Below are 72,089 nucleotides of genomic sequence, written 5' to 3' on the forward strand. Positions count from 1 at the left end.
AACGGTTTATGAGGACTTGGACAGATGAGATGGTTGTGGAAGAGAAGAAGGAAAAGAAGTGGGTCGCGCCTGTCAAACGACCTGGTATACAGTTATGGAACCCTAACGACATGAAACAGAAGGTGTGGGAAAGAAGGACCTGCAAGACATGTGGAAAGGTACATGGTGGCGAGTGCAAGTGGGGGTACTGGTTCTGAAGTGTGCCACAAATGTGGAAAGGCTCATGGTGGAGAGTGCAGGATGGGGACAAATGCCTTCTATAAGTGTGGGAAGATGGGTCATTATGCTAATGAATGTAATGCAAAACCAGCATGCTTTAAGTGCGGTAAGACAGGCCATATGGCAAAGGAGTGCACTGATGGCGAGGCTGGAGGTAGTGGGAAGAGAGATGCCGATCAATCAAGGCCGAGGACTAGAGCCTACATGCTGGCCCAGGAACAGCTAGACAGATTCCTGATGTTGTGACTGGTACGTTCTTAGTAAACGGTATTTCTGCTTCAGTATTATTTGACTCAGGTGCGAATAGAAGTTTTGTAGCTGCGACATTTAGTAAAACTAGCTAAAATGAAATGTTGTCGAGTGTCCAAAACCTTCGTAGTAGAAACCGCTAGTGAAACCTCGGTGAAAGTGAAGAAAATGGTTAAGAATTGTAAGATAGAATTAGAGGGACATGAGTTCCCTGTTACTTTGTATGTTATGACCTTAGGAGGATTCGATGTAGTTTTGGGAATGGATTGGTTGTCCGAATATGAAGCTCAGATAGTATGTAAGAGTAGGATAATAAAGCTAAAGTCCTTGGATGGTAGTGCCGTGACGGTTTATGGCTATAAGGAAAGTTCAGGGTTTAACGTCATTTCAATGATAAAAGCCGAAGGTTTGTTAAGGCAAGGGTGCGGTGCCTACCTAGCGTATGTTGTCAACGCTACGGTCGAGACGAAAGAAATGAAAGATATTCCTATAGTGCGCGATTACCCAGAAGTATTTCCTGAGGATCTTCCGGGGTTGCCACCGGAGCGAGAGATAGAATTCCAGATAGACTTAGTACCAGGAGCCCAGCACGTAGCGAAAGCGCCTTACCGTCTAGCGCCGTCCGAGATGAAAGAATTGATGTCCCAACTGAAGGAACTCTTGATAAAGGTTTCATAAGGCCAAGCATTTCCCCGTGGGGCGCACCAGTGTTGTTCGTGAAGAAGAAGGATGGAAGTATGAGAATGTGCATAGACTATCGCGAGTTGAACAAGCTTACGGTAAAGAATAGATATCCTTTGCCAAGGATTGATGATCTATTTGACCAACTGCAAGGTTCAAGTTGGTTCTCACGCATAGATCTCAGATCAGGCTATCATCAGTTGAAAGTGAAGGAGGTAGACATCCCTAAAACAGCGTTTCGGACGCGGTATGGACACTACGAGTTCCTCGTAATGTCATTCGGTCTAACGAATGCTCCCGCAGTATTTATGGACATGATGAATAGGGTGTGTTGGCCAATGTTGGATAAGTAGGTTATTGTCTTCATCGATGATATATTGATTTATTCCAAAAGCGAGTCTGATCATGCTGAGCATCCTGCGAGAAGTATTGGAGACTCTGAAGAAAGAGAAGTTGTATGCTAAGTTTTCGAAATGCGCGGATGGGTTGCGAGAAGTGCAATTTCTAGGTCACGTGATTAATCCTGAAGGGATTACCGTGGACCCAGCTAAGATTGAAGCGATAACTAATTGGAAAACTCCTCAGGATCCGACTGACATATGAAGCTTCCTAGGGTTAGCTGGCTACTATAGGAGATTCATCGAAGGTTTCTCTAAGATAGCCACACCGTTGACCGGTATGAACCGAAAGTCGATAGTATTCAGCCGGGGTAAGTTTCAAGGAGAGGCTTTTCAGGAGTTAAAGAAGAGACTCACGCAAGCTCCAATCCTTGCTTTACCCGATGGTGACGAGGATTTGGTTGTTTGTATTGATGCTTCGCATCGTGGGTTAGGTTGCGTGTTGATGCAACGAGGAAATGTGATAGCTTACGCATCTAGACAGTTGAAAGTCCATGAGAGTACGTATCTGACGCATGATTTGGAGCTAGCAGCAGTAGTGCATGCTCTAAAGATATGGAGACACTATCTGTATGGTACTAAGTGTACCATTTACACAGATCATAAGAGTTTAAAGTATTTCTTCGAGCAGAAAGAGCTGAACATGAGGCAGAGGAGATGGTTAGAACTGATAAAGGATTACGACTGCGACATTAAGTACTATCCTGGTAAAGCTAACGTGGTCGCTGATGCGTTAAGCCGTAAGAATGAGGAAATCATTGCAACAGTGAAGTCATATCAATTGATTATGAATTCAAGTCTTTTTGAAGAAATCGTCAAAGTGCAAGCAGAAGTGCTGATAGATGAGGGGCTAGTAAAGAAAGAAAGGATTTTCGGTCAACAAGACGGGTTGATGGAAAACACGCATGGTGTTAAGACTAGGTTTGACCGTATGTGGATTCCACGCCATGGAGATCTCAGAGGTCGAATCTTAGATGAAGCTCATAAGTCAAGGTATTCGATTCATCCAGGAGCTACGAAGATGTACCAAGATTTGAAAAGAGACTATTGGTGGCCAGGATTGAAGAATGATGTAGTGGATTATGTCAGTAAGTGCTTAACTTTTTTACAAGTTAAAGCCGAACATCAGAAGCCTTATGGAAAGATGCAACCCTTGGAGATACCTGAATGGAAATGGGAACACATCACCATGGATTTCATAACTAAGCTACCTCGTACAGCTAAGCATCATGATACCATCTGGGTGATTGTGGACCGTTTGACCAAGAGTGCTCACTTTCTGCCTATACGAGAGGTTATCTCCTCAGAAACGTTGGCAAGCTTGTTCATTAAGGAGGTTGTATCCAAGCACGGAGTACCGTTATCGATCGTGTCTGATAGAGATACTCGTTTTACTTCGAGGTTTTGGAAGAAGTTCCATGAAGCCATGGGGACGAGATTGAACATCAGTACGGCGTATCATCCTCAAACAGATGGACAGTCTGAAAGGACGATCCAAACCCTTGAGGATATGCTGCGTGCTTGTGTTTTAGACTTTGGTGGAAGTTGGGATGATCATCTGCATCTAGCAGAATTCTCCTACAATAACAGCTACCATTCAAGTATTGGTATGCCACCATTCGAGATGTTATATGGAAGACGTTGTAGAACTCCGGTATGTTGGGGAGAGATTGGTCAAAAGCAGATGGGAAGTTTGGAAGTGGTTCAAGAAACTTCCTCAAAGTTTGATCAGATTAAGGCAAGGATGAAAGCTGCTCAAGACAGACAGAAGTCGTATGCTGATAAGCGGCAACGACCGATTGAGTTTAACGTTGGTGACAATGTGATGCTCAAGGTCTCGCCTTGGAAAGGAATTATCTGTTTCAGGAAGAGAGGAAAGTTGAGTCCGATGTACATTGGACTGTTTAAGATTATGGATCGTGTAGGTGAAGTGGCTTACAAGCTGGAATTGCCTGAAGAGCTAGAAGGAATTCACTCAACCTTCCATGTTTCTCATCTGAGAAAATGTCTAGCTGATGACACGTCGCACGTGCCATTAATGGACATTGAGATTGATGAACAGTTGAACTACATTGAGCAACCAATCGAGATAGTTGACTGCAAGGAAAAGCAGCTTCGTCGTAAAGTTATTTCATTAGTGAAAGTGATATGGAAGCATCGCAAGGGTTCAGATGCTACTTGGGAAGCTGAGGATGAGATGCGCAAGTTTTACCCGAATTTGTTTATGTAATAGTTAGGTTTCGGGGACGAAACCTCTTTAAGGAGGGAAGACTTGTAACATGGCTTTAGGTTATAATGATAAAATAAATTTCGTTTATTTGATAGTGGGTAGTTATCGGTTTAGATGATTAGAATATGAGTTGGGCTAGTGTTGGGTGAATGGATATGAGTTAAAATTCGTTTTTCCGACGTGTTCGCGGTTTTCCGGCGGCTTTCCGGCGGCGGCGCCGGAAAAGTTAATACGGGGATGTCAGGGAATGTTCTGACATTCCCTGACCTAACCCTAGTTCGCTACGGGGATTTAACGAATTAAAGGTGATTCGCTAGCTGGTTCGTCTATGGGAACATAACGAACTAGCTACAGTTCGTGTTTAATTCTTTAAGTTGATTCGCTGAGGAAAGAATAACGAATTGACCTTAGTTCGGGTCCAGATTCGTTAAGGAGAAGATAACGAATTAACCCCCAATTCGTTATAGTCATTCGTTAAGGAAACAACGAATTAGAAGGTCCAATTCGTTACCTGGACTGATTCGCTATGTGGACTGGTTCGCTATGGACTGATTCGTTATAGGATCCAGTTCGCTTAATAACTAGTTCATTAAAGGGTTCAATTCGCTGCATGGATCAATTCGTTAAGATAACACAATTCGTTAAGAACCAAGTAACGAACCAGAAGTTTGATAGAATGACAGAACAGTCCCTGGACTTAGAAAAGAATGATTTAATTACAAAGAAGCCCTTGGATTTTAAGTAGCAAATTATTTAATGATTCAAAATCCTAATGGAAAATGTGTTAAGACAGTTAATGAAAATAAAATTTTTCCAAGCTGACCTGGCAGCTTAACCCCAGCCAGGGGCTCTGCCCCTTGGACCCCACTAGGGGCGCTGCCCCCGGACCCCCGTTCGTTGAGGGTAATAATTAAACTAGAAAGGCGATATGTGTAGTGATAGTTTACTGAAACGTATAATTATTATACAGTTAGTCGTGCACAGCTCAAGAAGGGAATAACCGTAAACGGTGAACGCAACCACATAAAGGTGAGTTTCTAGCCCGACTTCCTTGTTAAGTTTTCGGGGCTGTGTGCATACTCGATGTGATAGTTAATACACTTACCTTAAGTGGTAAGTGTATGCCTTGTACGATTTATGTATGATGATTGATTGACGGTGCGTAAACGATCTTCGGATATTGCATGTACCGTCAGGTGGTAGCTAAAGACGTGATTGCTATGTATGATGTAAGATAAGATGCATGTATGAATATTTATGATGTATGCATAATGTACGTATGATATGTTAATGGTACGTGAACGCTCTTCGGAGATTGCACGTATTGTCAGGAAAAGTATTTAAGGACAGATATAGTATGAAGCTATGGAAGAAACGGTGCCGAACCCTAATAATATCCAAGGATGAAGGGTACCGGACCCTAATAATATCCGAGGATGAAGGGTGACCGGACTCTAATAATATCCGAGGATGGAGGGTACCGGACCCTAATAATATCCGAGGTATGTAGGGTGAAACGCCCTTTATAATGTATGGTTAGATATGAATGTGTATGGACGAATGCTGATCTTGATATGTATGTAATGCGTAACTTCGGGCACGTATATGTGTATGAAAAGTAAGTTATGTGATTAACTAGAACTCACTCAGCGTAGCTGACTTTTAGTATGCACGCAGGCAAATAGGTTGAGGCAGTTCGCGTGACTGAAGACACATGGAATGGAATCGAAGATACTGGCATCTCGGAGAAATGTTGTGATGTTTTAAAGACTATGTTTTGTTTTAATTGACTACGAATGTTTTATAAGACATGATTTGATGGTTATGTAAAATGTTATGGTTGAAGTTTTATTATTCCGCGAAAGTTTTTATTATCTCTGATATTTAGAACTGCGTTCATGAGTAAATCCAACGTACAAAGTAGGGCTACCGGTAATGGGGCCTTACAATAAGCGACATATCAGCCATGCATTTTTCAAAATGTTCAAATCATCTATATCTTCACAATTTATCTACAACTAATTTAACTTTTGTATGATATATTTGTTTTTGTTTCTCAACTTATTAATTTATTTTCAACTTATCAACGATGAAATTCGAAAGTTTGACCATTCTTATATATTGATATTTATAAGTAATAACAATAATATTAAAACCATGAATTCTATATGTTCAAACTTATGGTAATTTAAAAGAAAACAATATTTGATGGTGATGCATGTACATAAAATTATTTTTCACAAGACATTGATGATGAAGGTTCTGTTGCAAATTGTGGCTATTATATTATTGAATGTTAATATTACTTTTATTACTTAAATATTAAATATATAATTATGGTCAAACTTTGGAATTTCAAGTTTGATCAAATTAAAGGTCTTGATCGTGTTTATAAACTTATTTTTGTTAAATGTTTGAATAATTTATAATTACAATAATTTGTTTTCAAAATGTCCACATTTAAGTTATTCATTCACGTTTATATTTATATTTATATTGTGTATATATAATTTTGTTGTATTTTGTTTAAGAAATTTTACTATGTTTTAATTTGTGTTCAAATTTTGAATTTCAAATAAGAACAAATTAAATTCTTGATTGTTTTACAAGCTATTTTTGTTGAGCAGTCAATAAATTAGTTTAAAACGGATTTGACATTTGCATAATAAAAAATTATATTTCAAAACTTTTTAGAGTTAAATATATATATATATATATATATACACACTTATCTAGAACCGATTTTATGATAAAAACACGAAAAATACTATTATTATCCCCTATATTTACTAATATGTTTTGTAATTTTTCAGGTCTCGGACTTTATGCATGTTGAAGTATTCCTTATAGATTGCAATTTTTGGATGTTGATTTAATTAGATGCTTAATTTTTAATTAATATGTGTTTTTTTCTCATGTTATAAGTTATAAAAAGGTTTTAACTTTTTATTTATCTTTGTTAGTGTTTGTGTGTTTTTGTATTTGAATTTACATAACAATTTAATGTCTCATAATTTATGTAAAATTATTCTTTTTATATAAATATGACATTTGCATTTTACTAAATTTATAATATAGACATTAACCTAAAATAATTTCCAGTTTAAGGTTAAACATCCATTATAATACAAATTAATGGTTACATAATGTTATTTGAAGTTAAAAATCCGTCATTAAAAATATTCCAATGTCAAAATACTATCAAGATTTTTTTAAAAAATCCATTAAAATACCAATTAATGGTTACACGATTCTAATTGAATTTGAATTCAATATTATATTATAATAATATGTTAATTATGTCAAAAATATTGCTTAAAATAAAACCATTTGTTTCTTAATTTACGCATAATTTTGGGTATAATAGTTGTAAGATGAAGACCATTTAATTATGTCAAAATGGATGCTTAAAATAAAACTCGCATTAAAAGTTTATAAATCTCAAAATACTTTCTAGGTTAATGTTTTTTGAATTATTCTAGATTATATTAAAATATTTTAATTATGTCAAAAATCTTGCTTAAAATAAAACTCTCGGATCCTTGAATTATTCACGATACAAAAAGATAATATTGAATCCGACATGATGTTCAACAACCTCTTTAAACATCAAATTGATGAGATTGGTCTTAGGAAGAATTCTCCATGTCAACAAGAAACAAATCTCATAAATGTTTTACATGATTTCCTTCATGATCTTCAGAAAGAGGTTTTACCTTATGAACATGTAAGTGAGTTGTTTTTTTACCCTTATCAAAACAAGGTTGTTATCTGGTTTGAGAATGAAGAGTATAAGAATTTTAAGCCTAAACAACTATTGTCATGTGATGATTTGATCATGTTGAGAGAGCTTGACCTGTTGAAGTTATCTAATGCAAGAAAAGAAGTTGCACATCTTGAGTTGGAAGCGGAAGTGAGTTTGAAGGTGAAATGGTTAGAAGAATGTTGTGACTATGAAAGTGATTATGAAGATTTTCCAGACAATTTGGAGTCTGATGATGAACTTTAAGGTAAAATATAAATTCTTTAGATATTGTTGTTAGATTTAATACAAATAGTAGATAGTCAACACCTCTTTACACTTTCTAAATACTATAATTTTGAAGTTAAGATTTATTGCTTCCATATAACAACTTTAGTAATGTTTATATGTTTCTAATTATTATACATGTTGTTTTGTGTGGTTTATATTTTATATAATCTGCTATTGTGTTGTAACAATTTTCAGGTGTGTTAGGAAAAGTGATTTTCTTTTGGTTGAAGTTTTCAAGATGTTGATGATGGTTTAATAGCAAAGAACATTATTAGTTATTTTGTTGATGTGTTTTGGTTGTTATGCTCAAATTAACTTTTTGTAATTTGAAAGTTTTAATATTAAGACAATGTAAATCTATTAATTTTTGGCTGGTATGGTGATGTGTTTAGTGACAATGTAAATCTATCAAGTTTTAATAGTTAAAGAAATATATGTTTGTTTAAATTGATGTTTAAGTTAATTATGTTTAGTGACATGTTATTCCACTCGCGTGTCACGCGGGTCTGTACCCTAGTTTTGGTAGTATAATTTTATTTGACCCATGAATTTACTTACTAGAATGAATGAGAGAAGATGTAAACATTTTAGAGGAAAAAATTTGTTAAGAAAGAATATATGTTTGACACATCATCACTAGCATTTAATTTTATTAGAAGAGTATGATATGATAGGATTAAGTGATACAACCTACACTCAAAAATTTTATACCCATAAAAAGATTTTTTTTTTTTCATCATATATGTTTACCTCGAAATAAAATGGTTACAACTAACATCTGAATCTTGAGCTTGTTTATTGTTGGTCCAGGCCCAAGTGTAAATTTAAACTACTAAAAATTAAAATCAAGAGAGAGGTTGAGTTTCATACTTTCATTTGAGAATTGAGATGCTAAGTGCTAACTTCGTTTCACGCATGAAAAGCTGGGATAACCTACATCATATAAATTAAAAAATAGGTATATATATATATATATAAATAAAGAAGCTTTCAAAACTATTATTTGTTTGGGGAATACTAATTATCTAATATAAGTAAGAGAGAGTGTCGGCGCCAGTGCACCACAATGAAGAATTTTAAGTTTCTTATTTTCTATTTTTATTTTATTTTTTCCAAATTGATCTTTTTATTGTTTTTTTTTTTCACTTTCTGCATATATATTTATATTGATTAAACGAGACATCCGATGCCACAAATCAATTTTAAATTTTTTTATTGTCTTTTTGATTTCTGTCATTTGACTTTGTGATTGTATTTTTCTTTTTTTTTATCGACCGATGTTACGTAAACTAATAGCCTTAATGTCTCGGTTCGAAAATGCTCGGGTTTCACTAACACTCCATTTTTGTTCTTTTAGTTCTAGCACTACAACTAATGTAATGGCAACTGACCGATATCGCGTAGCCTCATCGCCTCAACGCCCGGGCCCAACGATGCTCGGGTTTTATCAACACCCGAGTTTCATTGACTGATGTCACCCCATTGGTCACCTCAAATTTTTTTCCTGTTTTAGTTCCGAAAAGTAACGAACGTTATCAAAATCGACTAACCATGTCAGCACTCAAGAACCACAAAGCTTTGTTTTACCAACACGACAACGTCACACCCATGTTTTATCGTTCAAATAATCGTCTATTTAAAAGTTTTATTTTTTATAACTTAATTTGACGAATTTTGGATTTTTACTTTCAGTTTAACCAACATTGTTTATACAATAACGAACGTAACCAAAACCGAATAAATTCACGTCGACTATCCGTCGTAACGCTTGGGTTTTACCAATGATGACGTTTTACCAATGCCCCGGTTTCAGTGCTCGAGTTTTATCAACTGCTATGCTTAGGTTTTAACGGTTGATTTTGTCGCGCAACGCGCGAGTAATTAACTAGTATAATTTAAGAACAAAACGATTATGACTCATGGGGTCAATGATGGTGTGTGAAAGACTCGTTGATGATTCAAAGAGTTTTAAGACGGAAGCACACGAGTTCCATGTATTGTTCACAACATGACTAGGGTCGGTACGGGCATGTTAAATGAAACTAAATCCCTCATAATTATAATACCATTTTGATCTATCTGCAAAACTCGACAAGAAAATTGAATTTTATGATGAGAAGGATGATTGCTACATAGGTTAAATATTCTTCTGATTATTTGATGTTGATTATTTGATGTTTGAATAATGACATTAGGAATTTAATATGCTCAATGATTACAAATTTACAATCATGAATTCAAGAAAGAAATTTAGAAAATTAAGAGTGTGGCAACATTCCCGGTTCTCATGATTTTCACAATTTTCATTTTTGAGTTCTACAATTGCATTAAAATTAAAAATAAGTCTATTCACACAAACCAAAGGAGTATGGATCACTGATGCCAACACTGTCTGTTATAGGGATGAGCAGAAAACCGAATTAACTGAACCGAAACCGAATAACCGAAAAAATCAAACCGAAAAAAAACCAACCGAAGCATTAACCGACAGTTAATTTTTTAGTTTTTTGAAAAACCGATTTTTAGGTTTAGGTTCGGTTATCCATTTTAAAAAACCCAAAAATACCAAATCGGAGTGACTAATGGAACCTTGTTTTCTACGTGTTTTTAAGACGTTATGACCAGAGACAAAACACCAAAAGAATCTATCATTAACGGTGATGAAGCTTATGGATATGATGAAGATTGGGTCTAAACTTTGAAGATGAATAATATAATGAATGAAAATTCGGGCAAATTTTTATTGTTTTTTTATAAAGAATTTTGCTGAATTTTAAACTCTATTATTAAAACAACTTTGTATTTGTTTGGTTCCATGTAACACATGCCTATTTTTGTTTTTTGAATTTAATATATATGATGTACTATATTTTTTTGAATTCTTTTTTAATCTGTAATGTCTACTCAAAATTTAAAAAAACGAAAATAATCGAAATCGAAAACCGAATTGCGTATAACCGAATAACCGAAAACCAATCGGTTGGTATTTTAAAATAATTAATAGCTTCGGTTTAGGTTTGGGTTTCACACAATAACCGAAGAGTGCTCACCCCTAGTCTGCGATAGCGGGTGTGAGTAGCCTTATACCAATTAGTGTACCCAAATGACCGGGCTTTTATGGTCGCTTAAAAAAAACTTTAATTTTATAACTAATCTATACTATATATAATATACCAAACATGGGCAAATTAAGATACCCATTTTTAAATAATTTACAACACTTAAAGCAAGAAGTACATGTGTAATTAAGGGCAAACTTGTATTTTAAACACAATTCACTCAACTTACAAGTTTGCCCCCTCATCTTTAACCATATCATGTTTTTTTTTTCAACTTTAAACCAACTTCTCACCCACGATTTTTAAACGACAATAAGTTTTTTATACGTTAATATTTTTGTAAAAATATTGCACCATAAAAACGAGTATGTTATTCTCTTTAATTTGTATATTATATTATTATAATTTTTTCAATTGAAAAAATTAATGTGTTATGTAGGGGTGTTTAATGCCGGTTTTGATTGTTTTTAAACGAAAACTAAACCATTAAAAATTGAAACCAAACTGCTATTAGCGGTCTGATTCTGGTTTGGTTTAAAAGTTTAAGCTTTGATAATAAAATTTACTTAAAATGATTATTAATATAACCGTATTATCAATTCCAACTAAGTCAAAATATGATATTTGAAAAGATAAAGGAAGTAAAAAAAACGACTGAAAGTAAACAACCCAGCCGGGAAACCAACCGATGACCAGTTTAAATGGTTTCAAGGTTTTAAACTGAACCATGAACACTTATAAATTGTTACGTGATTAATAGATTACGTTTTCAAAGACCCGCTGCATCGCTCAGACACTCGTCTAGTTAAGAATTATGAGTGTACAATCTCTGAATGCGTAACATTAATTTTGTTCAAAGAGTATCCTATTAATAACCTTTCATAAGTTCAATACAACGTAATTGTTTTTGACTATAATATTTTTCATATTTAGTCACGAAAATTCTTCTATTCGTCGCTAGTTGGAAGAAACTCAGAAATAATATAATTTATCAAGTGTGACGGAGGTGTTTGGCTAAGAATCTAATTCAAATTAATTGTCACTGTTGGATTAGGAGGTTAGGTTTGTGTGGAGAACCTCGATCATACGTCAACATTTTGATTTAACAAATGACCAAATCTAGATAACGATTGATAACCAAAACACCTAGAAAAACAAAATAATCATATAATATTTATAACGTTTTATTCAGTAAATAAACATTTTTTTTATATCTTTGCTACTTACAAAAGGAGAAAACTTGCTTAAATTTGAATTCAAACATGATATTGCTCTAACTGAACATCTTTCCCATTAAGAGGTTCGTATTCGCCGAGATAACTCTCGAGATGGTTTGACAATTCGCCTTTGTCGATGTTTTCATGATGATATGATTTGCAAACAAGATAGAGTATCGTTTGGATCACGAGCCCGAAAAGAAAGAAAGTCAAAAGCAGGACTAGACACAAAACACCAAACCCGACACGCTTCCACGCTTCTAATGAGTTCCCGTGCACAACGAACACCTCGAATAAGAATTGTATGAGTAAGAATGATAAATTCAGCAAAAAGAAAACTGCAATTGCAACCACTCGGTTTCCCTTGATTAAATCCATGCTTTTTGTCATAGCTTTAACTCCGTATGAACTTTCTAAAACTGAGACCACACTTGCTAGCTGCCAGATCACGGTCATGTAGACGAACCCCATCAAGTACATGATCAGGACCACGTATAAAATAATGGCCCCAATAGCGTTAAAAGGTAAAATCACCCAACAGATAACCATTATAATCGCTGCTAAGAAGTTGTATACAAAGAAAGCCGCAAACATGCATAAGAAAGTGACCATGAGTCTTTTCCATACCTTTGGGACGACGCTCATGACTTTCTTAAAAGTCAACTCGCGTCCTGTGTAGACAGATGCAATTGTGTAGACGACTGCAGCTGTCGATAGGAGAGACAAGATTAACAGGGTGGTGAAGTAGGCGACCTTGAAGAGCCCAAAGGTGATCCATTCAGATGAGAGCGTGTCAGAGAGATTGTTGTACCTTTTTGTACCGGGGCGTGTCACTTCTTTCTCAAATTCGGTGTGTTTGATGTCTTTGAAGAGCGAATGCGAGATTTCGAGATGTGCTAAGAAGATGAAGGCTAGAGGGAGGATGAGGGTTAGGGTTATTTTGGAAAAGATTTTCCTCCATGAGACTATGATTTTGTAGCTCTCTTTGAAGATACCAAAGAGGCCAAGAAATTGCATCTCCTCTTGTTCTCTATCCATCTTTAACAAAATGAATATTGGAATTGCAAATGAAATGATCCAATTGGTTTATAAAATGCAATGAGTTTTGACTTGACTTTGCACCTAACCATTATAACCATGGATTTCATCAAAATTACCAAATGTGCCACCCATATGTTTCCTCCCAAAACAATAAAATATCAAAGAGTAAGATTAACAATAATATTAAAATCACTTTAAGCCGATTAATAAAAAAAGGGATGCTGAGTATAAATAAAACATAATCAGACAGCAAAAGAATAATAAAACAAGTTGTTGATTTTGGTATTATTATCATCAACAATAGTTATTTTAGTTTTAAATCATTCAAAAATAAAAAGTAATAAATAAATGGCTTGTGGCCTTTATACAAGTCATCCTGGTTAAGTTTATATAAAGATAGCGATTTTAAGTGAAAAGATCCAATACACTAATGCTTATCGTATAAATACGTACGTGAATCCCGTTTTTCGCGAATTGATCCATGAAATCACATCCAAACATCTCGGAATCGTCAATACATATCCAATCAATCATTGCTTCACCGAAAAAAACAGTTTTGGATGGTTAATCGATCAATTTTTCACTTTTTTTCACAAAGACAGTTTTTGAGCGTTTAACGAGCGTTTAATGAACGTTTAAGGTTTTGTGAGAGTTTTCTGAGCGTTTTAGGTTTTTGCCTTTGTTTTTTGCCTTTGAGCGTCTCGCATACGTTAATGTACGTTAAGCATTTTCGTAGCGTAACTCCACCCGCGATTTTAATTAGGGTTGTTCAGAAAATCGAAAACTAAAACAAGAAAAAAAACCCTGAAAAACGAATCGTAACTGAAAAACCAAATCTGAATTCATAATTCGATTTTTGATTTGGTTATAACCGAACACTGAATTCCGAATCGACTTTTCTGATCGATTATCGCCTTTTCAAATTCAGTTTAGGTACGGTTTTTAATCCACACCAAAGAAAATCTTATAAACGAACAAATTAAATAGAATAAATTATTAAATCATTAATGGAACAGATGAACACTCCTAATTTTAATATATGGGATGGCCCACACAATTACATTTCAAGTTTGATATCATTAACATTATTAAATTCAGTTAAATGATGATGTTGATGTTGACTATTAAGTCGTATTTAAGGGTAGTTTTGTAATAACTTTGAAGCCTAAGGGTACTTGTATTGGAAAATTGTTCCACAAATGCCGTCTCACGCGGGGTTGATAAAGTCATTCACGGCGCATATGGAAGCTTCCGATCAAAGTCTTCAGCCCAATATAGGTTGACTAGTCAACGCATCATCAACTCTCGAAACATGTTCTAATCTAAACCCATCATATAATCTTGACCATTTCAACCACTTGTTTTATTTTTTCTCAAATAAGAACCCAATTATTTGTGACATAACTATTGTTTATATTAGTGCCACATCAACTTTTAAATAATACATTAAATTTGTTTTGTAGTAGATTAACGTTACGAGGATATTGCATCAACAGACAATCGAAAATGCCTCTCGAGTCTCCACTCTCGTGACATAAGGAGTGGGGATATGGGAGTTCCCTAACGTTGTAATGAGGCTACATGGGTCGCCCGCTTAACTCGATGTTCACTCCCTCTCTTTAAAAACAAATTAACCTTAAAAAAGGGAAATGAATAGATCATCGTTAAAAGAACATGAGATCAAACCTTACCAACACAAGTGATAGTTTTTGGTAGGAGTATTCAGAAAAACCATTAGAAACCAACCAAACTGAAGCAAGTCGGCTAGGTTTGAAGATTAGAGCAAGTCGTTTAACCTTGTTATAATTACTAACCACATTTATTATTTCATTTTTAATTACAAACTAATGATGTTGAAAAAGAAACAAATCGGCAAAAACCACTAAACCAATCTGACCACTGACCATTTGATTTGTCGCTCTTCGAAAACATAGGCGGTGGTTTAGACAATGTTTTTTTGTCAAACCAGACAAAACCGAACCGTTGACATCACCAGCCGCTATTGAAAAATATTAAAAAAATAAAATATATAAATATATAGGTACATAAAGCACTATCACCTGCCTGTTCCTGTGAGGTTTGGTAGGTGTCACCTGCTAACTGTTAAGGCTTAGCCACATCAATCCTCATCAAAACCATGACACTCTCCTAGATATAGCACAAACACTCGAATGCCCAGCAGACGTGCATAAATCGGGTTCACCTTGAAAACCCGAACCGGTTCGGAACCGATGTTTGAGTTCATTACGATTTGTGTCTGATGACCGACTCACATGAGATGACACGTAGCAAATATTGCTCGAAGTTTCTTAAAACAGGGTCCAACTCGACATTACGAAAACATACTAATAAGTATTGTCGAGAGAAAAGAAGTTTGGATGCTAAAAAAGCAGAAGTCGGAGAATCGTCCGGCTCTACAACCCAAAAATAAGTATTCTCGAATTAAAACGACGGACTTTGTTTTTTAAGTTTTAGTTGTTATGTATCGTTTATGTTTTAATAATGTTTGTATTAGTTATTGTTTAAATAAATAAAATGTTCGTCGTTATTAAAAAAGTAACAAAAAATTAATCATGAGTAACAAAAGTAATTATAATTAAACAAATCAAAACTAAATATTAGTTGAACAAGTTACAAATAATTTTACTAAAACAAATAAAAAACACAAATTACAACTCTTCTTCGTCTTCATTCTCGTCTTCACCCTCGTCTTCGTTATCGGAAGAAACCCCGTCCTCCGCCTCCTAATCATGAATATGACACTCTATTGGTATTTCGTCTTCAAAGTTGGCCTTGTGTTGTACACGATCCACCGTATCCAAATGATCATTTAGGCAAATGCAAACCTCTAGAGACTCGGGAGTTAATTTTGTTCTTCGCATAGATAACACCCTCCCACTAAAAGAAAAAACCGATTCGGAAGCAACCATTGAGGCTTGTACGGCAAGCAAATCACGAGCCATGGCGGATAGAATGGGAAATTCGTTTTGTTTACCTTTCCACCAAGCCAACAAATCAATATTGCGAATTTCGTCGACCGTTGCGCCCTCAACATAGTTTGCTCCACTATATCGACCAAGTTCGCTAGTTGGTGTGTTTCCTCTTTGCCTCTTAGATGCCGATTCACGAATCCCATTCATCAAGTTTATAAGTGGGTCATTGCACGGCCTACTGGTTGTTTTTTTCACAAAAGACGATCTCGTGCTTGGACCATACATTTGAAAATAATGGTCATAAAGGTCTTGAAGGTTTTTGTTGAACTTTTCCTTCGCTTCCGGCTATATTACCGTTGGAACCGGTTCCAACGGCTAGTTTGACCTGTGTTTGACTTTTCAAAAAAAACCCGCCGGAACCGGTTTTTTAGGGTAGGAACCGAACCGGTTACAATTAGGAACCGGGTTGGAACCGATGGGGACATACAAATAGGAGAACTGGGTACGATTTTCGAGTACAAAAATACCCAAACCGGGTATTGGGCCAACCGGGTAGGAACTGGAACCGGTTCCGGTTCAGTTCCACCAGTTAGGTTCCGGAACCGGTTTTTTTGTGCACGACTAATGCCCAGGACCTGTCCACACCAGGCTTGAAAGTTGAAACCTGTGATGGGCCTGTTTCATAACCACTCACAAAAGGCCCAATTTGTTAAGCAGTTTTTTAATATTTAATCACTTAAAGCCTTTTTTGTCGGGGCCTAATCAAGGCCCAATTTGTTAAACTGTCCGAGGGGTGTGAATTTCTGATACCACACAAAACCTAACACAAAACTCAGGTTCGGTTGAACACATTTAACCGAAACAGTTCAATATCAAGTCAACCCGATAGGTTTGATGGTTAATCCATTTATTTGGATAAATATTTAAGGGGTCCTTTGGCTTTTACTTAGAAATTAAAAGAGATGAAGCCGGGCTCTCTAGCTTAAGTGTGATTATACATGGACGTTTTTGTTTTGAGTGTACATTTATAACTTTGGAATGAAGTCTATATAAAATACGATATATAACCGTTTTAAAATAAAGCTACATTCGTAAAAAAATGTAGAAAAAGTTTACTATAAAGAATAAGGAAAGGAAACAAAATCGACTAGTAACTGTAGCATCTTTTAGTATAATACAATAAGTTATATGTTATTTACATGTATACTAGGGCATATTTTTATTATTCTTATAAAAATAACTATATATGAAATTCATATAAAAAGTGAAGAAATAATATAGTCAAAACAAGTAACTCCACACTTTAGTTACTTTTCTCGTTTTTTTGAAAGATCTTTAATAAAGTCGACTTGTTTAGCAAGACATAATCCAAGATATAAACATCTAAATATTCTTAACAAACCTAACTTGTTCATCAAGATCCTTAATAAAACCAACTTGTTTGTCAAGACATAATCAAAAGTTAAAACTAGTATATTATACGTATAGTAAGGTCTATTGTTACCATTCTTACAAGAGAACCATATTTGTAATAGATATGAAATTATATCAAAATATTAATAAAAAAAACCCATACGGTAATTATGTATTTATTTAATCTAATTATATATTTAAATGTTATACATTAACCAAAAATAAAAGATATTTAATTAAATACAAAAATACAAAAAGGGAAGGTCAATAGCCTTGGCCTCAAGATTGAAAATCGTGCTGACAACTGTCCATCCCAGTCAAGGCGGTGGTTTTCCCTTGTATAAATACCATCTTCACTCCTCGTACCAAAACATATCTATCATCAAAGACAAGACACACCGAGGATTAATTACGTACGACAATAATGTCTGGTCAAGTAATTCGATGCAAAGGTAATTCGATCACTTATTATTATCATTATTCCGATCTTATAATTTGATCTGGTCGTCATTTCATTTCCCTTGTTAATTCTCATTTCAAATGCACGAATATTTTTTTTAATCGAAATGATAATAAAGTTATGATCACAAGATCTATGAATATGGTTTTTAAAAGGGTATTTGTTTCGCTGTATTGACATTTGTATCAATTTGTATATTGTGAATGTAGCGGCTGTGGCTCGTGAAGCCGGGAAGCCGTTGGTGATCGAGGAAGTGGAGGTGGCTCCACCGCAGAAAATGGAAGTCCGGTTGAAGATTCACTTCACCTCCTTGTGTCACACTGATGTTTACTTCTGGGAAGCCAAGGTCACATTAATTAATTACCTCCATATACTTCATGTTAATTGTTAATATATTATTATGCCTAGTCTTTTTACTGTATTTTGAACAAGATCCCTTATTGTTGTTCTTGTTTGTGGGATTTAATTAGAGGTGTCACACTCTCACTATTTTGTGTCTTGTTTTAATAAAAAAAAATATTAACTTAATTTATTTTATTTTCAACCAAACTTAGCTAAACCTGAATTTTGAAAATAAACTTAATAGGTGTTTTAAGTCATTATCTCCTGCTTAAATATTTTGCTAAAAAAACTAGATTGTTATATTATATTTTAACAGCATTAATTTTTGTAGAATGTTTATATTCAATAAAACTATGGCAATAGTTTTAAATCAAAAAAGTGATTTTTAACCAAAATTTTACTTTACTTGCATGAGGAGGAGCTCTATTGTAAAGCTCAAGTTGATTTTTTCAAGTTCAAATTTGGTCCAAGTTCGGGTCCGTTTATTAAACAAGTTTATTTTTTGCCTTCGAGTTTGTAGCAAGCCAATATCGAGGAACTGCGAGTGGCTTGCTTCTTCATAACATGAAGACTTTTACCCATCTAAAACATTAGTTATTTCTTAATTAATTACCTTGCATGTGCAAAATAAGCCATGTACTTTGCTAGATTGTCATCTTTTAACACATAATGTCAATCATTAACTTAAAACTATGTTTGAATATTTTGCAGGGACAAAACCCCTTGTTTCCTCGCATCTTAGGCCACGAAGCCGGAGGGTATGCTAAAACTTTTATAAACTTCTTGTTTTGCATAATGCAATTAAACTTCTCTTATTAATTTTATTATTGTTCTACAGTATTGTGGAGAGTGTCGGTGAAGGTGTGACCGAACTGAAACCTGGGGACAAAGTCCTCCCGATATTCACAGGAGAATGTGGCGAGTGCCGTCATTGCAAGTCGGAAGACAGCAACATGTGTGATCTTTTAAGGATTAATACTGATAGGGGTGTTATGATTAATGATGGAAAGTCAAGGTTTTCGAAAGATGGTCAACCAATCTACCATTTTCTCGGGACGTCAACGTTTAGCGAGTACACCGTTGTTCATGCAGGCTGTGTTGCTAAAATCAACCCTGATGCTCCACTTGATAAAGTCTGTGTTCTCAGCTGTGGCATTTCCACAGGTTTGTTTTTCTTTTGGCTCGTTTGAAATAAACGAAACTGAAATTGACTTAAATGTTTTTGTTCTTTTGGTTATGAAGGAATGGGTGCCACTTTGAATGTGGCGAAACCGAAAAAGGGTATGACTGTAGCTATATTTGGGCTAGGAGCTGTAGGGCTTGCTGTAAGTTGACTTTGACTTTTTTCAGTCTGTATGCTTGACTTTGTAAATTGCGGAAGATGTTAACTTTGACTTCTTTTGATTCTCAGGCGGCTGAAGGAGCTCGCATTGCGGGTGCTTCAAGAATCATTGGTATTGATCTGAATGCTAGTAGGGCCAATGAAGGTGAGTTTGTCAATGTTTGACTTTTGTGAGTCAACTGACTTGGTTTTTAATGTTGTACTTTTGTTTGATAACAGCCAAGAAGTTTGGTGTTACTGAATTTGTGAATCCAAAAGATCATGATAAGCCCATTCAAGAGGTTTGTTTTTAGCACAACATGTAAATATACATATGCACATGTATATATGATCTGTTTGACTTTTGACTTTGATCTTTTTATAGGTCATTATTGCTATGACTGATGGTGGTGTTGACAGAAGTGTTGAGTGCACTGGAAATGTGAAGGCTATGATCTCAGCTTTTGAATGTGTTCATGATGTAAAACATTTTTAAACCCTTCTTAACTATTTGAATAGGGGACCATTTTGACCCGTTTGACTTATATCCCAAACGGGCTGAATTAGTATAAACGGGTCAAATTAGACAAATAAACAGGCCGGATAGTCAAATGGGTCGAATTAGTTAAAACCGTCCTTGTATATTATTCATAGAGTTGCCGATAGATCTGGCTATTTCAGCTCGCTTGACTTATATTACAAAACAGGATGAGTCAGCCAAACGAGCCGAGTTTGTCAAAACACACTTTTTGGTTATTATTTCTAGAGCTTTCTGTTTCGACCTGCTTAACTTATGTTTTGTCAAACGGGCTGAACCAGTCAAACGGGTCCAAAACGTTTTCAATGCTTTCAACCTCATAACATCTGTTCAAAATGACATATTTAACCCTGACCAATTCCTACGTACCTGTCCGTCTTGCCACCTCTAATAAATCGGATGTTATACGAGTAACCTGGAGTTGTTTTGTTTGTATGTAGGGTTGGGGTGTGGCTGTTCTTGTTGGTGTCCCGAATAAAGACGATGAATTCAAAACACTTCCTATCAATTTTTTGAATGAGAGGACTCTGAAGGGTACCTTTTTCGGTAACTATAAGCCCCGTACCGATATTCCTGGTGTTGTAGAGAAATACATGAAAAAGGTGAATTTTTAGTTTTTCTATTCCCCCTTTTTTCATGACATTATAATATGTTGTATAATAACTAATACATGTTTGTGTTGCAGGAGTTGGAAGTTGAGAAGTTTATAACTCACACTGTTGGCTTCTCGGAAATCAACAAAGCGTTCGACTACATGCTTAAAGGGGAAAGTCTCCGTTGCATCATCAAAATTGATGCTTAGGCGCGCGCTTCATGTTTGTGTATTAATAATATGGCTATTTACTAGTATATGATAAGTATGCAGAGAGGAATAAAGCTTGTAACAATGGGACTTATAATTCCCATGGGAGCTAGGTTAATAACACTTTTGTATGGTCTAATTTATATTCGATCATGCAAGTTTTTGGTACATCCCTTCTCAGTGAATGTTGTGTGTTGGTTTGAATGTCTAAATTCTAGCTAAAGTTAAATTTGTGATACCGCTTAGCAAAATAAGCGGATCAAGAACACCAAACACGATATTGCATAAAACGTTTATGCGACTCTTATTATTATTATTATTATTATAAATAAGGACGAAATTCATACTAGTACCTAAAAGAAAGAATTTAATTCTTTCTACAACTCTTTTACATATTTGACACTTCTTAAAAGGAAATCGGAAAATGACCTTTTAAAATCTTTGGAGGTGCTTACAATACAATCAAGCTACAACTCTTGAAGAAACACTAGATGACTCCGGCAGATTAAGGATAATCTTAGGGTTAAGTAGATGTTTCTCACGAGGGTTAGGTCCAGCAAAGATGTTTATTCTTCTCGACCTGCAAAACAGACACCGTGAGCTCGTCACTGAGAAGGGGGGGTTCCCTCTTGTGACCATCCTCCAGCGTGAGAATCAGACTAGATTGCTCTGAATATAAGTGTATATCGAGAGAAATAGCTAGAGCGAAGATAAGATGATACCGTTCCAAGTTGTTGGAGTATTTATAGCCGAAGGTAGGTTTCCAAGCAGGTACGGCCAGCTGTATAATATTCCTTTTCCACCAACTACGGGCTATGTTCGTGCCACGATGGGAGTTGGTGGGTAGGCAGCGGCTGATAGTGACATTTTGTACTGGAGCGTGCTGCTCCTCGTACTATTGTCGGTGAGCTGTCACCCTGTGATTGGTTCATGGGTTGCTTTTGCCAGATTTTGTCTATTTGTCCATACCTTGGTAGGTATAGTACAAAAGATCTTCTAGAAGCGTACGGACTGGCTCTTTTGGGCGGGAATATTCCCGCCCTGCTCATTCCTTCTTCAGGTGACATTACTGAAGTATAAGAGTTAGTGCCTTATGCGTGTAGCCTTACTGTTAGTGCGGGTAGCCTTCCTTCTTGGCTTGTATCTGCAGCTGCGGGAACAGGCAGGGTACTTTACCAAGGGAGGCTTTCCTGCGGGAACAGCTGGCTTACTGCGTGTAAGGTCTTCATCTCTCTGAGCATGGTGGGTCCTGCGGATCCAGTTAGTCTTTGCGCAGACGTCCCTCTTCAAGGTGAGTCTTGTGGGTCCAACATGGCTTTGCTGGGACCTACCTCTTCAAGTCCCCCCAGTCCATTGTTCTTCTCATGAATTGTTAATAAGTGAGGGGAACTTTTGGACTTTAAGCAAGGAGTTTTGAAAAAGGTTTTTCGTTTTTTAAGGTATTCCGTGGGGATTCTTCCCGCAGTTTTCCTAATGTCACTTGCAGAAATTCCCGACTTTTCTGCCTGATCTTTGGGTATGATGCGGGTAGGTGTGTAACCTCCTCGCAAGTCGGGAGCGTTGAGTTTCACTTGTGTAGATTCTCCACGAGGTTTTGGTAGTTTGACATAGTGATCAGTTATGTTAAACAACCAATTCCACCCTGAAGCTTCAAACAATCTAGTTCTCAACGTTCCCGCCATGCGGGGGTGCTATTTCTCTTTCCGCAAGCATGGCCCATAAGATCCTTCTTGGTTTCAATTCCCTGCAGGTGCTAAGTATGTGAAGGGTTTCGCCTTGACACTATACCCGCACTTGTCTTATGGTTTCTTATTTTCCAAGGTAAGGGGGTATATTCCCTCTTATTTTTGAATCTTTTTGAATCTTTTTGGAATTCGGAGAGTTGGTGAAAGGATAAGGACAGTCCAAACGGTTGAAGGGACGTTGGCGTCTTCTGACGGTTTCAGGACGTGCAGGAAGTTATGACGACGTGACAGCATGTGGTCAATCAGGACGCTTTTTCAGGCGCGTGGGCGCGAGTTTCATGGCATGCGCCATTCCGATACCTGTTGCCAGCTTGCTGTATTCACACGTGTCGTCGTGTCATTGCGCCTGCGCTTTCTCTCTCATCCGTATTAAATTCATCGCATTCATTGCGATGAGTATATAAGGGGGGAGAGGGTGTATCTCGTCCCATACCTTCACTTCACCTTTCTTTTCCTTTTAAGCGATTTCCGGCGAATACTCATCTTTTCCGGCGAGCATTCTCCTGAAACCGTTTTCTTTAACTTTTAAAAAATGTCTTCTTCTACTCATGATCCTGAGGTTAACGTCGAGGAGTCTGACGTTTACCTCGAGAACCCGACGTCTACGTCCGATAAGGACGATAAGAGTACTGCTGGCGAGTGCCAGTGTACTCTTTCTGTCGATGTATACCATTACATCGTCAAGAAGTTCATGCTGGAGCCGTATGAGCCAGAGTTTCCGGAGCCCAACCAGACGGTGTACGATGCCCCTAAGGGCAAGATAGGGGTTTACGCCTCGTTCTTCATATATGGGAATCTAAGATTCCCATTAACGAAGTTCGTATACCGTGTTTTAGAGAAACACGGTGTGCATTTGACGGAGGTGCACCCAATGGCGATTGCTAAAGTTCGCCATTTCGAATGGGTGTGCCGTATTTTGGACATCGAGCCCCTCGTCGACCGTCTGATGACCTTCTACACCTGGAGGTGCATCCAGGGCTGGTATACCCTTGTTACTCGGATCAAGGGGTTGAAGATCTGCGCTACTGAGGGTAATCTTCGTTCTTGGAAGCGGGAGTTTTTCTACCTCTCCGCTCGCGTCGTCCCCATCGCGATGACGTTCAAGAATGGGAGGGCACTCCCTAACCTTCACGCCTCCAATTACCAGGAGACGGAATGGTTCGCCAAGATCTCCCAGATCCAGACTCTGGTTTATCGCTTCTCGGAGTCTGGGATGGTGATGCTTGGGATGAGCCGCGTGTGGAAGGATGCCGGGTCTGGGACGCCGCAAATACCCATCGTCCTTGAATACGGTTTGAACTATATTCCTTACGGTATGCTCCGTCTTTTGTGTTGGTTTAGGATTTACTTCTAACATTATCTTTTTTATTTCAGAGGGGAACGACTTACAGTCGCTCTTGCATCCGCGGGAGACTGGTGGTCCCGCACGGTTGGGTACTCGTGATCTCGATGAGAACGAGTTGCCCATTTTGGAGCAGACGGCGGATAGATTCGTAGAGGTCTACCCGCCGGACCACGAAATTTTAAGCGCCACTCGGCCAGGTAAGGAGTTCTTTAATCCTCGTCCTCTCCATGCTCAAACTTCTGCTGGAATTCCTCTGATTTTGTCATCTTCTGATGAGGGATTCGCAGATGGGCCTTTCTTTGTGAGGAAGAAGAAGGCTGCTGGCGTGAAGGGCAAGGCGAAGGTTGCTTCCGTCGTCAACCTGGGGAATCAGTCTGATTCTGAGACTGAAAGTGAGGAGGCGGCGGGGAACCTTGGTGGTGGTGACGAGACCGTAAGCTCGTCACTGATAATCTGGGGGTTAAGTAATGTTTCCCACGAGGATGAGGTCCAGCAGAGAAGGTTGTTCTTCAGGTGACCTGCAAAACAGACACCGTAAGCTCGTCACTGAGAAGGGGGGGGGGGTTCCTCCTTGTGACCACCCTCCGGCGTGAGAATCAGACTAGATTGCTCTGAATATAAGTGTATATTAAGAGATTGCTAGATAAGATAAGATAATGAGATATCAGATGATGTCCTTACCATTCCAAGGTGTTGGAGTATTTATAGCCGAAGGTAGGTTTCCTAGAAGGTACAGCCGGCTGAATAGTATTCCTGTTCTACCAACAGTGGACTACGCTCAAGCCATGCTGGTTGGTGGATAGGCTACGGCCTACAGTGACAAGGTCGGCTGTATACTGTTCCTTTACTGCCGGCTATGCACTGTTCCACCAACTGTAGGCTGCGCAAGTCCCACAGTAAGGGTTGGTGAGTAGGCAGCGGCTAATAGTGACAAACAGTACTAGAGGGTGCTCCTCCTCGTACTGTTGTCGGTGAGCTGTCACCCTGTGATTGGTTCATGGGCGTCTCTGGTCAGATCGTCTGTTTTGCCCATACCTTGGTAGGTATAGTACAAAAGATCTTCCAGAAGCATACGGACTGGCTCATTTGGGCGGGAGTATTCCCGCCTTGCTCATTCCTTCAGGTGACTACTGAAGTAGCAATGGTGCCTTGTGCGTGTAGCCTTGCTATCAGTGCGGGTAGCCTTCCCTGATGGCTTGTATCCGCAACTGCGGGAACAAGCGGGGTACTTCACCATTGGGAGGCTTTCCCTGCGGGTACAGCTGGCGTACTGCGCGTAAGGTGTTCTCTGAGCATGGTGGGTCCTGCGGAAGCAGTTGGTCGTTGCGCAGACGTCCCTGTTCAAGGTGAGTCTTGCGGGTCCAACTGGGCTCTGCTGGGACCTACCTCTTCAACTGGGCTCTGCCGGGGCAGATTACGGATAATCTGGGGGTTAAGTAATGTTTCCCACGAGGATGAGGTCCAGCAGAGAAGGTTGTTCTTCAGGTGACCTGCAAAACAGACACCGTAAGCTCGTCACTGAGAAGGGGGGGGGGGTTCCTCCTTGTGACCACCCTCCGGCGTGAGAATCAGACTAGATTGCTCTGAATATAAGTGTATATTAAGAGATTGCTAGATAAGATAAGATAATGAGATATCAGATGATGTCCTTACCATTCCAAGGTGTTGGAGTATTTATAGCCGAAGGTAGGTTTCCTAGAAGGTACAGCCGGCTGAATAGTATTCCTGTTCTACCAACAGTGGACTACGCTCAAGCCATGCTGGTTGGTGGATAGGCTGCGGCCTACAGTGACAAGGTCGGCTGTATACTGTTCCTTTACTGCCGGCTATGCACTGTTCCACCAACTGTAGGCTGCGCACGTCCCACAGTAAGGGTTGGTGAGTAGGCAGCGGCTAATAGTGACAAACAGTACTAGAGGGTGCTCCTCCTCGTACTGTTGTCGGTGAGCTGTCACCCTGTGATTGGTTCATGGGCGTCTCTGGTCAGATCGTCTGTTTTGCCCATACCTTGGTAGGTATAGTACAAAAGATCTTCCAGAAGCATACGGACTGGCTCATTTGGGCGGGAGTATTCCCGCCTTGCTCATTCCTTCAGGTGACTACTGAAGTAGCAATGGTGCCTTGTGCGTGTAGCCTTGCTATCAGTGCGGGTAGCCTTCCCTGATGGCTTGTATCCGCAACTGCGGGAACAAGCGGGGTACTTCACCATTGGGAGGCTTTCCCTGCGGGTACAGCTGGCGTACTGCGCGTAAGGTGTTCGCTGAGCATGGTGGGTCCTGCGGAAGCAGTTGGTCGTTGCGCAGACGTCCCTGTTCAAGGTGAGTCTTGCGGGTCCAACTGGGCTCTGCTGGGACCTACCTCTTCAACTGGGCTCTGCCGGGGCAGATTACGGATAATCTGGGGGTTAAGTAATGTTTCCCACGAGGATGAGGTCCAGCAGAGAAGGTTGTTCTTCAGGTGACCTGCAAAACAGACACCGTAAGCTCGTCACTGAGAAGGGGGGGGGGTTCCTCCTTGTGACCACCCTCCGGCGTGAGAATCAGACTAGATTGCTCTGAATATAAGTGTATATTAAGAGATTGCTAGATAAGATAAGATAATGAGATATCAGATGATGTCCTTACCATTCCAAGGTGTTGGAGTATTTATAGCCGAAGGTAGGTTTCCTAGAAGGTACAGCCGGCTGAATAGTATTCCTGTTCTACCAACAGTGGACTACGCTCAAGCCATGCTGGTTGGTGGATAGGCTGCGGCCTACAGTGACAAGGTCGGCTGTATACTGTTCCTTTACTGCCGGCTATGCACTGTTCCACCAACTGTAGGCTGCGCACGTCCCACAGTAAGGGTTGGTGAGTAGGCAGCGGCTAATAGTGACAAACAGTACTAGAGGGTGCTCCTCCTCGTACTGTTGTCGGTGAGCTGTCACCCTGTGATTGGTTCATGGGCGTCTCTGGTCAGATCGTCTGTTTTGCCCATACCTTGGTAGGTATAGTACAAAAGATCTTCCAGAAGCATACGGACTGGCTCATTTGGGCGGGAGTATTCCCGCCTTGCTCATTCCTTCAGGTGACTACTGAAGTAGCAATGGTGCCTTGTGCGTGTAGCCTTGCTATCAGTGCGGGTAGCCTTCCCTGATGGCTTGTATCCGCAACTGCGGGAACAAGCGGGGTACTTCACCATTGGGAGGCTTTCCCTGCGGGTACAGCTGGCGTACTGCGCGTAAGGTGTTCGCTGAGCATGGTGGGTCCTGCGGAAGCAGTTGGTCGTTGCGCAGACGTCCCTGTTCAAGGTGAGTCTTGCGGGTCCAACTGGGCTCTGCTGGGACCTACCTCTTCAACTGGGCTCTGCCGGGGCAGATTACGGATAATCTGGGGGTTAAGTAATGTTTCCCACGAGGATGAGGTCCAGCAGAGAAGGTTGTTCTTCAGGTGACCTGCAAAACAGACACCGTAAGCTCGTCACTGAGAAGGGGGGGGGTTCCTCCTTGTGACCACCCTCCGGCGTGAGAATCAGACTAGATTGCTCTGAATATAAGTGTATATTAAGAGATTGCTAGATAAGATAAGATAATGAGATATCAGATGATGTCCTTACCATTCCAAGGTGTTGGAGTATTTATAGCCGAAGGTAGGTTTCCTAGAAGGTACAGCCGGCTGAATAGTATTCCTGTTCTACCAACAGTGGACTACGCTCAAGCCATGCTGGTTGGTGGATAGGCTGCGGCCTACAGTGACAAGGTCGGCTGTATACTGTTCCTTTACTGCCGGCTATGCACTGTTCCACCAACTGTAGGCTGCGCACGTCCCACAGTAAGGGTTGGTGAGTAGGCAGCGGCTAATAGTGACAAACAGTACTAGAGGGTGCTCCTCCTCGTACTGTTGTCGGTGAGCTGTCACCCTGTGATTGGTTCATGGGCGTCTCTGGTCAGATCGTCTGTTTTGCCCATACCTTGGTAGGTATAGTACAAAAGATCTTCCAGAAGCATACGGACTGGCTCATTTGGGCGGGAGTATTCCCGCCTTGCTCATTCCTTCAGGTGACTACTGAAGTAGCAATAGTGCCTTGTGCGTGTAGCCTTGCTATCAGTGCGGGTAGCCTTCCCTGATGGCTTGTATCCGCAACTGCGGGAACAAGCGGGGTACTTCACCATTGGGAGGCTTTCCCTGCGGGTACAGCTGGCGTACTGCGCGTAAGGTGTTCTCTGAGCATGGTGGGTCCTGCGGAAGCAGTTGGTCGTTGCGCAGACGTCCCTGTTCAAGGTGAGTCTTGCGGGTCCAACTGGGCTCTGCTGGGACCTACCTCTTCAGTGAAAAAAGTGATTTTGTCATAGTTGAAGATAATGAGGAGGTTGAAGATGACGTTTTGGACCAAGACGGGAATAACGCTTTGCAACTCGTAATTCCACGGGTGATGGAGGCTCGACAAAGCTAATCGGGTCGGGCTTTAGAAAGTCGGTCTTACTCGGGTAAAGACCGAGGACTGACCCGAGACCGAAATCCATAAAGATCTGGAACCGATGGGGACCTGACTAACATACATACGGTCTGGGTTTCGGGTTTTGCAGGGTCGGGTTTCGGGTTTTTTTCGGGTTACCCGATATTTGCACACCCCTAACGTCGACTTTTAAGACTAATCTATAACTTGACAACCTTAGATTTTAAGGTCATTTAAAAAATTATGAAACTAATACTTTCTTGTAACGTATCATTTTATGACTGATAGAACATGGATAGCGAACACTTGCTAGTTTCTTGAGCGACCTCATTTTTCGGTGCAAGTATAAATCGCTCACAAAAGAAACTGTATTTTTAAAATCTTCAGTAATAGAAGAATATACAAAGTCAAATTATCATATGATTAATAGTGTGCTAATGTCTAACATGTGTAATCCAAATATAAGTTGTTTTATCCACCTGAAAAACCAAAATATGTAGTCTAGTGTTTATATTTTTGTGGATTTTAAGATTATGAACTTAACATAAATATTGGGTTGATTAAATAGTTAACTAAACAGAAGTTGTTAATGACTACTTTTTTAAACCAACCCGTGGAACGAAACTCGTTTTAATCATAAATTGTTTTGACTTGAACCATGTTCGATATTTTATCCTGTTAAAGAAACTCGCTCGTTTAAGTTAACATAAACACTAAGAATACATCAATAGTGAATTTGTCTTTTCAGAGTTTGAAAGATAAAAACTTGTAATTTATTAAATAATTATATATATTTAATAAGTTAAAGTTTATTGAAATTTAATTTTAAAATTAATGTTGTCTCTTCATCCAATAATATCATTTCTTATAAAACCTTAATTAATATAATATATTTAAAACCTTAATTTTTAGAATCAATATTCAATATCAACGTGAAAATTGGTTACTTATAAAAGCCTAATATTAATAACTAATATACTATATTTATATAAAATACATATTTATGTTGGTATTTAATTGATCAAATAAGGAAATAATTATTAAAAGGAGAAAATGAAAGATTAAAAAGTAAAAAAATTGAAATACAAAACTATTAATAAAAAAAGAATTATCAAAGGTATTTAATATGAGAGAGAGGAGGGGAAATTTTTGTAAGGTTCAATTTGGTGATAACATGTGGCACTTAATAAGTTTTATTTATTATACAGTATAGATGTTGGGTATATTCACTACTATAAAACCGGGCATTTGTGATTGTAACTAGCGGTAGAGAAAACCTCCTTCGCTAATCCATTTGTTGCGCCTGAAGTCAAATTTCCCCGATTTTAGCAACTAAATGACATTTTTGCAACCGATATGTGACCATCATATTTGCGACCGCCTAGGACTGGAAAGCCATAATCTTATAGTTTTGATTTATTAGATGTTTAATTATTTGCAATCGACTTAACACAACCCTTCTCCAAATGTGAAATTCGGTTGCTGATACTCTCATACCCCGTTTTGTAGCACCGGCCACATATCAATACCAATCATAAACGTTGACATAACATAGCATAGCATAGCACAACATATCATAACAAAATTTGGTCATTTTCATACTACTATGAGGCCTTACAATGTAAGATGATCTTCTATATTAACAGCTAATATTATATTCCTTGTAGTGCTTTTGGAGAAGAAACACCCCTAAAGTTATACATACCAATCTATCATCAAATCAAGTCAAGCCGTAATCGTAATAACCTTTTCTAGCATGTTCTTAGATCGATCCCACCTGTTATTTAATCTACAGATGATTTGGGTTGCTGCTGCTGTTGCTGTATTTGGTGGTTATAACCCACCTGTTGTGGAGGGTAGTTTGCATATCCGGGTGGTGCTGCAATGGGTGGATTCTACCAGCCAACGTCTGTACCGTATTGAGGGCAGTTTGCATATCCCGGTGACTGATGGTACGCCGGAACCATCGCTTGTTGGTATGTAGTCGCCGGAGGATGAGAACTGCCGGTGGTGGCGTCTCGAGCCGGACAAACTCTGTCTCTAAACTGGTGCGAAAATGTAAATGTACCTGTCGAAACATGAAATGAATCTGACCTGATCCATGACGATGTTTCCACGGATTTTTGAGATGAACGAACCACGACTTGATCTTCTTCTTCGATTGCTTGAGACCTGCAATGGTTTTTCGGGGGTGTGGAGGTGACTGCTAAGAAATCTCAAAGATCTCTTGTTTACAGACACAAAAAAGTGGTGGTGGCTCTTATTGAGCATGACCCCCTAATAAGGAGGTGGAGACCTCCTTATATAGAGAGCCTCTTGGCCACCATCATGGTACCCTAATGGGCCTAGCCCAGTTAGGGTTACCTCCACAAAACCCCCTCAGGCCAATAACATTGTATTAGTCCATGTAATAAAATAAGCCAAACATAATAAATTTAGGGTCGTAAAACCGGGTTTAGTACCATACCCCTACAAGCCCCCCAAGTCCAGCGTTGCTCCTGGGCGCGCAAGCGTCTAGGTGGAGCGCTGGACTTTATGAGGGGTGTTAGGTCATGAAGCGGTTTTTTCCCTTTTCTTTGGCCTTGTCTCTATTGTCTTTGAGTTTTGGGAGGTTTTCTTCATGATGGTGACATGTTGTGGTCTTTATGATAATGATGGTGCCCTGGCATGAATAAGATATAGCACGCATCATAACAATAGTGGCGCGAGGCCTGATAAAGGGTAAAGCGCGCATCTCGATAATAATGTAACATAACTTGCGCGCGAGGCAGCTTACGAAGAATAATAAAGCTTGCGCGCGAGGCGACTTACGAGCTATAAGAATAATAAAGCCTGCGCGCGTGGCGACTTACGAGCTATAAGAATAATAAAGCCTGCGCGCGAGGCGACTTATGAGCTATAAGAATAATAAAGCCTGCGCGTTAGTCGACTTACGAGCTATAAGAATAATAAAGCCTGCGCGCGTGGCGGCTTACGAGCTATAATAATAATAAGGCCTGCGCGCGTGGCGACTTACGAGCTGTAAGAATAATAAAGCTTGCGCGAGTTGCGGCTTACGAGCTATAATAATAATAAAGCCTGCGCGCGTGGCGGCTTACTAGCTATAATAATAATAAAGCCAGCGCGCGTGGCGACTTACGAGCTGTAAGAATAATAAAGCCTGCGCGAGTTGCGGCTTACGAGCTGTAATAATAATAAAGCCTGCGCGCGTGGCGACTTACGAGCTATAAGAATAATAAAGCCTGCGCGCGTGGCGACTTACGAGCTATAAGAATAATAAAGCCTGCGCGCGTGGCGACTTACGAGCTATAAGAATAATAAAGCCTGCGCGCGTGGCGGCTTACGAGCTATAATAATAATAAAGCCTGCGCGCGAGGCGACTTACGAGCTATAAGAATAATGAAGCCTGCGCGCGAGGCGACTTATGAGTTGTAATGATAATGATAATGACTGGCCCACAAGGGCCTTTTCTACGCAGGATGACTATCCCAGCTTGTCTTCAAACTAATAATGGAGGCACAAACGGCCATAGTAATAATGTTATGGGTGCTTGTGCGACTCGTAGCCGAACATTGGCGCGTGGCCGTTTGGGATATTGTTAGGTTCCCGCCCTAAGATTCGGATGTCCTCCATCGTGATAATGCAGTGGTGGTATACCACGATAGTCCCCTAGTTCATTGCTGCTAAATGAGGTTGTCCTTATCCTGATTTGGGATTAGACTATTCTCATTTGCCTTGTCGCTTGCGCATAGGCTTTGGCTTTGTGTTATGCGCCACGCGCAGATGTTGCATGCGCGTGCGCGTAAACTTTATGTCATGCACCATGCGCAGATGTTGCGTGCGCGTGCGCGTAGACTGTGTGTCATGCGCAGATGTTTCATGCGCTTGCGCATAGGCTTTGGTTTTTTCATGCGCCACACGCAGATGTCGCATGCGCATGCGCGTAGACTTTATGTCCCGCGCCACGCGCAGATGTTGCATGCGCGTGCGCGTAGACTTTGTGTTATGCGCCATGCGCAGATGTTGCGTGCACTGATGTGATGTGTGAGCATATGATGCGTAAGCACATTTAATATGCGTGAGCATATGTGATGCGTGAGCATATGTGGTGCATGAGCATGTGATATGCGACTGCACTCAAGCATCATGGTGGTGCGCATGTTGAACGGAACGGAGCCGCGTTAGGTCTTGTATTCGGCGCGAAGCCGTATGGGTTTATGAGGACTCCCAACCTTTAAGTTTGGCGCTTGGCCCGATGGGTTTATGAGGATTCCCAACCTTTAAGTTTGGCGCGTGGCCTGATGGGTTTATGAGGATTCCCAACCTTTAAGTATGGCGAGTAGCCATATGGGATATTATGAGGATTCCCAACCTTTAAGTATGGCGCGTAGCAATATGGGATATTATGAGGATTCCCGACCTTTAAGTATGGCGCGTAGCCATATGGGATATTATGAGGATTCCCGACCTTTAAGTATGGCGCGTAGCCATATGGGATATTATGAGGATTCCCGACCTTTAAGTATGGCGCGTAGCCATATGGGATATTATGAGGATTCCCAACCTTTAAGTTTGGCGCGTGGCCTGATGCGCGCATGCACGGCGATGGAGTGGTGACTCACGAGCGTGCGTGCGTGGCGGAGGTCTCTTGCGCAAAACCCACATGGTGGTTTCCGCGGTGGTTTCCACGGGCGTTCACGCATGTCGGCGGAATGGTGACCCGCTGGCGAGCATGCGTGGTGGCAGTCTTCTGCGCAAAACCCACATGGCGGAGGTCTTTTGCGCGAAACCCACATGGTGGTTCCCGCGGCGGCACATGCATGGCTGCGGAGTGAGAATCCGCGGGCGCGCGTACATGGCGGCGGAAGTATGGTAATTTTTGGATCTGCAATTTAAGAGTTAGATCTGCAATTTTAAACCTAAAATCCAGGTCTGTAATCTAGATCTAGATCTGTAAATCAGATCTAGATAGATCTGAGGCTCGGAGCGGATTTAAAACCATCACAGATCCGGAGACTTGATCATTCGAATCAGGCAGTTTCTTTTTGCACAGATCTGGAAGTCTCCTTTAGATCTATGGATCTTTTGAGCTTTAATAGAACAAGCCTTGAAGCCTTTTTCTGTAAACTTCCAGATCTGGGTTTTTCCTGGGAGAGATCTGACAGCCGAGAGGAAGATCGCAGGGTAGTTCGTTGCCGTCCCACGGATGGCGCCAATGTCGAAACATGAAATGAATCTGACCTGATCCATGACGATGTTTCCACGGATTTTTGAGATGAACGAACCACGACTTGATCTTCTTCTTCGATTGCTTGAGACCTGCAATGGTTTTTCGGGGGTGTGGAGATGACTGCTAAGAAATCTCAAAGATCTCTTGTTTACAGACACAAAAAAGTGGTGGTGGCTCTTATTGAGCATGACCCCCTAATAAGGAGGTGGAGACCTCCTTATATAGAGAGCCTCATGGCCACCATCATGGTACCCTAATGGGCCTAGCCCAGTTAGGGTTACCTCCACAAAACCCCCTCAGGCCAATAACATTGTATTAGTCCATGTAATAAAATAAGCCAAACATAATAAATTTAGGGTCGTAAAACCGGGTTTAGTACCATACCCCTACTAACATTGTATTAGTCCATGTAATAAAATAAGCCAAACATAATAAATTTAGGGTCGTAAAACCGGGTTTAGTACCATACCCCTACAGTACCACCAACGGATTTTCCTCTCAAGGATTGCACCGGTATTATGCATGCCATTCAAAAGTTTAAAATAGGCTATTTAAGAATATTGAACTAATATATATTTAATAGTGATATTATGAAGTGAATACGGTGTTCTCATACGTGTAAGCTTATACACGAAACTCATCAAAACTACGTAGTTTTGATTAAAGACAGTCCAAATTTAAATATCTTTTTCCTAATCCCTACCATTGATAATCAATTTCTCAACAACCTAATATCCGACGCACAGTCTCCAAAGGTTTCAATGATTCGATCTAAGACTTTTTCAAGTCTTTTGTTCTCGTATTGCAATTGATTGTTAGCAGTCAATCAATTTTAAAATTGATTTGTATTCTCTCTAGTGTTTTCATCAGATACTAATTCCCAATTGAATATGTGATTGCGTATGATATTTTTTCTTTTAGCAATTCAATTCATTCATATTTACTCCCATTATTAAGCATCAATTCCAATTTGTATTTTACTAATATTAACAATGAGCTGTACGTCAATTGAATATAAATATTTTAACTTTTGTGTTGATACAACACACACAATTAAACAGATTAACAAGTTTAGTAAGAGAAGAAACTTTCTGAAACAAACCTAACTGATGATATTGTTGCAAATAGGTATTCAGTCTACGGTAGAGATTCCGATGTTAATGCAAAGAAAAGGAAAAGACATAGATGACACTGGTAAAAATATAGTTTTAATAAAAAATTGCATTAATTTCAGATCGAAGCCTTCGGAGACGGTGGTTCGGAGATTAGGTTGTTTGAGAAATAGATGGTCGATGGTAGGGATTAGGGGAAATATTGAACTTTGACTTTTTAATCAAAACTACGTAGTTTTGATGAGTTTTACGTTTAAGCTTACACGCATGACGTCATCGTATTCACTTTCCCCATTATATATATATATATATATATATATATATATATATATATATATATATATATATATATATAACTAATTTACATTATTTAATTTAAATTTTTTCTATATTTCAATAAAACCTTTTTTAAAGTTGAGACGTTCAAAATATAAAGTATATATATATATATATATATCATGCTACTAGTATGATCATCCTGTGTTACGAGAGTTTATTTATTTAAGTTTTTGTTTTTTAATTGTTTTGCTATTTTGTGATGATTTATTTTATTTTTTAATGTAGTTTGTTTTAATTTAATACATATATATTAGTTTGCTATTATATTTTTGCGTTTGAGTATTTTCAATTGATATGTGTAGGTTTTTTTAGATTTTTAACGAACAAAAATACACGAACACGAACATGTTGATTTTTTTAAATGAACAAACATGAACACAAATATCTGTCTAATGAAAAATGGGACATTGATGTAGTTGACGATGACGGGTAGTATAAGAAGTTAACCGGCGATGGAGATTATAAACCAGCAATGGAGAACATGTAAAGAATATAGATTAATTTAGGGTTTGAGGATTAAAGTATTTACCAATAAATAAGATCTTATAACTCATTTGAGAGTTATTAGGGTTTGGTAAGACCCATAACCCGTGGAAATTAGTCTTTGATAATTAAGGAGTTATTTCACAAATAAATTAGATTTTATAACCCGTTTAAGGGTTATCCGGGTTTGGTGGAATCCATGACCCGCAAAAATTAATGTTTGATTATGAAAGAGTTTCACAAATAAATGAGATATTATAACTCATTTAAAGACTATCTGGGTTTAGAAATCAAGCAATCTGGTGGCTCTAGAGAATGAGGGGACAACCTGAGAGCGACACGTAGGATTTCATAGTAGACAATTATATATATAGTTAGATTAGAGAGACTAAATTATATATTAAATAAAAACTAAAAAGTAAATATAATTAATAATTAAAAGAGAAATTTAACATACAAATTAAATTAAAGTGCTATAATTATATATAAAAGTAGTGTAATTAAGTAATTACACTTATTTGATCCGAACCCAATTATAAATGTCACATTAGCTAATTCAACTTTTCTTTAAAACTCTAAAACATAAATTTGAAACGAAAAAAAAAACATGTTTCCCGTCTGTTATATATTGAAAACGACGAAAATCATGTAAATAACGCTTGTACGTTGTTCATTAATAATTTAATAAAACAATAAGTAGACATATATGCAAGTGTTTAATGGATAACACTTAAAACAAAAGATTTAAATGTATTATGCGGCTCTAGTAGTATTCAAAATATTTGTTATGGGGTGGGTGATTTCGGAATTAATATAACACTATGTGATTTTTACAGTTCTAAATGTTTTTTTGTTTGATTTGAACGCCTCCTTGTAACCCAAAACCGAACTTTCAAATTTAAAACCATTTTTCAAATTCCTACAATATTTACAAATTAGAACTGTTAATATTAATATAACTAATAGTAACCTGGTAGTCGACGACATGTTCGGAAGCAGTGGAGTTTGTCTCAAGAAGTTCACTGACCGGAATAGACACCTCGCCAATGTCTTTATCACCACACATACGGTTTTGCCGGAGAACAAAGAGGAGGGTGGTGGTATGAATAGCCGACTCCTCCACCGGAAACTTGATCCGGTGGTTCCATTTCGGGTTTCGCCCTTGCGATGAATGTGTCCTTTTCTCAACCACCGAGTTACCATTCAACAACGAAACCACGACGTACACCCTCATCCGGAACGAAAACAAGAAATTGTCTAGACCATTGGCGGAGATCACCATGATATCCAACGGCCGGTAATTATCCATGCTTTTGTCTTGTTGTTTTGTTGATCTTTTTCATACAACCCGAACCATTGTAGGTTCTGAGGCATGAAAAAAATCAAGAAATTAGGGTGTGTGTGTGTGGGGTACGTAAGTATGAAGAAATTTAATTTTTAGATACGTACGCCAAAAGTGGTGGTAGGGTGGATAACCGCGGCGGAGTTGGTGGCCCTACGGTGGCTAGGATTAAGGAGGACTTGTAACATGTTACCGGAAAAAGGATATGGACATATAGGAGAGATGATGTGAAGGATGGAGGAGAGAGATTAGTGGGTTGCCATTGTTTTCTAATTTGCATGCATGCAAATTCAAGAAAATATAAGAATTTAATCATTTATACACTAATTAATTGAAGCTTCAAGTTTAGTATATGATCAAAAGGTTATATATAACTTATAAGTTCCTTAAAAAGGGCACAAATAGACTTTATAATATTTGGTATCACAATTTTGTTTTGAGGTGTAAATGAGTCGAGCTAGTGTGAACCGATCGCAAGTCAGTTGGTGATATTAAACAAGCCATGATCTCTGTTGTGTTCTACGGTGAAGCGACTGCATCCCTTCTGAAAGGAATCAATCAATCAATCAAGCCCTGTATATCCCACCGCATAGCACGCTGTCGGTAGGGTCAAGGGAGGGTGGGATGTAGGCAAGTCTTTCCTCTATCCGTGAGAATAGAGAGGCTGCTTCCAGAGAGACCCCCAGCTCATAAAGCTACATACATGTTATCAGAGTAAACATACATCCTACAAGCAAAGACACTTAGCAATACATAGATAGCAAACTACCAAAAAAACAAGGAATCTGTAACCTACTAAGAATAGGGCATACGAAACAAAAAGCAACATCAAACAAAATATATTCATAAACAACAAGGAGCAAGGCTAGCCAACTAGACCCTAAATAGAAAGCTAAGCTAACTAGGTACCTTCACCTAGAAGTCGCTAACCTTAATCCTACGTCGCCAAGAATCTCTATCCTGGACCATGTCCTTAGAGATCTGAGGTGCAACTCTGTCAAGTCATGTCTAATTCTCTCATCCCAAGTCAATTTAGGCCTGCCTCTACTTTTCTTTCCTTCCACAATGAAGGCTTCCACTACTCTAACCGGCGCTGTTGTCGGTCTCCTCTTCACATGCCCAAACCATCTCAATCTCCCTTCCTTTATTTTCTCTTATATGCTAACTATTCCTAACCTTTCCCTGAAGACCTCATTTCTAATCCTATCTAATCTAGTGTGTCCGCACATCCACCTCAGCATCCTTATCCCTGCCACCTCCATCTTGCGCTCATGTGTCTTCTTGATGGCCCAACAGTCTGTTCCATACAACATTGCAGGTCTAACTGCGACTCTATAAAATTTCCCCTTTAATTTAGATGGGAATCGCTTGTCGCACAAAACTCCAGTGGCTGCTTTCCACCTACACCACCCAGCTCGTATGCGGTGGGTTATGTCACTGTCTATCTCTCCATTACTTTGGACAAACGATCCTAGATGTTTAAACTTCGTTATATGCGGAACCACCTGGTCCTCAATAGTGATCTAGGTATCCTCGCTATCACCAACACCACTGAAGTCACAACAAAGGTACTCTGTCTTAGAGCGGCTAATTCTTAAACCTTTATCCTCTAAAGCTACACGCCACTCCTCTAGCCTTTCGTTCAAGCTTTGTTTAGTCTCAACCACTAACACAATATCATCTGCAAAGAGCATGCACCATGGGACAGGCTCTTGAATCGACTTGGATAGCTCATCCATGACTACCGTGAAAAGAAACGGGCTTAACGTCGATCCTTGGTGGAGTCCCATCTCCACCGGGAAAAAATTAGTATCTCCTACCGGCGCCCGAACTCTAGCTTTAGTCCTGTCATATATATCTTTAATTAAGTCTATATACTTTCCAGGTATCCCTCTACCTTCTAAACTATCCCAAATTAGTCTACGTGGCACACTGTCATATGCTTTTTCAAGGTCGATGAATACCATATGTAGGTCCCTCTTTTTCTCCCTATACTTCTCCGTTAATCTTCTCAGTATGTGTATCGCTTCCGTGGTTGACCGTCCTGGCATGAAACCAAATTGGTTAACCATAACCTGCGTTTCTCTCCTAATTCGGGTCTCAGTTACTCTCTCCCATAATTTTATAGTATGACCTAACAACTTAATTCATCTGTAATTTCCACAACACTGTGCGTCTCCCTTGTTCTTGTATATGAGCACTACTACCCTACTCCTCCACTGGTATGGCATTTTTCCATTCTTGAAAATAAGGTTGAATAGAGTAGTGAGCCATTGAACTCCTTCATCCCCTAAACACTTCCAAGCCTCAATCGGTATGTTGTCTAGACCAACCGCCTTAGCCCTTCCCATCTTCCTAAGTGCTATCCTCACCTCTCCCTGTGTGATACCTCTACAGTAGGAGTTATTCCTTTGTTGTCTCTGCGCAACATGGTTGTCTGTTTCTCGTTGGTCGGTCTGTCTGCCATTAAAAAGGCTGTTAAAATAATTTTGCCATCTTTGTTTAATGTCTTGTTCCTTGATTAGGACACGCCCATCCTCTCCCTTTATATATTAAGGCTGTTAAAATAATTTGCCGTCTTTGTTTAATGTCTTGTTCCTTCTGAAAGGAATTTAGTGATTTTAAACAAGCCATATAAGTTTTAACTTTATTTGCCCAGAAAATTAGTTAGCGACAAACCCTGAGGCAAAAAACATCGGTGCGTGTTAGGTTCTCTATTAAGTGAGTTACAACCCTTATGTAAATAATTTATTATCAAGATGAATATTGAGAAATCATTTATCGAGTAACAATATGAATTGAAGATTTAATTAGGACAGAATATATATGTCATATGAATAGCTTATAAAGATATATAAGCACCCCATGCACCTTACTTCCCATACGCTTACATCCTAGGCGTACGGGGTTAACCAAAAATAAAATAACATCTCTAGCCCAATGCAATGAACTATTGATCACCTATTACAATAAGATGGACCTTGAAGCAATCATTGTCATTGTGGATTTGGGGGTTCTAAACCAGAGGAGAGGCAGAGGCAGCGAAAGAATAAGAGACAAATAATGCACTAACAAATATTCTCAAGATGATTATCCAAAATTATATTGATTGGTATTACTTCTAAATAATATGATATTAATAACCATTGATGGGAGGAGTTCCTTTTGTTGTTTATGTGTGAAGATAAATAACCTGCTTAACTTAGTCTTTAGAGTACGAATTGCTTTCACACGACGGTACTCAATGTTCAAATCCAATAGATTGTACAACTTATTAGATACCACATTTAATAGTATGTAATAAGTTTATTATCATTGATCAACCCTAAGGCTACCACAACTTGGACCTTTAACGTCCACTCTTAGGTGACCAAATTATATTTTTTTTAGAAATTGTTACGCTTGATATACTTTAAAAATTGGTAATTGTTATGCTTGATATACAAAGGAAATGTGTTAAATGGTACTCAGATCATATTTATTTGAATATTTGATAATATTTATAAAGAGAAAAAAATTAACAATATTAATATGATCACATGATTCAACTCCATTTCAAGCTTGAGAAGCTGAAGCTTTCCCAATCTTTTCATTCTTGACGCACTCTTCTTCATCATGAACATGCAAATCATCATCAATGGTGATGGCCACGGCTTTCATGCCATTTGGACCCTGCATGATGTTCTTGTGCACCTTCAAATGCTCATCAACATGAACCATTTCATTTTTTTCAGTCGATTTTCTGCATTTCCATTTCTTCATGAAGCAACACAAAGCAGTTGTTGCAAGTCCAAGAACAAATGCACATCCAAACGAGACGAAAACAATGAATATGGTGGTCATAATTAGCGAATTTTCTTGATGTGAATGATCAAATATTGTGGGGCTTTGAGATATTGGTTTGAAGTGAAATAAGAAATTTAGTAGAGAAGAATTTATAGTAAAGAATAGAGTAGCACCATGTCTTTTAAGTTTCAAGAAACTTGTCTTGAAGTCAATATTAAACTTGTAGAGTTGTAGATCATGTGTTGTTGTAAAGCATCTCTAAAGATATCTAAAGGTCATTTTCAGTTGTTTTCCTTAAAAAGGCTTGTAAAACTAACAAAATCCTTCATATAACATATAAAAAATTTGTAAAGAAACTCATATCAAGACTGATATTTGTGTGTGCACCTCTAATATATATTCTCAAGTGGAGGGTGCATGAGTAGATAAACCTATTATAACCAAGTGAACCAGTTTGAAAATAACATAAGTAGATGCAAAATGATGGTTCGGTTTAAATATTTCTGAAATTTTGATAACCAACTATATATTGGTTTAGTTTCAATAACATACATTTACAAAACTAATTGAATGAACTGAACCAAAAACGCATGCAGCGTAAACCATATCCAAGGTACTGCTTATGCCTTATAGCTTACACATAGCTAAGGCCTTTACAACATATGTTGCATATAGAGGTGCACAAATCGGGTTTTTTCTAATACCCGGGTTAGGGTATGAATCGGTTTCGGGTATGATCGGGTATTGGAAAATCGGGTATTGAGATAAATCGGGTAGGGTTCGGGTAGGGTATTGAGGAGAAAAACTCAACCCTATGTAGCCGGGTAAGGTATGATCGGGTTCGTATTGGAACCGGGTACGACCGGGCATTAATACCCGGTTTGAATTTGTAATTTTTTTATACATTTTTTAATTTGTTTAAAATTTAAATTTGCTTTGTAATGTATAAGAATAATTAAACGATATTACAAAAACCATAAATCCACTTAATTACAAATTATTTACTTAGTAATATGCATTTTACAAAAGCTTAAACATAAAAGTTATGAAGTAAACATAAAAATATACCATAAAAACTCATGTATTATTTCGGGTATTAGAAAATTGGTATCGGGTATCGGGTATAACCGGGTATCGGGTATGACCGGGTCCGGGTATTTACGGGTATAAATCGGGTACGGGTATTGACCTCAAAATGCATACCCTATCCATACCCTACGGGTAGGGTCGGTTCCGGTTTCGGGTACCCGGGTATAAAAAAAACCGGTTCCGGGTATAAAAAAAACCGGTTCCGGGTATTTTTTCGGATCCGGTTCCGGATACGGGTTTTTTGTGCACCTCTAGTTGCATACTACAAACATGCCCTTATAGTCATGTTAGTGGTGTTTACAAATTATAAATTATACTCCTAATTTTGGCCTGTATACTACTATTTATTCCATCACTTTTATCAATTTTAGTGTAATACTATTCATTACCTCAAATTTTCACAAGTAACATATGTTTACTAAATATCCAAGATAGAAAGTAAAAAGTATTTTATATAATACATACAACAATCTCATGGATGCCTATTACCTTTCATATAATTACTATCTTGAATATGTTTTATTAAAGCTCTGTTATTATTTATTTAATTAAGTAATTAAATTATTGTAAAAAAAAATGTTTGTCCAGTATACTAATTAAGACATTCTCCATTTTTTTACTAAAGTATAACACCATATGTTGAGAATTAAAAACAAAAATAAAATATATTTGCCTTTCAAACAAAAAAATAAATAAAAATTAGGGGGTTTGAAATATTGAGAAGTGTTTTACAATGCAATCAAACTTGCTAGCTTAATATGAGTGTCAAGACAAGTTTCTTGAAGCTTGCAAGTCATGTACTATAAATAATCATACTTCAAACTACATTTTGCACATCAACCTCATCTTAAAAGCCACAAAGTTTAATCAAATTCATCAGATATATCAAGAAAATTCAACAATGATCACTATATATGTTGTTTTTGTCTCGTTTGGCGGCGTTTTGTTTCTCGCGCTTGGTCTATTTGCTTTGTGGTTCTTTGTAATTAAGAAGTTGAAATGCAGCAAGACAGCTCAGAAACAAGAGATGGTTCATGTTGATGGGCATAGAAAAGTGACAGAGAATATTGTGCAAGGCCCGAATGGCATGAAAGCTGTTTCGATTACCGTTGATGATGATTTACATGTTGATGAAGAAGCAGAGTGCAGGAAGAATGAGAAAATTGGGAAGAACTTGCATCATGATGACATTCATGCAACTTCACAAGCTTGAACTATGTATTTGGTGCTGCAAATAAAGTTGTGCATGTTAACTTATATATGCTGTAACATGACTGCATATTATTTTATTGAATAAATTATAGTTTCAATATCATTGCGCTTATTCTAAATTTTTAAATACACAATATAGCACTTTTAACCTTTATGTTCATCGCGTATGGGGCCGTACCGTTAACTACAGTATTGAGAAATGGCAAACCAAACAGTCCAGATTGGTTGGATTAACCAGACCACCCGAAATGGTTGCCAGAGAGCTTCTAGCCAAGTTGTATCAAGATGATAGATAGGGTTGTTCCTCCCCATAAATGTGAGGGTTCGAGTCTCATAGAGGACATGGGTATAAATTTAGGAGTTAAATTAGTGGGTTCCTTAGTCACCCATTCTATAAAGAACCCCAAACGGACAACGGTTTCGTTTAGTTTGACAGTTTGAAAAGTTTTTCTTAATTTGGAATCATTGATTTGTGTAGTATTGCTAAAAATAATAGATGGTTCTTGATATTATAATACATATTCCAAATATGGAAAAGAATTTATTTAAATACTAAAGGTAAACACCGGTTTCGGATTACGTGGCTAGTCCGAAGTTCCAAACCGTGAACCAAAGCGTTAAGCCTCGTTTTTCAAACTATAAACCGTTAATCATATCGTATAAACCTAAAATCGAACAATTTGCTTCTACTTGAGCAATGAGAACATCCTCACATGCCCGGACAAAAAAAATGGAGAAAAGGGATAAACATTCTCTCATTTGCACAAAAATAAAACTTGTATTACATCATATTCATGAATGTTGACCCAAAAAAAACAACTCATCTATGTTACAACAATTATTGTATAGTGTATACAACACTTGTACAACAACAAATTAATTGAATTTGTTTCGGATAATAACCCGGACCTGGACCCGTTTTCTCCATCTCTCTTGCACTCACAACCAAAATAATCCAAAGTCTGCAAAAAACACCGAAATTTAGAGTAAACAACCAAATTTCAAATTCGAAATTGATGTAAATGTAAAATTACAAAGATATAAAACAATTTAAAACTAACATAAAACTTGTGAACAAACACTTCTATTCCAAAAAAAAAGTTAATAAATTTATAAAACACCATATCTAATTTGGATTTAAAATAAACTAGGTTTGACCTTAAAAAGAGTCAACTTACCATTTCACAAATAAGAAAACAGGATTTCATTCCATGCATCAGGGACTCCGGGTAAGCACCAATGACTGCAATCAGGGACCGTTGGATTATCACTCCAAATACCAACATGTGCATCACTACGATATGAACCCATAGGGGTCACATGCATTGTCGTTACAGGAACCGACATACTATTCACCACGTTTTTTATAGCATCTGAAAATTGACTTCTATATTCCCTCTTACTTCTAACCAAGGGCTTTTTTGTAACTTTGCAAGTGTGACCATTTGAACCGCTGATACACATAAATAAGTGTTACTGGTAACATTTACATTCAATATAAAAAGTAATGGTTTGACTTTTGAGGTCAAAGTCAAACCAATCAATTCTACTTCAATATTAGTAAGAGTAAACATGACTTTTAAAAACTGATTTCGATAAGCAGATTAACATTCATAGGAAGTAATAGGAAAAAATGTTATTGTTAAGACTTACTACTTATATTCAACAAAAAAAAAACAATGTTTTGACTTCTGAGTTCAAAGTCAAACCAATCAATTCTACTTCAATATCAATAAGAGTTAACAGGACATCTAAAACTGATTTCGTAAGTAGCTTAAAGTTTATAGTTGGTAGGAAAATAAGATTTTGGTTGATCATTTACAATAAAATTTATATAAAATTCAAAATCTGAAAAGTAATCGGTTTGACCTTAAAAGTCAAAATGTACCATCCGTTTGATAACCACATGAAAACCAATAACGACCTTAAAAGTTAACATGTAAGTTTTTATTAGTAGTCAACATGTACCTCCAATGACTGCCCTCAAAAGTCCTAAAAAACACGCGTGTCCGGTTTGTATTAACCGTATTTTCGACCCATGAAGCCCAAGTGTTTAAAGCGGTTGTATAAGCAGCCATGGTTGACATTCCAAGTTTGAGCCTTCCACTAACCTTAAAATAACAACCACTGTCCAAAATTTGATTTAGACATAATGCATAATAAAATTTACAAAAAAAGCATCATGCTAATTAGAGGTGGCAGATGAGCGGGTCAAGTAACAGCAAAAAACGGGTCGGTCGGGTCAACATGTGTAGATTTTGGCCCGGGCTGAATTGGGTTGATCCCAAAGTCCCAAACAATCTTTTCCCAGAATTTAATAAATATAATTAGTGTCTCTATTAGTTAATAATAACCTACTTTTTTACTAGAATGATTTAGAAGTTTTTGTGTTTTCTTTTTTGACTAAATTTTGTTAAAAAATATATTTGACCCTTTCGAAATAAAGTTATAAAACATAATCCACGCGGAACAGTTCGGAACTAAAATAGGTTACAAATGCCACCTCGGGTGTTAATCGAAAAATAAATCTTAATCACATTTCACACATGAAAGTACACATCAACTATTTTAAACTACACGAATAAATAAAAGCCATTTTAAATGCATAAAAACTCCTAAATCATTTTATAAAATAATTAGATTATTAAGGACATAATTTCAATTTAGTATATACATCCTTAAGCTTGCTAATAGATGCAAATAAGAATATCCTAAAAAAACATGGTTTAAATAACAAAAACTGACAAATTCATACATTTTATTAACATTCTAAACCAACCAAAATACATTATAAATCAAAGATAAGAGAGTAAAATTCATCCTTAAATCAACAAAAAAAAACCACTAAAACAAAAAAAAACTTACATCTCAAAAAGCTTTGCACGATTCCACCAATGACCCGTATTAAACACAAGAATATCCGAATCAACCCACTTCGAGCTAATATTATCCAACTCATCAAGCTTAATCGTGGACTTAACCCTCTTCGGTGCACGTTTAGGGACCGAGCCAATTTGCACCAAAAAACCCGACCGATAAAACTCAACCGTAAAATTATACGAACTAAACCGAACACCCAAATACCTAATCTTCTTACTTATCTTATTCCCATTAACCTCATAAACACTCGTCTTATCCTCCACACCGTTCATAAGCAAACATATCATACTCTCCCACTGCGTCCGACTCAACGAATCACCAACAAACACAACCCGTTTCCCACGAAGCCTTTCCAAAATCCCACCAACATTAAACCTCAAAACATCGCAATTCTTAGGCTTCCATCGCCATTTAAGATACCCTTTATCTTTCCTACCATTAGCTAAACAATTAAATCCTTTTTCGGCAAACGGGCATTGAGACGCATTGTATAAAGGGTAAGTTTCGGTTTCATCAAGAACCCAAGCTCCATCATAATAATCACACACCCTGTTTCCATTTGAAATGTTTGAATTGATTATTAGGGGTTGTTGAACAATTGCAGGTGGAAATGGAACAGCTTTGTGTAAGTATATATAGCCGAAAAGTAAGGATAGTGTAATGAAGAAACAAGATGTGATTAAATTGAATCTGGTGATTGATTTAAAAGGGTGTCTTTTAAGATACACATACACCCAATTGGAAATTGAAGTGAAATCTATTGGGTTAATAATATGATTTCCCACAAATTTCATAGCTTAGAAGAAACATTAAAACCTGAATATTGGAGTGAAGGCATTGAATGAAGAAGGTTGGTGTGTGTTGTGGTGAATGAGTGGTAATGAAGTTTAGAATGAAGAGAACTGGAGAAGATGATATTGATGGTGATGTGTAAACTAGAAGTTGGGTGAAGGTAATAAGTTATGTGTCGGTGATGATACTTGAAACTACCAAACGACAAGATGAAAGCATTTCTTTTATACGACGCCCCTCCGGTCTCTATAGGCTATGCGTAGGGGAGGGACTATAATTGGGGGCGAATTGCGCAGTGTGGCGCCCAGTCAATAAGGGTGAGAATTTGTTTTTGGGATGTAATGGTGTTGTAGGCTAATATATATATATATATATATATATATATATATATATATATATATATATATATAGATAAAAGATCCAATACAATAATCCCTAATCATACATTACGCACGCGAGTTCCTACACTGTTGATTTCAAAATCACGCGATGGCAATATTGTAAATTTCATCAACTATGATCCACTGCTCCCATTGATTCCGTCCGCCTTCACTATCATCGTTCATCAATTCGTTACCGTCCAACGATTGTATTCATCGTCGCGACCATCGACGTTACCGTCGTGAACACCATCTTTCTCCGTCACGAGTTGTTCACAGGTTAGTTTATCAAATTAATCAATTGAAATTGAAATTGATGAACTAATTGATCAATTAAACTTTGAAATTGATCCAATTAATCATCAATTTGAAGTTTCAGTTATCAATTTTGAGTTTGAGTTCTGGGTTTTAACATTGAACGTATTAACATTAACCTAAAACGTATAAACAGAACGTATAAACTTTTTGTACTGAACTTTTAAAGTTTAATTGATTTTTGTTCTGAACGTTTAAACAAAACGTATAATCCGTTTAAACAGAACGTATAAAGTTATAGAACTTCTAATGTTTTTGTATAGAACTTCTAAAGCTTTTGTTAGAACTTCTAAAGTTTTGGTACAGAACATCTAAACTTGAACGTTTAAAGGTGTTCGTTTTAGTCAGAACATTTAAATTTTTAGTTTTGATCAGAACGTATTAGTTAAATGTTTAAAATTTTTGTTCATTTTTTGTCAGAACGTTTAAACTTTTTCTTCATTTTGGTCTAAACTTTTTACTTTAGAAGTTCTAGACAAAAAATTTAGAAGTTCTGTAGAAAAAGTCCAGAACGTTTAAAGTTTTTGTGCAGAACGTTTAAACATGAACCCTAATCATAGCTCAATTAAGTGTATTATTATGCAATTTCATAATCGATTGATGATTCTAAAGCCTCTTACACATCAATTCTATTGATTAAATCATCAATTTTTGATCAATTTGAAGATTTTTAATGTTCAGTGACGTTCTTTTCAATTTGGGTTTTGACTTTTGAGATTTCATACTGTAAGTTGTGATTAGAGTTTAGAAATTGGATGAGATAGATTAAGGAGTTATGAATTTAGATCGGAATCGATTTTAAATCAATGAATTTGATCGCGAACTACTGTTTGGGTTATTTACCAAATTGCCACCACGTGAAATTGAAATCGATGACCAGCAGTGTCGCGTACGTGATGTACGATAAGTCATTATTGTACAATAACTCACCCCTATATATATATACAACACACAAACAGATATAATAATAATATAAATATATATACATACATACAACACACACACAGCACATATACATCGCCCCTTTCTCCAGCCGATAAGAACAATCCGCCCCCGCCCCAAATCGCCCCAAAAATCGCCCACGGGGCGGTGTTGTAGCCCCTGTCGCCCCTTTCTCGCCCCAATCCGTCGCCCACTACATATGGCCTTAGGAGACATCACTTGATATGTGTAGTTGGGGTTACAAATTTGGGAGATAAGTTAACCTGTTAGCAAGTTGTGTTTTAATGGTGTAGTGGTGTTAGGCTATCTGTAATAGGGCGAATATGGGCGAATTTGAGTGGAACACTGCCTTCCTGGGCGATTTTAGGGCGGGGGCGGGAGGGTTTTGTCGTCGGAGGAGGAAGAAATTAATATTATTATTATATTAGTGTTATATATATATTATATATATTACTATTTGTAGCCCCTACACCATTACACCCCAAAAACAAAAACCTATCCTTTGCTGACTGGGCGCCCCATGGCGCAAAACGCCCCATTTTGTAGCCCCTCCACTACACATAGCCTTATAGCTCAATAAATATATACACCACATACATAATAAAAATAATGGCAGGTGACAAATATTTGATGCCCCTCTTAATTATCGCCCGGGGGAGGGGGGTGTCAAGTAAAATTGCCCATTCATCACCCATTTTACCGCCCCAGTACAGTTGGCCTTAGGGGAGAGGGGCACCATCAGGCAAGGGGTATCGGTACCTATACCGACAAGTAACACCGTCGTCGTTAATCTAAAACCCAATTAAGGTACCATAAATGAAGGAGTGGAAAAATTCATTTCTTTCGTTTATTTACAAAATTGTCAAAAATAACATTTTATTCTCTAACAGTTGTGATAGTTATAAGTAGGGGTGTTCTTCGGGTTCGTTTTTGGGTTTCGGGTTTTGCGGGTCGGGTTCTTCGGGTTTCAAAGTTTTAAATCTTAACCTGAAACCCAACCCAAATCTCTTATGGGTTTTTTGAGTTCGGGTAATTCGGGTTCGGGTTTTTTCGGGTTGGGTTAATCGGGTTTCAAGTATCCTACAAAAACAAAACAAAAAACAAAAAAAAAATAAAAATAAAAAACTTCAATGCTATAGTGAGAAAAATTAAAACAACATATTCTTCTTTGCTCGTAACGCAAATAATCAAATAATAAACCAACATAACTTGATAAAACAATTTAAAATAAGAACAAAACTAAGTAACTAACTCGAACCATAATCTTCTTCAATCGGACGTGATTTGGTTGTTCGATTACAGTTGCTATTATTAATAGACAGGAAAACATAAATTAACAATAAACAATCGATCCATAATAGTTGAATGACAACAATCTATTAGGGTCAACAACTAATAACTTTTGTGGCTAAGACTAAACCTATTATACCTAAAAATATATTTAATTTCAAAACTAAAAAGTTTATTTGGGATTTTCGGGTTAACCCGAAACTTATAAATCAAACCCAAAAACGAACCCGAATTACTTCGGTATGTGTTCGGGTTAGTCTTTTCTCGGGTTTGGGTTTTTCGGTTCGGGTTAGTTTGGGTACGAGTTTTTTCGGGTCGGGTAAAAGTGACGATCTTAGTTATAAGTTTGCAAAAAATATATCAAATGCATAATAATTAAACTATAATCAAAGCGTATTAGAATTGAAATATTTGTCATGTTACGTACCAGAGCGACTGGTGATGGACATGACGTCACCCTGACAGATATATCAATATTTAGAGAGAGAGAGCGAGCGCTATGACTGTGAGTGGAGATGATAGGATAGGATTGATCGATGTCGAAAGGTCAATCAAAAACACTTATAAAATACCTTTACTAGCTAGGGCAAGTAAGGTGTCAAATCCACAGGGAACCAATGGAAAGTGTAAGTGAAACTCAACTTTTATTATAAAATAATTAAAGTGGACAGACGATGCCAAGCGGTTTAAATTAGTAGTTTGTAAACAATGATATGAAAATAACCAAACTCTAGGGTTCGGGTTTTAAAACAAGTTAGGAAAATGATAAACTTATTTGAACGGTTTCTTGTTAAAATATGTAAATCAAAAGACTTAACTATTGGCTATGTTGATTTTTAAAACTGAATCCAAACAATTGACATGGCTTAATGAAAATCTAGTTGACAATCGGTTTTACTTGTTGAAACACAAAATCAATATTATGGTTAATGATAAACGGGTCAATGACAAAATAACTTAATCCTAATTGTTGATAACCACAAATCAATAACTGACAAAAGATTAAGCAATCAATTAATAAAAACCGTTTAAACAAAAAATCAAACACAAAGAATTGATCAACCGAATGATTAATCAATTCCAAATCCGAAGTTAAAGTATAGAATATCAAAACATAACATGCAACTCAACCCTACACCCGGAGATGGTTATGAAGCCTTTAGCCTTGCATCTCGATCTTCATGATCTTGATTATGATATTGGAGAAGGAGTTCATAGATCAATCGTGTGATTAGGATGTGTGTTGGTGGTGTAAGATGGCCTCCAAGAAGTCCCAAAATTGATGGTGAATGAATAATTTCGACCTTAGGGTTTTATGTCTTTAAATATGGATGAAAATAATCAAAAACCATTTTTTCGTCAGACCCGGCCGTAAGCTACAACCATCAGGGAGCAGAGCCGTAAGCTACGGCTCTCACATTCTGCCTTACGCCACTGCCGGGCCAAAACACCGTTTTCTTAATAAAATCTTTATTTCAACTCCGTTTTCCTCCCCGTTTGCGGCCACGTCTTCGTGTTTCAATTCTCTATCGTATCATATATCATTACTTTCATTTCAACTCCATAATGAATGCTCCAAATTCACTCCTTTAAGCTCTTTAGGCTCCGATCACCTGTAAACATAAAACCAATCAAAGTACTTGTGTTCAATACATATAAACAATTAAAACACACAATATACAACACTTAAAGCACATTATTTCATCCACACATCACATCCCCACACTTATCATTTGCTTGCCCTCAAGCAAACTCTCATGCAACACATACACCTCGATCGATGGTTCATCAATTATCAGTATTAATACTAGTGAAGTATAAGATCATACCAAATTCCCAAGAACTGACACTGTCAAGTTTGATAACCCACCAAACAATTTAATGATACATTTTAAAACTATGAAACTGCCCAAATGAGTGTACTTTGTTTCCGATTAAGGCACACATGTTCATACCCCTCATAATATAATATCTCTCCACTTGGTTTTATATCTGGACCAACAAAAAATGTGCTAGGATCTCTCTACCCTCAATACCAAGTATGAACACAATGTAATAAGCTTGGGAGCAAGTCATATCTCCACCCAGTACCCACCGGTTGCATAGAGAATAGAACTAAGGGTTTTGATGTGGCTTAGGTTAGGGTGTGGAAGCGGATTTATTTAGTAACTGATGGTGATGAAACCCAATTTATTCAAACAAACAAACACTCACTAAAATGTACAAACAATACTGACTCAAACATTGATTCTTTTTGAGCTTTTATTTGATTTTCCATTTTTTTAACTGACAAATTTCACATACATAAACACAGACATTACATGAACAGAGACGGACCTGAGACATACATACATTGTGTATTATGCTCGACAAATAACACAATTACAACTCTTATTATATCGGGTTTCATCCACAGGGTTAAAATAAAATGTCAAGGCTAACATGACTTGAAATGTGGGTTAAAAAGAACAAAGAAAAATGGGATAGACAACAATTGGCTCCTAAGGGATATTGTAGGGTAGGGAGTATTTTATTATTCTTATTTTTTATTTTTATTTTATTTTATATTATTTATTATTTTTTTTGTAAGGCCAATATAATGTGGGTATTTTATAGTCCTATTTCTCCATACAAGTGGTGATATTAAGATCTCGAAATGCATGAGACACCCAAGTTCTAAATATCGTGGGCATATTGGTTATTCTCTATAATGGCACTCATATGACATGTGTATATACTATATATTATATGTGTATTATATATAAGGCAAATCTTACACACGTACCGGAGGAATTAGGCTGCGGACATGAAACCCATGACACGTTATCCCCATCTAAGAGGTTCATTTTAATTTTCTATTTTTGAAAAACATTTGCATAGGAATACTTTCGAGAAGCTTAAAAACTGACCATGACCAATGTAACATTCGTTACTTTTCAAACACGAAAATCCGACCCATTTTAAATTTTCGGTTTTTCTTTTTTTTCATAAAATATATGTATTAATATAAATATATATCAAGTTTGTTTTGTGTACTTTTAGGTTCGTCAACCGACTCATTTTGATATTTCGATGAATTCGTATCATTCGTTTATTATATATGTAATTATCGTTTATTTAATAATATTTACGACGTGTTATAGCCACCATTCTTTGTTTTCTATTCGTTTCGTTTAAATTACAAAACTCCGGTAATTAAAGTTTTACATAAACGAATCCCGAGTTATCCAAGTCTACTACGAAAAAAATATCTAACTTTATAAAATTTTATATCATATTTATAACATTCAAAAGTTCAAGGTTTATTATGATAAATATATTTTTAAATTTTGTTTTAATTATATATGAAACTAGAGGGACCATTGTGCAAATTATAATATTAATAATAATAAAACAACACCAGCCCCCCACCCCGTCCCCTTCATTCGTTTTTCCGGCGCCCTCCTCCGGCGGCCGGAATTCGTCTCCGGTGAGTCTCCAAACCTCGTCAAACATTGTTTTAACTCAACTTAAGGCTCGTAAACTCTTTAGTAAGTAACGACAACTCGTAATCATTGTACAAAACGCGTAACAACAACTATTATGGACTGATTTAATCCCGAGTAACGGCCGGAAAATAATCAAGAAATCATTAACGATCATTTAACCTTAAACGACCCAATTGACACTATAAATAGAACCTACTCGTTCATCTATACTCGCTCACACCTTCATCTCCATCTAAAATACTCTCTATAATCCTCGAATTGTTCTTCAAAGCCCGACTCCGGCCACCCACCGTTCGCCATCAACCCGAAACATTTACAGGTAATTAAAATATGAATTATGATTGTTTTTAGCCATTTAACAAAACCCCTAAATCAGTTTTTAGCAAACATGGAGCCAGTTGGCATATTTGAATTCTAGGGTTCATGAGGAAGATGATGAACTTGTAGGATAACATATATATATATATATATATATATATATATTTATTTATTTATTTCTGGTTTCATAACAAAATTATCAAGCTGGCCAAGTGATTAAGTCCTATTTGTATAAGCAAAAGGACCCGAGTTCAAACCCGGGTCAGGACACATTGTTTTTAGTACTTCATTTTTAACATTTTTCTAATTATTTTATTAATCAAATTAAATCATTAAAAATGTTATAAATTAAATTATATTAAGCTAAATAAAATTAGTTTTATCATTTTGTCACAAAAAAAATAATCTTTCAAACTCGTCAAGACTCGTTTAAACTCGTTTAAACTATATATATTACGTTTTGTTCGTTAAACTTTATAATTTGTTAACACATTTGATTTCAAGATAAAATATATCATTAACACCAATTTTTCCATAAACTTTATAATATCCAAACTTAACATCAATCTCGTAATTTAAAAACATTAGATTTAATAATTCGTTAAAATTTCATTATAATATCAAACTTCATAAAATGATGTAAAATATATAAAAATTCCGACAACCCGATTTATCTGCTTTTCATAAGTCATTGGTTAATACTAATTTTGTGCTTTTAATTCTAGTTCGTGACGTTCAATTGCTTCGGTTTCATTTACGCACTTTCGTTTTTATTTCAAGTTTGTCTTCAACTTCAAGGTGAGTTTCTCACACCCCCTTTTACCCTTTTTAACTATTTTGGGGGTAGCATATATATCCTATCAAAATTCAATTTTGTTTATTTATTATTTACAATTCGCATCATGGACTTGTGTGTTTACTTGTTATTTGCTCAATTATTACGTGCATGGATTTCTTCGATAAGTATGATCATACGCCCCCCTTTGCACCCATGGACCATTTGTTTCTGGTGGAAAAGGGACTCCGATCTGAGTACGTTGGTGCACAATCCCAGCTGGAAAATACCTTCATTTATTCTTTACACTCATGGACCATTGTTTCTAGTGTAAAGAACCCTTATGTGTTTTTCACAAGTTTTCATAGAATTGTATGGTTTTTATATATTATTTTCAACTGTGTGAACTCACCAACTATTCAGTTAGTTGACTTTATTTTATATATATGCTACAGGTTCTTTCATTAGAGGATGAAAATGACGAGGATACTAGAAGTTAGGTTATCAATCAATCAATCAATCACGCCTAGTAAAATCCCACCGACAGCAAAGCTATAAGTAGGGTCTGGGGAGGGTGGGATGTAGGCACACCGTACCTCTATACAAAGGAATAGAGAGGTGGCTTCCAGAGAGACCCTCGGCTCTAAGTACATGTGAATGAAGCAAAATAAAGGAAATCAAAGTTTAACAATTATATAAAAACTACTACTAATTATAATAATATTAATAATAAGATCACAGTTTAACAAGATGTTTGTTTTGTTTCTTTTCCCTTGTGTTTGTTCATTTGAAATAACTTGTGTACTTGATGCTTTGAAATGAATTAATGATAATATTGTCACTTAATAGTGTCACATGTGTTTTGGGCAATCTGTACGTCACACCCGGGCGTATTCCGCTTTAGCCGGGGTGTTACAACCAAAGACCTTTACTTGGCATTAATACTAACAATTAACAAGTTACAATTCCGGCTTTTGCGCACAATCAAGCTACTCTAAGGCCAAAAATTTCAATTTTTCCCTTTTTTTCATCCCTACACTTGAGATTAACATTGCCCTCAATGTAACCTATATTTTCAAAAATAGATGCTAAACACGGGATGTTCATACCAATCACAATCATTTAAACGTTTTCCACTTTCTCAAAAACTCTTTCCCTAATACTTTCCCGCATCCCCACACTTAAACGTTACATTGTCCCCAATGTATATTTTCATTTAACAATAGAGTATGGTACACGGAACTTAAACTATTTCAATAATCAAAGCAAAGGAAAGAAGCACATGCACCTGATTCAAATCTCTTATGTCAAACAGGTCCTGCTGATGAGTACTTTTACAACCTTGACCCGCACTTCTTGAATTATGATATGACAATATCTACTTCACCGAATCTTGACAAAACCACCATGTGCTTCCCCACACTTAGGGCTTACTATGACCACAAAAAACAAACAAAAAGTAACACGTAAAAAGAAAACCAAAAGTAAAGAAAACAAAACAAAAAAGTCGGGTTGCCTCCCGGTCAGCACTAAGTTTTTGTTAAGGTCTTCAGCCGGACCGTTACCTCGTTTTGCGGTTATGGTGGTCTAATGGAGTACTTACCTTCCTCCATCTCACTCGTGTACTTCTCCAGCACAATGGTAGCTCTAATGCCTCCCACCTAGGCCCAAAACACGCCAACCTCCTTTGTTCATTTTCGAACCCGGGCGGTTTCTTTACCTTCTCCTTTTTTGGTGGTTTCTTCTTGCTTGTTCCACCCTTCTTCTCATGAACCACCACTTCAATCACTGTCTTGGTATCATTTGTTGAACTAACAAGCTCCCCGCTTTGAATTTCTACCGCATTCAACTCTTCCTTCTCTTTCTCACGCTTAGACCTGTAAAAAACAACACTATTCTCCTTTTTGGTGTCATCCTCACACGTACGAGGAAGACACCCATTAGTGGCACCTGACCTAGAATATTTATTTTCAAAATAATAATCATATGAATTTGAATATATACTTAAAATTAACTTACGTTTACCGAAGTCATGCAAAATGTTCCGTCTCGGCAGTTAATCTGAGCATTTGAAGTAGCTAAAAATGGTCTCCCCAATATCACACGGGGTTCTTCTTCCTTCTCAGCTGGTGCATAATCAAGAATATGAAATTCTTCAGAATAGTAAAAATCATCAACCTTTACTGCAACACCAACCAACTTCCCCCGTGGCCGTCTTCGAGTGAAATCAGCTAACACCAAGGTGGTGTCAACCTCTTGTAATGGCCCGAAGTTAAACCGGTTATACACACTCCCAAGTAAAACACTCACACTCGCACCATAATCAACTAACTCCTTGGTGGTCTCGAACTCGCACATTTGAATGGAAATAAGTGGTGCCCCCGTTTCAAATTCTTCAACTGTGTCATTCAGCACCTCATATTCAATGGTGATGGCACTGACATGTGCATTTTTTTTCCATTTGATGAACTGCTACCCTGATGGTTGGGGTTCTTCAAAGTGTCACTCGGTAATTTGGATGGATTTCGCTTTTGGCTCGCCATTTCTTCAACCAACTGACTCACCTGTTTATCTCTTGCAACATCTGCCTTCTCTTGAATCTCCATTCTTCGAATGAGGTCTGTCAACAACGTCATCTAATTTTTTAACATTGTTAATACTTCTGAATCTTGAGTTGAAGTTTGACCTTGCTCTGCTCCCTGACTTTGACCTTGCTGATAACTATTTTGATAACCCTTTTTGTAACCCCCAGAATCTCTCTGATTGTATCCACCTTGACCATTGGGTGAACTGCTCCCATACGGTTTCTGGTTTGACTGATAACCTGTCTTCTGAGAACTGCCCTGAAAATTCGGATTCTGTTGTGTGTTCGGGTTTCCATAACTGAAGTTTGGATGATTCCCGAGGCCCGGATGGTAGGTATTTGAACTCATGTTATTGTATTTCCTTTCACCCTGCACGTAATTGACATCCTCTTCCTCATTTTCTTCCTCTTGTACCACCCCACAACTCGCAACCTCATACCATAACTCACCATGTCACACCCCGACCAAAGGCGATAGAACATGCCGGGGTGAAAAGGATTGCCCAAGAACACATGACACTATATTAAAGTGACAATATTTAAACAACTCATTCATTTCATTCAATCAACCAAATAACACAACTTGTTCATACAAAATAACATCAAACATAAGAATTAAGTTGTTCATTCTTCTAATAACTTAAACGGTCTCAAAATAAAATAGCATCCTCGAACTCTAATCAACCAATAATCAAACCTGTAACAATGCATAAAATAATATTTGTCAACATGTATGTTAGTGAGAAATTTCATAGTTTTGAGTATATATAATATGAGGAAAAATCCACAAACGAATATGAGACTATAAATAAAAGCATTAATCGTGGTATATAAAACATATGTAAATGAGGATCATTTCTAATCGGTAGCAACTGACATACTCGGATAATGATGCCCTATGCTACTTGCACAAGGCTAAGTTGTTAGGGGTGCTTATGATCATACTTATTGCGTTCCACAACAACATAAAAATAAACACTCGTGCACGTAAAGCATATGAAACATATAACACAATAGAGCAAGTATTCTAAGTATCATACACCCTAGAGTTTGTGGTTTGAAAACGGGGGATGAAATTCACTCACGTGAAATAAGTAACTTGAATGATAGTTTGCGATAAAAGGGGGGATGGGTAAGTTCAACGGACAAGACCTAGATTAAAAAGGGTCTTGAGTTAGTAGATGGTTTTGAAAGCTTTAAAGTAAAATAACTTGACAAGTAACATAAATAATTAAAGTTTGAAGGCTAAAATGTAAACACATAAGGAATTAAAGTATTTGATTTTTGAAAAGTAAGTTTACTCGAAGTCGGGTCTCGGTATTCTATTTATTAGTTTTTACTTAACCTTTGTTAAGTAAATATTTGGTTACAATTGCAATATTGCAAAGTTAAGTAGATACCAAAACGAGACTTTACGAGTGTTCGGATTTGTTGGTCCGAGTCTTGATAATTGGTCAAGCTCGAAGCCGAGGTTCCAAAATGTTATGAGATAACTCAATGAAATCAAAAGAATCTTAACCAAGTGTGTAGTTCTATTAAGAAGAACCTTGACGTTAGTTAAGTTAGTGTTTGGTTTTGTCGGTCCAAACTTGTTATAAGATCAAGTTAGATCAAACATACCAAGTGTTTTGAGGAAAAAAATTAAAGATTAGTTTATAAAATAGTTTTAGAGAAAATATGAGATTCGGTGGCTCAAAACACACTAGTGTGTCTTAAGCGAATGAACTCGGTTTAGTTCGGTCTTGGTTCGGTCATTGACTCGGAATAAAACCGAGGATGGTTGCCACATACCCAATACCATAGAACTTATTAAAATGAACTTAGAAATTATAATACACAAATCTTCATACAATATGTTAACAATAAAGTATTAAACAAAAGTTCGGTTTTGGGTTGGCTCTTGACTCGGGATGAAACCGAAAATGGTGTCACATATCCAATACCATAGAACTCATTAAAATAAACTTAAAAATAATAATACTCAAATCTTTCATACAATATGTTAACAATAAAGTATTAAACAAAAGTTCGGTTTTGGTTAAGCTCTTGACTCGGGATGAAACCAAAAATAGTGGCCACATACACAATACCATTGAACTATTAAAAAATGATTTGGAAACTAAAAGTAGTTAGAAACTAACAACACTAGTAAACTTGCATACGTTAAAGCATAAGTTAAGGCATATATCAAGGACTATAATAGTCCTCCGTGTAGCCTTGCCTTGTAGCACAACACTTCAACTGACCGTGACCGGAGAAGTTAAAGTCGAAGGAAACAAGGGGTGTATATTATATATATATATATATATATATTGCAACATCAAGCTTTAAGTAATAAGATTTAGTTAGAAACACGGTTAGTATTTGTTTGACCTTATGTAATCAAACTAACAAGAGGCTGAAGATGAATACTTGGATTTTAGAGAGAGTTTGGAGAAGATGAACAACCAAAGTGGTGTATGGAACTTTGCTTTTATAGTGGTAAGAGTATGGTTTATTCAAATAGGGTAAAAATGCATGTGATGGTCAAAAATGGTCAACTAAGCTTTTGATAATTAACAATAATAGTCCCTAAAGTTTGTTTTAAGTTCTTTTTCATCATGAAGAGGTTTTTTAACGTACCGAAAAGGATGTTTTCTTGACCCGACATTTGTTAAACATAAAAGAACAAAACATACAACATTTTATTAATAACTACGAATCCGAAAGATCAAAACGGGCCGGGTTTTTGATACAAATACAAATGCAAGTTAAACCGAAAAAATGACAAATGTTACAGTCTTCCCTACTTTAGGAAATTTCGTCCCGAAATTAAGATGAATCCGTAAGAAAAAAATGCGCGTACTTTTTCCTTCATCTCGTCTTCTCGTTCCCAAGTAAATTCAGCGCCACACCGTGATTCTCAACAGACTTTAACTAAACGAATGAGGATACGTTTGGTTCGTTTCTCATTGTGGTCCACGATTTTAACGGGTTTTTCGATCATTTGGAAGGTTTCATCAATACGCACTTCGTCGAGAGGTATATGGAGATTACCTTCGGCTAAGCACTTTTTGAGGTTTGAGACATGAAAGGTTGGATGAACACTGGTAAGTTCTTGCGGTAATTCGAGTTTATAAGCCACTTTTCCAATCCTTTCGAGGATTTTGAATGGGCCTACAAAACGGGGTGCTAGTTTTCATTTCTTTCCAAAACAGACTACCCCCTTCCAAGGGGATACTTTGAGAAGGACAAGGTCTCCAACATTGAACTCGAGGGGTTTTCGCCGTTTGTCGTCATAACTCTTTTGGCAACTTCTAGCAGCTTGGAGATTTTTTCGAATTTGATCGATACGACCGGTGGTGTCTTGGACCATCTCGGGACCAGTGATTTGGGTTTCACCAATCTTGTTCCAACAAATCGGGGAATGACACTTACGACCATAAAGGGCTTGGAAAGGAGCCATATCAATGCTAGAATGATAGCTATTGTTGTACGAGAATTCGATAAGCGGGAGATGAGAATCCCAATTTCCAAAAAAATCAAGAACACAAGATCGAAGCATATCTTCAAGGGTTTGGATTGTACGCTCGAATTGACCATCGGTTTGAGGATGATAAGCGGTGCTTAGATCGAGGCGAGTACCCAAGGCTTATTGATTCCAAAAACGGGAGGTGAAACGAGCATCACGATCAGAAATAATGGTCAACTGAATACCATGGCGGCATACAATTTCACGAACATAGATTTGAGCGAGTTGTTAAACAGAGTACTTCTCACGGATCGGGATGAAGTGAGCCGATTTGGTTAATCAATCAATGATGACCCAAATGCTATCATTTTGCTTTTGAGTGGGGGGTAATTTGGTGATAAATTACATAGCAATGTCTTTCCATTTACAAATGGGAATAGGGGGTTGCTTGAGTAAACCAAAAGGTTTTTGATGTTCGGCTTTAACCTTTGAGCAAGTTAGACATTTTGAACATACAGTGCTACGTCCTTTTTCATACCCGGCCACCAATAAATAGATCGAAGTTCGAAGTACATATTATCCGCACCGGGATGTACGGAATATCGCGACATATGAGCTTAGTCGAGAATGAAAGTACGAAATTCATCATGATCGGGAACCCATAAACGATTGAGGAAATAAAGAAAGCCATCGGGTTTGGTTTCGAGTTGAAGCTCGAATCCACATGACATTTTGTAATACATATTGCCTTCATCAACGGAGGTGCATTTGGCTCGATAGATGCAGTCTTGCAGATAGATTTGGATGATGATGCAATGAAGTAGAATGGATTTGAAATTAACTTTACGACTAAGGGCATCGGCCACGACATTCTCTTTACCGGGATGGTAGCGAATTTCGCAATCGTAATAACTAAGTAATTCGGCCCATCGATGTTGTCTCATGTTGAGATCTTTTTGGTCAAAAATGTGTTGAAGACTTTTATGATCGGTGAATACAACACATTTTGTACCATTAAGATAATGTCTCCAGATTTTGAGAGCGAAAACGACGGCACCAAGTTTGAGATCATGAGTCATGTAATTCTTTTCGTGAACCTTAAGTTTCCTTGAGGCATAGATAACTTGACCTCGTTGCATGAGAACGCAACCAAGACCTTGGTTGGATGCATCGCAAAATACCACAAAGTCGTCGTTTCCATCGGGAAGGGTTAAAACGGGAGTGTTGCAAAGCATATGCTTTAGAGTTTGGAAAGCTTCTTCTTGTTTCGGTCCCCATTCATAAGGTTTTCCTTTATGAGTTAGTGCGGTGAGGGGTAACGCAATTTTGGAGAAGTTTTGAATGAATCGCCGATAATACCCAGCCAAACCAAGGAAAGATCGGATTTCCGTGGGTGTGGATGGAGTTTTCCAATATTTTATGGCCTCGATTTTGGCGGGATCAACATGAATACCTTTATCGTTGACGACGTGACCCGAAAATTGAACTTCTTTTAACCAAAATTCACATTTTGAGAATTTGACATAAAATTGTTTTTTCTTAGAAGGTCGAGAATGGAACATAAATGATGCTCATGTTCGTCTTGGGTCTTGGAGAAGATAAGGATGTCATCGATAAAAACAATTACGAATTTGTCCAAGAATGGGTTGCAAACACGGTTCATGAGGTCCATGAATACCGCGAGTGCATTGGTCAATCCGAAAGGCATAACCGAGAACTCGTAATGTCCATACTGAGTACGAAAAGTGGTTTAAGGAATGTCGTCTTTGTGAACACGCAATTGATGATAACCCAATCGAAGATCGATTTTGGAAAAGCAAGTTGCACCTTGGAGTTGATCGAAGAGGTCGTTGATTCAAGGCAAAGGGTAACAATTTTTAATGGTGAGTTTATTGAGTTCACGGTAATCGATACACATGCGGAACGAGCCATCTTTCTTTTTCACGAAGAGGAAGGGAGCGTCCCAAGGGGAAGAGCTTGGACGGATAAAGCCCTTATCGGAGAGTTCTTGAAGTTGGTTCGATAACTCTTGCAATTCTAAAGGAGCTAAACGGTAAGGAGCTTTGGCTACGGGAGTTGCGCCGGGCACAAGGTCGATTCGAAATTCAATGGGTGGGAGACCAGAGATGTCTTTGGGAAAAACGCCGGGAAATTCACAAACAACGGGAATGTCTTGAATTTTCTTTTTTTTTTTGGGATCTTTCACCACCGCTTGGGCTAGGAATGGAACGTACTTTTGGCGCAAGTACTTTGAAGATTTTGAGCAAGACATGTGGTTGATTTTCTTGGGGATCTTTTTGCCAAAGACTTTGAGGACTTTGCCATTGACGAGCAGGATTCGAATGAATTTTTCATAAAAAACGACTTCGGCACGGTGCAAAGCTAACCAATCCATGCCTACTATGATGTCGAAGCTTCCCATTTGCATCGGGATGAGGTCGATCGAGAATTCGTGCTTGCAAAGAGTGAGGATACAATTGCGAATGACCGAATTTATGGTGATGGAACTACCATTGGCGACTTCGACAGAAAAATGGCGAGAAAGTTTAGTGCGGGGTATGGCAAGATAGATTCAAATTTAAGAGAAACAAAATCCTATCAGCTCCTGTATCAAATAAAATTGAAGATAAATTCTCATTACTAAAACATACCGTTCACTATGTCTTTGGCAACTTGAGTTTGGTTGGCATTCATCATAAAGGCACGCCGTTGGTTTCCGTGGTTGACTTGTTGAGCTGGAGGAGGAGGGAGAGCTTGCATTGTTTGTGGGTGTGGTGGAGGGGGAAGGGCTTGCATGGCTTGGAGGGGTTGAGCCGGAAGAGCCAAGAGTTGCGGGATTTGAGTTTGATAGGTTTGAACTTGGTAGGCTTGGGTTTGGTAGTAGGGTGTGGGCATGACTTGGGCTTGGTTAACAAAGGCAAGTCGAGGACAAGCATTGCGGAAATGATTCGGGTCTCCACAATTGAAACAAGCCCTATGTTGAGGAAGAGGATTTGGAACAAACGGTGCGGGTCAGTTTTGGTTAGTTGGAGCGAATCTTGGTGGAGCGGGTTGTCCATGAGAGGCTCCCCGACACACGTTGCTAGCGTGACCATAACGGTTACACTTAGTGCATTGGCGGCAAGCAGAGTAAAGTTGTGTTTGTTTTTGCTTATAAGGTCTGCAAGGAGCCTATGTCTGCGGTCGCGCAGATATAAGCTCCTGAAGACTGTTTGTTTTTTAAACAAAAAAAGATCTGAAAACTGCTTTTATTGTTTTTAAAAATAAGTTTTTTTCACCATCTTCACACATCTTCACACTTCTTAACATCATACCAAGTACCAACACTCAATGTCCAACACCACTACCACCCACCGTCCGCCACCACCACCACCGTCCGCCGCCACCACCACCCACCACCACCTTCTACTGCCACCACCACCCACCACCACCGTCCGCCACCATCACCCACCGTCTGCCGCCACCACCACCACCGTCAACCACTCACCACCGTTAACCACCTATCACCACCACCACCCCTGTCGGCCACAACTACCGTCCACTACCACCACCACCATCCACCACCACCACCCATCGTTCGTCGCTACCACCACCCGCCACCGCTGTCCACCACCACCCGCCACCGCCACCACCCACCATCCGCCGCCACCACCATCCACTACCACCACCCCGCCACCACCATCACCACCCGCCACCACCACCATAGTCCACCACCCACCACCACCGTTCATCACCACCACCACTGTCCACCACCACCCGCCACCGCCACCACCCACCGTCCGCCGCCACCACCATTCACCACCACCACCCCGCCACCACCACCACTACCCGCCACCACCATCCACCACCACCATAGTCCACCACCCACCACCACCCATTGTCGGCCACCATCACCGTTCACCACCACAACCTTCCATCACCACCACCCACCGTTCACCGCCTACCACAAATCGTCTACCACCACCCAATTCCATAGTTCGTACACCACTACCAATTTTTTTAGCATTCTACAAACGTTAAATGACTTTATCTACTGTAATATATATGATAGGTAACTAATTTTCAGCTTATGCAGACGATTTCCAGTTTATAAAACAAACAGTATTATATTTTCAGATTGCAGGCCTTCAGACCACATCTTCAGTTGCAGACATTAAATCAGATGAAGTCAGATTGCATACATATTTTGTCTTCAAAAACAAACAGCACCTAAGTGGGATGATGGTGTTGGCAAGTGTTACACAAAGGGTGAGAGCCAGAATACGGTTTTCGGTTTTGGGGTGCTTGGGATTGTGTTTGAGGTTGTGATGGGTGGGTGACAGCATAGTTTCGATAATTAGGGTTGCTTTTCTTTTTGGTGTGGTGGGATGAGTTGGAGTAGTTTATGGATTGGGGTTGTGGGTCACCTTTGGTGAGGGTTGATGGTTTGGGTGTACTTTTCTCATTGGGTTTCTTGGATCTTTTGATGGTGAGGGTACCAGCTTTGACATGCTTTTCGGAATGAGCACCGGCTAAGGTAATTGCATCATGAAGGGTTTGCAGTTTACTACTCATCACCGAGTCTCGGATTTGCATAGGCAAACCACCAACGCACTTGTCAATCGCCCGTTCGAAGGGAGTGACCAAGTGAGGAACTAAAAGACTAAGCTCATGGAAGTGGTCGGAGTAGGCTGAGTAGTCGCCACTCTCTTGCTTAAGATCCCAAATTTCGGATTCGAGTTTTTGGATTTCATGTTTTGGGCAAAAATTTCTTCATCATGACTTCCGTTAGCTTGGTCCATGAGTAGGCCATAGCTACTTCCGCCCCATTGGTGAAAATTTCGCCATTCCACCAAGTGCGGGCGGTTCCCTCGAACATGCTTGAGACGTATGTGGTTTTCTTGGGTCGGGGCATTCACAAAGAGTAAAAACGCTATCCATATATTCGAATCATTGCAATAAGGTAGTGGCACAGTTCTTGTAAATTTGGAGGGGTTGGCACTGCTGAAATTTTTCAAGGCAAAGGGTGCGGGGTTAGGTGTGGTTTGAGTAATGGTGGGTTGGGTGACTTGAATTTGAGTTATTAGTCCAGGAATCACAGAGGCAATTTATTTAGAAACCATAGCAGCCATCCGACGACGGGAGCTCGGCTCGCGAGTTTGGCGACGAAGTGGAGGCATTCTAAAATAATAAAAGAGAAATGATATAAGTTTGGGGTAATTGATATAAGTATGAAGGCAATGAGTAAATATGGGATTTTAATGATTGTGAGTCCTAGAGTTATGAGGATGAGGATGTTAAAAAAAATTTCTTTTGTTAGTAAATCAAGTAAAGAAAAAAATAGAAAATTAAATAGTTTAAATCTTTGAAGTTTGAAATAATATGTTACGATTTAAAAGCGGGAAAAACTTGCATGAACCACCATGACTAGTTGTCCCAACATTAAATCTATATAAATCGTTGTAAAGTGGGGAGTTGAACATGTGCACGAAATCACTGTGTTTTACATGTTTTGTCCCAAATATCATAATAATAACAATAAAACGTAAACGATTAGGTAATCGGGTTGTTGAAAACATTAGTTCACGTATCACCATGGCTCTTATGCTTCCAACAAAAATATAAGGAGGCAACCGGAACGCTTGCATTCGACAACTTAAAGTATTGACGTGTATAACATGGTTCGTTGGCCTAGAAGACGAACACTACAATTCAACCATCCCAGGTAAGTAAATCACCTTCGATTCTTGGAATCTTTTTGTCAAATGATCGTTTCATAGTGTTTTGCCCTCTATGATGGCTACAAACCCTATATAAATTCAACCTTTAAGGGATCTTAAATAACGGGATCCAAATTAAGTTTGTGATCCATAAAAACGACATGAAAAATCTACTTTTTGCGGTAAGGTAAGGATACCTTGGAATACTATGAGAGTGTGTGCATGTGTATATTTTGAAGTCAAATGAATAAATAAGAAAATAAATATATAAGTGTAATGAACAATCAAGTAGGGTAACACGTATAAGCATCACGTATAAGGACTTTAAAACAAAATCATACATGGTCGTTACGTCTAACCGCCTATCCTATAGTCTTGGCTCTGACACAATCTGTCACACCCTGACCAAAGGCGGCAGAACATGTCGAGGTGCAATGGATTGCCCAAGAACACAAGACACTATTAAAGTGACAATATTTAAACAACTCATTCATTTCATTCAATCAACCAAATAACACAACTTGTTTATACAAAATAACATCAAACATAAGAAATAAGTTGTTCATTCTTCTAATAACTTAAACGGTCTCAAAATAAAATAGCATCCTCAAACTCTAATCAACCAATAATCAAACCTATAACAATGCATAAAATAATATTTTCCGACACGTATGTTGGTGAGCAATTCCATAGTTTTGAGTATATATAATATGAGGCAAAAACCACAAACGAATATGAAACTATAAATAAAAGCATCAATCGTGGTATATAAAACATATGTAAATGAGGATCATTTCTAATCGGTAGCAACCGACATACTCGGATAATGATGCCCTATGCTACTTGCACAAGGCTAAGTAGTTAGGGGTGCGTATGATCATACTTATTGCGTTCCACAACAACATAAAAATAAACACTCGTGAACGTAAAGCATATGAAACATATAACACACAATAGAGCAAGTATTTTAAGTATCATACACCCTAGAGTTTGTGGTTTGAAGATAGAGTATTATAAATCGTTCTTGTTTTGGATAAGTATGCATGTTACACCCAAAGTATAAAAGTGAAAACAAGGGATGGAATATACTCACATGAAATGAGTAACTTGAAGGATAGTTTGCGATAAAAAGGGGGATGGGTAAGTTCAATGGGCAAGACCTAGATTAAAAAGGGTCTTGAGTTAGTAGATGGTTTTGAAAGCTTTAAAGTAAAATAACTTGACAAGTAACATAATAATTAAAGTTTGAAGGCTAAAATGTAAACACGTAAGGAATTAAAGTATTTGATTTTTGAAAAGTAAGTTTACTCGAAGTCGGGTCTTGGTATTCTATTTATTAGATTTTACTTAACCTTTGTTAAGTAAATATTTGGTTACAATTGCAATATTGCAAAGTTAAATAGATACCAAAACGAGACTTTACGAGTGTTCGGATTTGTTGGTTCGAGTCTTGATAATTGGTCAAGCTCGAAGCCGAGGTGCCAAAATGTTATGAGATTTTTGGTGCATTATGTCTGTAGTTCATTGGTCTCAAGTCCATCGTGTCTGTAATCATTACATTGTTTATTATGTCTTGATGAACTTGTTAGTTTGGTTATTTGGTTTTAGAGAACTTGTGGTTTGGCGAAGTTAGGGACAACTTCGCCTAGGGTGTTAGGCGAAGTTGTCGTGGGTTATATAAACCTACCTTACGCCATTTTCTTGTAAGGTTTTTGGCAGACTTGTTTTGGAAGACATTGATAGACTTGCTTGGTGTTTTGGCTCTTTACATCGAATAAAAAGTAATCCTTTGTCCTTACGTGTTACGTGTTCTTTACGTATCTCTCGTGTAAACACTCGTATCGTATACGTAGGGGATTCCGCACTCTCGTGTTACGAGATACTCCTGTGTAGATCCGGCTAGGAACCTACAATTGGTTTAAAAGCATTTGCTCATGATTGTGTGGTTCGGGATTATCACACGAGTGTTAAAATTGTTCCACTTGACTTTTTGCGGAATTGTTTCACGTAAAAAACCCTTCGTTTATTCCATTCCTACACCATATTACCCTCGTCGCACTCCCTACTACCTTTGAACCATCCGAAATCAGAAAAACAGTGCTCAAAATCATATTTAATATATTCAGCGAAGTTGCCGTCACCTGTCATTAGGGTTTTGGCGAAGTTATAAGAGGCGAAGTTGTGAACTGACGAAGTTATTTGGTGAAGTTAATAGAAAGAGAAGTTAAATTATACTTTCTAACTTTGCCCGAAGCGAAGTTAATACAAGGCGAAGTTACCCTAACTTCACCATCCACTGTTCACAGAATACATTTTGATTTAGTTTCATATCTCGTTTCGATTAAGTATGACTTCGATAAACATCACTGAACTGGTAAAGATGGAAGTTGAAGCTGGGTCAGCGACTAAAGCTCCAAAGTGCTTAAAGGCACTGATTTTGTTGCGTGGAAAGACAGATTTGAGCATTATGTGAAATATCAAGATGCAAGGATGTGGGGTGTTTTCAGGACGGATATATTCCTCCAACAACTGAGTTCGAAGGTCGTGTTGGGCCTAGTTTTGTGGTTTGAGCTTAGTTTGTGTCTATTCTAGTTGTTTTGGGCTTGGGTTGTAAGTTACTATGTAAACCGAGAACACTTATGTGTTCTCGGTGGGCTTGGTGGTTGTTTGGGCCGGCCTAGTTGGTTAGTGTCCCTATATATAGTGATGTTATGTATAGGGTTAAAGGTTGTTCATTCCTAGTCATTGTTGAAGTATTGTAAGTGCTTAAGCACCCGACGTATTTGATAATATACGTGTGTTCTGAAGCAACTTCGTGTTAACTTACTAGTTCTTGTTTGTGTTCTTGAATAACCGAGTGTTGGTATTCCGCACCAATATTCGTTTGGTTGATATCATATTGTAGTGATCCAGATTCGGGACTTACAATTGATATCAGAGCCTTAGACATGTTCAGGCTCGTTATTGTGATATCAACGATTCGGGACTACAAGGTATAATATGTTTTCCGGCGAGAAACTGATCGGAGAAGAGGACTGGGTTATTTTTTTTGGCAAAGATTGATCTTGATTTGAAATTAAAATCAAATCCCATATTTTTGGAAGTTTGTTGAAGATTTATTTGGGTTTTCGGCCACTGTAATTCTTGATAATCATCAGTTCTCGGCTGAGGATTGTTCTCGGTTGCTGTTTGTTCTCGGCCTCTCTTAGTTCTCGGTTGCTGTTTGTTCTCGGCCTCTCTTAGTTCTCGGTTGCTTTTTGTTTTCGGCCTCTCTTAGTTCTCGGTTTGTCTGTGTTCTCGGTGAAAGATTTAGTCAACATTCTAGTTCTCGGTCAACACGTTTCATCTCACTCACAGACCCGTTTACTCTGTTAGGCTTAGCTTGTATTGGACTTGGATTCTTGACTGGATTTAATACTTCAATTGGACTTAATTTGAATTCAAATTAAAATGGCACAAATCACTAATGGCAGCAGTTCCATCAATTCATCGCTTCACCAAGAACTTGACTCCATCATGGGTACTGCTACTCATATTCCCCGCTTATGGTCCCACGAGGGATTTAGTGAATGGAAATTCTGTTTCGAACACTATGCCAAAATGAAAGATGCGAAAATTTGGAGAAGCATTGTGAGGGGACCTCAAATGATCACTTATCAAAAGGAAAATTCAGACGAGGTTCTTGTAAAGCCGATTGCTGACTATGATGATGATGATTTTGCTAAGGTTGAAGAAGATGAGAAGGCTCTCTCAACTCTAACCATGGCACTCTCACCCGAGATTGCCCTTCAGTTTAGAGAACTCCGAACAACTAAGGAGTTGTGGGCTGCACTGATAGAGGTCTATGAAGGAAATGAGGATATGAAAAGAAGTCACCAGGATCTGCTGAGACAGAGGTTTAACATGTTTAATCATGTTCTGGGAGAGACACTAGAGTCTCAACTTCAAAGATTTATATTTCTTGTGACTGAAATGAGAACTGCTGGAATCTTTCTACAAACCTCAGAAATTAACAACAAGTTGGTGAATTCTCTTAATGTGTTGGTTCATCAATTTCACCGGCACACGCTTCATAGTCTTCGGCGGTTTTACCTTAAGAACCAACTTCTTCCAACCTGTCTTTGGGTCAATCTCATTGAGACGCTTGCGAATTGGAATCTGTGGTTTGAAAAATTTGAACCCGTGGTTCACTTCAAACAGCAGGTGTTGGTGAAACCAACTTGCCTGCTTATTCCCGCCCCAATTAATAAACGGACGATATGCCAAAGTGCGCACATCCCATCTCGGTAACGAAAGAAGGTCAGACATCCTTTCGTAATACTGGACGCCCTTCTCCCATTTCACAATGCATACCTTTAATTCAGAATCATAAAGCCAAGAAACGATGTCACCTTGTACTTTTGACACGGCCTTAAAGGTGGTCTTTTGATTAGCTTTGGCACGTGCAATGGCTTCTCATGATTCTTTATCGACATACCTTTGTGCATTGATAATCTTACCAATCCTGTTGTCTTGATGAGCAAACCAGCTATGAATGTCAGCCCAGGAAGGATCAATCTTCGAGTCAAATCTTCTGTCAACAAAGTCAGCAACTTGTTTACCCTTAGATGTCTTCTCTAGATGATCTTCTGCTTCTTTTACCATCTTCTCATTAAACACCGGAGCACCTTGTTTAACATTTGTGTGTTGAAACAAGTCAGGATACTCCTCAACAGTCACATCCTCCATCTCAACTTCCTCATTGTCATAAATAAAATTCGTATTCATTTCAATTGACGGATCATCTGTTATACCTTCCTCATTCACCACCTCGATGTCAGGCTCTGTCTCTAACATGGTCAATTGTTCATCATTTAACCCTAGCAGTATTGAAATCTGCTCCCGTGTCAGAGACCGATCAACAAACTCACCAACCTCGATCTCATCCCTGTTTACTACACTTCTAACCACCCCCAATCCATCCACAAATATCACTGTGTTGGCTTCAATCATTTCAATTGGCTTAACAGTAGTTGAATCCTGATAAGAAACAATCTGTTTACTCGAATCATCACCAGCACTTGTACCAGTACCGGAAGATGAGCCGTGCGCTTGTTTAGGCTCACTACCTGCACCAGACTCATCAGGATCTTGATCATCATTCTTGAGTTTCTTTATAGCATCTTCTTTGCAAGTCAACTGCAAGCTTAGATCTTCTTGTTCCTTTATCTTCACCCCCCTGAGACTCAACAATCGCACGCAGCTCTTTAGTCTCTTTTTGACATAATTAAATATAACTCATCATTCGTCGTTGATTCTCCAATAAACGTTCTTGATTCTGACGGTCGGAATACATTTGATTTTCGTACAGATGAAGAAGATTTAACAACATATCTGTCTGATGGTTCAGTGGCATGGTGTACAGTGATGGATGAACAGGTTGGATTGGTCCCCGAGGCCTTGTAATTCTCATGAATGAGAGATCACTAGGAGGAGGAGGCCTCATAAACGTTGTTGGAGGAACTGTAGCCACTGTAGCAGTCGGCAAAGGTATTTCAGTTAAAGCTGATTGAGGAATCATACCCAACTGCTCATGTGGAACCATTGTCGTTGTCAAAGTCATCTCCGGAGTGCTAGTTGTAAGCAGCACTACCGGGCGTTGAGGCGTTGTTTGACGAGGTAGTGGCACACCAATGATTACACCAGCCCCAGCTGAAACACGTCTCTTCTTTGAAGGTTCGCCAGTTGCCACTTCCTTTCCTTTTCTCTTCCTTTCTCGTTGAGCTGCAATAGTGGCAGCTAACGCAGCTTCAACTGCAGCCTGTTGCTCTCTCAGAGCTGCATCACCATTACCACCGTTATCACCGTTATCACCGTTATCACCATCATCCCCATCATCACCATCGTTCCCACCTACTCCTCCCTCACGCACGGAATCCGAGTCATCATGGATCCAGCGATCCCCGGGAGGACATACATAATCCGGGTTAATGATATGACCAATCATTCATTTGTCCTGTGGCCTTCCCTTTCGATAAATCGTCATTCTACGCACTGTGTCATCTGTCATGTGTGCTAAGTCAAGCACATCATTCACCAATTTTTGATCAATTACCAAATCAGGAATAAGGTCGTGAATTATC

At 38.1% G+C, this 72,089-nt stretch overlaps 4 protein-coding genes across 4 annotated transcripts; 1 reads left to right on the forward strand and 3 right to left on the reverse strand.

Annotated features, from left to right (window-relative positions):
• Positions 1-12,125: 12,125 nt before the first annotated feature.
• Positions 12,126-13,124, reverse strand: LOC143556911 (uncharacterized). The gene has a single exon (XM_077046124.1). The coding sequence runs from the start codon at positions 13,122-13,124 to the stop codon at positions 12,126-12,128; it is 999 nt and encodes a 332-aa protein (XP_076902239.1).
• A 4,773-nt stretch (positions 13,125-17,897) lies between these two features.
• Positions 17,898-21,106, forward strand: LOC143556907 (alcohol dehydrogenase 1). Its single transcript, XM_077046120.1, has 10 exons — positions 17,898-17,925; positions 18,143-18,279; positions 18,987-19,033; positions 19,114-19,439; positions 19,518-19,600; positions 19,687-19,762; positions 19,837-19,898; positions 19,982-20,077; positions 20,575-20,736; positions 20,820-21,106. The coding sequence occupies exons 1-10, from the start codon at positions 17,898-17,900 to the stop codon at positions 20,934-20,936; spliced, it is 1,134 nt and encodes a 377-aa protein (XP_076902235.1). The 3' UTR covers positions 20,937-21,106.
• Positions 21,107-36,522: 15,416 nt separating this feature from the next.
• LOC143556912 (protein SRC2 homolog) lies at positions 36,523-36,933 on the reverse strand. The gene is made up of 2 exons (XM_077046125.1): positions 36,595-36,933; positions 36,523-36,543 (listed from the first exon to the last, which is right to left on the reverse strand). Exons 1-2 carry the CDS (start codon positions 36,931-36,933, stop codon positions 36,523-36,525), a joined length of 360 nt encoding a protein of 119 aa, XP_076902240.1.
• A 7,277-nt stretch (positions 36,934-44,210) lies between these two features.
• Positions 44,211-46,727, reverse strand: LOC143556906 (protein trichome berefringence-like 7). The gene is made up of 3 exons (XM_077046119.1): positions 45,919-46,727; positions 45,022-45,180; positions 44,211-44,506 (listed from the first exon to the last, which is right to left on the reverse strand). Exons 1-3 carry the CDS (start codon positions 46,725-46,727, stop codon positions 44,236-44,238), a joined length of 1,239 nt encoding a protein of 412 aa, XP_076902234.1. The 3' UTR covers positions 44,211-44,235.
• Between the last annotated feature and the right edge of the window lie 25,362 nt (positions 46,728-72,089).

Source organism: Bidens hawaiensis, unplaced genomic scaffold (assembly GCF_021521415.1).
Source record: "Bidens hawaiensis isolate Kalapana, Puna unplaced genomic scaffold, B.hawaiensis_p1.1 tig00018750_1, whole genome shotgun sequence".
NCBI lineage: Eukaryota > Viridiplantae > Streptophyta > Magnoliopsida > Asterales > Asteraceae > Bidens > Bidens hawaiensis.

Coding starts and splice junctions, on each gene's coding strand:
- LOC143556911 (XM_077046124.1), bottom strand. CDS start 13,124: ATGGATAGAGAACAAGAGGAGATGCAATTTCTTGGCCTCTTTGGTATC.
- LOC143556907 (XM_077046120.1), top strand. CDS start 17,898: ATGTCTGGTCAAGTAATTCGATGCAAAG. Junction 17,926..18,142: donor TCAAGTAATTCGATGCAAAG/GTAATTCGATCA, acceptor TTGTGAATGTAG/CGGCTGTGGCTCGTGAAGCC. Junction 19,034..19,113: donor TTAGGCCACGAAGCCGGAGG/GTATGCTAAAAC, acceptor ATTGTTCTACAG/TATTGTGGAGAGTGTCGGTG.
- LOC143556912 (XM_077046125.1), bottom strand. CDS start 36,933: ATGGATAATTACCGGCCGTTGGATATCATGGTGATCTCCGCCAATGGT. Junction 36,544..36,594: donor AACATGTCGTCGACTACCAG/GTTACTATTAGT, acceptor TAAATATTGTAG/GAATTTGAAAAATGGTTTTA.
- LOC143556906 (XM_077046119.1), bottom strand. CDS start 46,727: ATGAAATTTGTGGGAAATCATATTATTAACCCAATAGATTTCACTTCA. Junction 45,181..45,918: donor CGTGCAAAGCTTTTTGAGAT/GTAAGTTTTTTT, acceptor AATTTTGGACAG/TGGTTGTTATTTTAAGGTTA. Junction 44,507..45,021: donor TTTGAGGGCAGTCATTGGAG/GTACATGTTGAC, acceptor TATGTGTATCAG/CGGTTCAAATGGTCACACTT.